Source organism: Bidens hawaiensis, unplaced genomic scaffold (genome assembly GCF_021521415.1).
Source record: "Bidens hawaiensis isolate Kalapana, Puna unplaced genomic scaffold, B.hawaiensis_p1.1 tig00016475_1, whole genome shotgun sequence".
In the NCBI taxonomy this organism is placed as follows: Eukaryota; Viridiplantae; Streptophyta; class Magnoliopsida; order Asterales; family Asteraceae; genus Bidens; species Bidens hawaiensis.
In genome coordinates this window covers 369,399-441,487 of record NW_027492515.1, presented here as the reverse complement: position 1 = coordinate 441,487, position 72,089 = coordinate 369,399, and the positions used below count along the sequence as shown (strand labels likewise).

The following is a 72,089-nucleotide window of genomic DNA, read 5'->3' as shown; positions in this document are numbered from 1 at the left end:
TATAGAAAAAGGAGGCTCAGATCTGTCATCACTGCCTCTTTGGAGATTTTGTGGTGGTGGTTGTGGTGGCGATGATGATGATGATAATCAGAACCACCACTTGAAACCCTAATCTCCGTTCACCCGTACCACCTGCAACCTACAACCGGTTACAATCTCTGTGTTCACCACTGCGAACGGAGGAGACGGGGTGGTGGTTGCAGACTTGGAGACGAGGTGGCGGTTGCAGACTTGGAGACGAGGTGGCGGCCGGAGACGGGGTGGCGGCCGGAGACGAGGTGGTGGCCGGAGACGAGGTGGTGACATGCTATGAGGAGGCTGCTGAGAAATGGATTTCTCTTTGTTTTAAAGAGAAATGGAATTCTCTAGTTTTAGAGAAATAGAAAGAGAAATAGAAATGAAAAGTGGAAAACAAACAAAAGAAATATTTCTAATTCCATTTCTCCCCAATCAAATCCCTCTACCAAACACCCCCTAAGTTGCTTATGACAAATTTCAGTACATTCAATACCCCTATACAAACAAAAAGCAACTTCTTATTATCCGCATACATAGGCAGCAACAGAAACTTAATATCCTCCCAACAACCAAGCAAGGATCATATTCGGCCACTCTATGGAATGTTGACTCTGCAATGTCAATTTCAACAAAACCTCCATCTAATTGGTGAATTTAAACGAGCGCCTAGACTAATGCGCATGCAATTCGAGATGAACTATGAAAAAGAAAATATGGACAGGTTAATTATATACTAATGAAATTTAACAGCAATCATGTATTCATGTTTCACTCATTAGACACGTTAATTATGTTCTCTCATGGTCATGTGGAGTATGAAATACCATTGACTTGCCAGTACTTATAAACGATGTCCCCGACCCAACTTACGAACATCCACTGCTCTATAACTCATCCTGCATTCTATTGAAACCTCCACCAGGATAGTGGTAATGCTAGATTGCACATTCATTTTAAAACTCCTAGTTTCAAAAAACCAATACCTTTCTTTCATAGTTAATCTAAACTCAATATTTTGATTTTCCAAACTGTTTTTAGATTAAATTAATCAAAAAACAAACACGTTTATTCTTTTATTTTTCATTTTCCTTTTTATTTAAGCAAAATACAGTGGATTAAAGTGTGCATACAAAGTTATTATCTATGTTAACATACGTCGTCATTTTTGGAGGATTACCTTAGTATGATGCCAGTTAGGATGGTGTGCTCATCACATTTGTAGAAATCCTTTTATTCTCCAATATGGTTGTCTTTGGAAGATGTGCTCACCCCCATCTTGAAAGCTTTATTTTTGCACAGAATTTAAACAAAGGGCCGTCTAGGAATTTAGTTCACAGTGAGTATTCAAGAGTAAGAACACCATAGCGAATAAACAATTCGTGGACTAAAATGAAAAGAAGTAAACAAAAACATAATTAATTAAGCCTCGCAAAATTCATTTTTAGGATTCCATAGTATATTCCCCGCTCGCTTATATTGTTTCTGCAACTACAGCCCGGTAACTTTCTCTTAATATCAACGAACATAAATGAGCGTAAATAGACACATAAATGAAGATAACACTCGTTACTTACTATTATTCCTCGTTGTAATGCTTCTTCAGACTTCATTTTCCATCATAAGACTCCTCAAAATAAACTACAAGCATAAACAAAAATAAAATCAATGTAAGAATCATGCCAATGCAAAAAAATTACAGAACCTTCAATTAAAACTGTTTATAATATTCAACAATCTCATAATTAACAAAATTAAACTCATATCAACACAGCAGTTAGTCGGTCACTCGTACGGTTACTAAATTATTTTTATTAATTTTGAGCCATGATTATAGAAGTTATTTTGACCAATTACTACCGGGTTCATTTTGACCAGTTAAAATAAAAAAGTTATTTTGACCCGATATTACGTTATAGCTTTGGACCAATTAATAAAAAAAAAATTTATCCGTTAACGGGTTATTTGACAAGTAGCTCTTTCATAAATAAAAAACTTGAGAATTAATGAACTAGGCCAAGTAAATACTAATTAGGGAATTAATTGAATGTTTACACCATGAATTCAATCCTTGACATCTAGAGAAATAGCTTCTTTCTCGTGTTTGATGATTTCAGCCACAATTTCTTCCTGATTATCAGCACCTAATATTTAACAGAACTCAGTGACAATAAAACATGATTAAATAACAAGTGAACAATAACAACAAACAATCAAACAGTCACAATCAATGTCGCTTACCGTGACTCGTTTATCTTCAAGCATTGAAAATTGACTTCATTTCCTTTTGCTACTAATCAAGATTTACAACAAAATGGGTTTAACAAGACAACGACGTTTTCTTTCTTTGTTCTTAATTTTTTCTTTGGCCATAAGAATATTTATCCTAACTTGTTGACTTTTTAACTACTTATACCGAAATGCCCCTGAAAATAAATGAACCATAAAATAAGCAAAATTGACCTGAACCCGTAGATTTAACCATACAACCATTGGAACCTCAAACATGAGTTTCGTAAAATTAACTATGATCATGTGAATTATGTTATAAACCAACATTTATTAAAAAATAGAAAAAATTTATGATTGAATTAAAAAATGCATGATTCAACTTCGGAGCAGTATAAAAATTATTTGCATGAACATACTTGCTGAAAATTTTTCTGAGCTTCATTTTTGTTTAGCCTGCCTTTTTCAACTATATAATCAAATAGCTCCCCGGATTTCACATATTTCATAGCTTCATATATATCAAGAGGCGTCTCTAAAACCTTGTAAAGTCTTAAATGTCTTATAATATGAGGATGCACAAATAATCTACATATTTTTAGTTCTCGTCTCACTACAAACACAAATAAAAGAAAAATTTAAGATGAATAATCAAAAACCACAAAAGACAAAAATAATAAATTGAATTATATTAAATTTGATCACACCTTTCTCCTCCATTTCAGGATTCATAAGTTCCTTCGACTCTAAATCTTGACCACCACTTTGTATCTAGTAGAAAAAAAGTTTACAAACTTTGCTAACATGGCCAATAGCATCTGCAAAATAAAGTGAAAAACCACGAGTGTTGTTAAAGTTTTTGACCAGATATATTTTGTTAGTTAAATATAAAAGTTATTGATTTCTAAATTACAAGTCGAGGGCATATAATTTTGATTTTTGAAAGAGCTTGAAATAGGGAACAAAATTAGGAAACAAATGGAAATTGGATCAATTATGAAACGGTTCTAATTGTTACAATTGATTTTTGCTCTCCATACTTCATTTTTGCTTTTGACCACTAAATGAAGGTCTGCATTAACAAAAAGAAAAACAGGTTGCAAAAAAAATAAGATCATTTGAACTAAAATATGATAATTACAAACAAATAAACGAAAAACTATCATAATACATATGAATATTCTGGTGTTGTAAGACAATAAGAGGGCAATTTCATTTGTGATATTTAACCCCCAGATTATGAAAAGAGCATATATCTTTGATGTCTACCGATTATTAATTCATTAAAATGATGCCGAAAAAAACTTTTTTATGAAAATTAGGGTTTATAAAATTGAGAAAATTAAGCGATTAGAATGTATAAACAAATAATTGACACAAAGTAAGATGATATCTATATAATCCATCAATGAAATCAAAACCTATTACTACCATAAAACATAAATTTGGAATTGGAATAAAATCGATGGAAAGAATTAAAAGACTAACCTTGTTGATAATCAATTTTGATTACCAATCCGAGTATAATTGAGGGAAATTCTACAGATTAACACCGAGATGAAAGCGGCGTCAAGGAAGCGGTGGTTGACATCGTGAATTTGGGTAAACTTAAGTTATGATATTGATGAATGCGTTAAATTGGGTACCGTTTAATGATATGACATAAATGGGTTACTAATTAATTGAATTTGTTTTTGACTTATTTAATTGAGAAGAAAATCAAAGAAGAGTTGTTATATATGAAAGTAAAAGGGTTGAACCAATAAGAAGAACTCATGTGTCCATAAAGTCAATTGTTTTAATAAAATATATAGATATAGATTTCATTTTTGGCTTCTTCTTGGAAAGGGAGTTTAATCTTTTTGTTTCTTTTTCTTTAAACCTATATATGACAAATGGCTAGACTACTTATAGAAGCCCCCACGCTTTTATTTATACTAGCCCAAACTTGTTTCTTACTTTAACCTCAATTCCTACCAATTTTCACTCAAACAAATAATAACCAAACTGTAACAACGATGAACATTTAAACAGCATATCTATATTTATTTGACTAACCCGATAACAAGTAAATAAATTAAAACAACTTTATCTCATTTTTTAATCAAGATTAACATCTACAACTTCGCCCACTATCGCATCAAAAACATTGAACAATTAAGATAAAACAGGTTTTTTGAAGAGTGGCCATTTAGACCACATAAAAGTCAATGAAGTTTCCTTCTGTGAGCAAATCTCAATTTGTGGTAATAATATAAATGCATTGTATTTTTTATGTACATTCTATTCTTAAAATATCTTATACAACTTCATTAAACGTTACCTTCAGTGTTCGTATCTAGAGCTACAAATGAGTCAAGTATCCGTGAGTCACACCATACTAATATTTTGCGTATCCAATTCTTATATATAAAACAAACCCGAATTAATACAACGTTGTCACGAAAAAAATATATTAATATCTATAAGTTAAAAATAAAATGATGTAACTCGTTATATTATAATGGTGAAACCGATTAAAATTTGGTTATTATAGTTTTTTTCTCCTACTCAAAACAAACCAACCAATTTGCTTCTAAATGATAAAAATCCATAATAGGAAATAAGTTGCAAAAACAAGAAAATTTAATAATTTAGTTAGTTAACTAATCAAGTATTAGTATCTTGGTTCCATCTGATAATTTAGTATAACATGGTGTTCCTTTGACATTTCAAACTACTACTACCCTCGTAACATTAAATTCAATTAAATAGATAATGCCATTTTAAAAGGTTAATTCTTTAAATAATATAATAAAAATAGATATTGTTTATTTTCCTTAGAGATTGGGAATAAATCATTAAAGCGTAACCACATAAGTAACCTTCACTAATATAGTTTTTGTTTTTAACCTTGCCGTAACACCAACCCCTAATATCAAAAGACCAAAATTTTAGAATTCATTATAGAGATTCAAAAATGCGTGTTACCTTCATGATTGATCAAGGAGCCAATTCCATATTTGGGATCAGTCCAATAACTCTGCTTTAGTAACATCATTACAAGGATCACGAGATCATCGGTTGTGTGCTGCTGCCGTTGTGGTTGAAGAATTAGTGTTTATGATCGAGCATGGTTGTGCTGATAACGTGTTGTAAAACAACCTATTAGCAACCAACATTCATAATAGATAAGCATAAGAACATAATAGATAGAGAAAGAGAGTATAGTGATGAATTGGAGAAGTCTTCTCATTGAGTATGTAAGATCAAATACAAGAACCCTCTATTTATAGGGTTATAATATTAATACAAACTTAATGGTAATGTAGGAATTAGAATGTGAATAGTCATCAAATCATAATTATTCAAAACAGTTTAAAACCATTGGTTTTATATTCTTTTCTTAATAAGTAAAATATCATATTCTGTTACAATACAAATTAATAAATTATACTTTATGTATAAAAAGGTTGTATTTTTGAGGAAATACATTTTTTATAAGTTTTATGGATGGATACATTATATTACCACTTGAAATTATTGATATCATCACAACTCCAAAATGTTTATTAGACGGGATCCTTACTTTAGTGTTAGCTTTCATATATGGTCTATTTGTAACGGTCGTTTATTTGGTTTTAAACACTATAACAAATGTTTAAACCACTTATATAACATTAAATAATGAGAAAAAACTAAAAACAATATAATTACCATCCTCAGTGAGACAACCATGGCTCAGTTTGGGTATGCCAACTATTTCTACCTTGAGTATGAAGTGAATTGTATCATCCTGACCTGATTAGGATTGTCGTATCATTATTACATAAAATCAAATAAGAAAACATCACTTTTTGATATTTTGAACGGCTACATAACTCCTTAATTGATGAATTGTAATGATTTGATGAAGAAAGCTAAAAGACCTAATTTGAAACATCTCGGATTTTTCGTACTCGTATTCGTTTACATGTAACCCAATTCGGGAACTTTATTCGGATCCTTATTAGTAATAAAATCAAACAATTTATTCCTTAATGTATTTTCATTTCATATCCCTTATGTTTTCAAAGTTGTTCATTTCTTGTTTAAACTCTAAAATAATCAAACATTAACCTTTTTAGAAAGTTCAAGGACCAAAGCTGCCAAAACAACAAACTTTTTCCACTAGAGCCGGGGCGCCTCGCGGCCAAGGGAGACTATGGTCGTCACGCGGCGCCATGGCACCACTGTACGGAATCCTTTGATATTTTGCTTTCCTAGTTCGTTTTCGGTACAAAATTGCTTATTTTTGGACCGTATCGCGTGATTTAAGCCTCAAAAAAACTAACATAGACTAAGTACTTGTCAACACGTTTAAAATAATATATTTTGTCAACAATAATGTTTGTGAGAATTCATAAAGTTTTGCATATGTATATAATATGAAAAGTGTAAAAGTCACAAGTCAAGATATATTGTCTCAATCATAAAGTAAAAGAAAAGTAAATACATGATATTCCCGTTCGCTTGACATAAGTCAAATCTACTAAGGAACCTCCATTCACCGAGCTACTTGGAGTATAGAATATGATAATGATACCGCCATTTATTAACAAAGTTGAAAAATGGACGGCGCAGGTACGTCCCGTCAGCCCTCCCACTTTGCGTTTGAGTATGTGTATGAGTCTCTTCCACCAACAAAACAATAAATAACTAGCAAATAATCACATAATTTACAAGCAATACAATATGAAACAAATACATACAAGACACGCATGTGAATTTTAGTTTACAGCATGAAACATGAAATAACAAATAAAAGTTTGGAGCGTGCTACACCCCAAAACGTGTAAAAGTAAAAAGGGGTTATGAAAACTCACCTTAAAATGGATGAATAACACGCAATAAAAGCCGATAGTACAATACGAAATCGAAGCAACCGAAAATGTGCTAAAGGATCCAAAATAATTGAACTTCTCGAACTATAAATGAGAATAAATACAATGATGCATCTATTATTTACCTAGAAACATGACGGATTGATGTTGAACGGGGGTTGGTCGGAAAACGGATTTGGTTGAATAAATTCGCGATATTGAGTGTATTTTAAGTTGAAATAATGATGGGTACGAGTTTCTATTGAAGTTAGGAACCTATTTATAGGTTCAATTACAATGAATAACGTTTATTGATCGTAAATGCAATTTATAAAGGTTCCGGCCGTTAGCGGCTGTTACGGGACCAATAATGCACGATTTTGAATATTTTAACCCGTTATAATTGATGATTAACGTGTGATGATTAACGTGTGGTACCCGAGTCTAAATCCGTTAAGAAAATCTAATTGAGTTAAACGCTTGTGTTAAAGGGTAAACGGGCTCGCCGGAGCCAAAACTCCGTTGGCCAGAGGTTTGACGGGAATACGGGGGAGGGGACAGGTTGGGTTTACCTTTTTATTATAAATTTTGAATAATTTACATTATGGCCCCTCAAGTTTCAATTTAGTTTAAAAATAGAATTTTAAAATATAATTACGTTTTAAACCCTAAACTTTGATATGTTTTAAAACTGAATTTAAATTAAATTCACAAATGAATTCTTGTACTTTGAAAGTTATAAGTTTAAATATTTATTATATTATACCCGGATAACATAACTCGTTTTACTTTAATAAACACTTTAAATCTCGGAGTTTCGTTTATTGATCGAAAACAATATAAAATGAACGAACGATTATCGAAAATCATCGGGAATATAATATTAGTAATAAACGATGAACAAGAATACTCTGATACGATAAACCAGGGCATTGACGAATAAAATAAAATACATGAACGAAACTTAAGAATGTAATACATACATATATATATATATGTGTGTGTGTGTGTGTGTGTGTGTGTTTATAAACAAAGTCGAAAATTTAAAATGGGTGGGGTTTTTGGGTTTGAAAAGTAACGAATGTTACAACCCCTTACTAGCCGTGCTTGCTACAATTGTGGAGACCCTAATCATCTCCGCAATGCGTGCCCACAACTCATTCGTGCACACCAAGCTCAAGCTATACCGCACCCTACTACACTACCAACGCTCATCAAGTCCAAACCTATCAACCCTACGTTCTTCAAGCTCCTCTCAATCAAGATCATTCTTATATAAACCTATCAAATCCCATACTCGCAAGCTCAAGTTTATCAAACTTCCTTCAATCAAGCCCCACTCTTGCAACCTATCCAAGCTAACCCAAATCCATCTACCTCGACTACTCAAGTTCTTATGGATCCAACTACCTCAAGTGCTCCAGGTCACGTGAATCAAGTCAACCGTAGCTAAAGTTTCCCGAACACTCCAAAGACTAATGTTGCTTTCGTTACTTCTATCTTAAGTTATCTTGTCTTTTCAGTTTATGCATTGTATCGACTCTTTATTTATTTGTGGTATTGCATAATTTCAATTTGAACTATTGTGCGCGTTTTATTTCATGAAAAAATTTTCTTTTTATCGAGGTAAATTTCTTATGATCTTGTATCCTTATCTTATTTTCTTATTCTCGGCTCATTAATATATCTGTTTCAAGAAATCCATTTCAATCTTCAAGATTTATATTTTTGCAATAAAAGATGTTTTTAGAAACTTCACTATTTTATTAATTGACTCGAACGCTCATATTTAGAAATGTTTTGTACATTGATGATATTCTATTTTAATTTTATTAAAATTTTTGCTTTCTTTCAAAAGTTATGGTTATCAATGTTTTATAAACCACATGTTGGGAGGGATTATGCGAAGGTAATTATGGTCGCAAACATAATTATCCAAGTCCTCGTATGGAAATCATAATGCGTACAATTGTGTGCCATAATCTAGAACCAAAAGTAGTTCGAGTAACGGTATGAATGACAAGATGATAAGGATATGGTGGATACGCTGCTGGTACATCCTATATATAAGTGCCCATATTGGATTGTCATTTGGAGCGTTGCTTTCGCTATTGGAATTTCTATGTTATGGTAAATTTTAAATTTTATTTTAAAAAAATGTTATCTTTAAAGTTTAAATCTATAATATATATAAACGACAACCCAAAAATCCTATATGTCGTGATGGTGTCGCTCCCCCCTTTTATGGAAGCCACCAGATTTCTTGATTTTTAAATGGAGGCCTCTTATTGATTTAACCCAAATTCATGGGTATGGGTCTTACCAAAACCAGATAGCTCTTAAACGGGTTATAACATCTCATTAAATTAAAAATTAATTTTACGAATTATTTGATATGAAAATCCTACAAAATAGGAATATACTAAATTTAAGAAACAGAATCAAATGTATTTTATTCTTAACATGAAAACAGTGAGAACCAATTTGTTGTTATTATTAGGTTTATTTTTATAAGTGTTTGATGTTATTTTTTGTTTGTAGTTGCTAATTTTCGATTTTGAGACATTATAAGTATTTGCTTATGTTTTATGTTATTATTAGATCCTTCTTTTGCTTATATAAGTATTTGTTGGTATTTGATGTTATTATTTTGTTCTTGATTTTGATTCTTTTGTTATAATTTTTAGGTTTTTTTCTTTGTATGTAGATTGATATTGTAGTTGATATTGTTTCTTACGTTCTCATTTTTTTATAAATTGGTATTATTTCCTACGTTCTCATGTTAAGAATAAAATGCACATGAACCTTCCCCCTAAATTTAATATCCAATTTAAAAAGAAAAAGATATTATTTATAATTAATAAACAATTTTATAGTAAAAAAACATAAGCGGGTCATGGGTCACCAAATCCAAATAGCTTTTAAACGGGTTATAACATATTATTTATTTATGAAAGCCTTTCATCATCAAACCCTAAGTATATTATTAACTTTCTTACAATAAAAAAAAATAAAATCCAAAAAATAAATATTAAAAAACGAAAAATGTAAAACAACCATTCTCTCAAGCCATCGGATTACTTTATTTGTAAATGAAGGTTTCTCACGCATTTGACCCGAATTCACGGGCAAAGGTCTCACAAAACCCAGATAGCTCTTAAACGGGTTATAACATCTTATTATATTAAAAAATAATCTCATCAAATATTTGATATGAAAATCCTATAAAATAGGAATATACTAAAAATTAATATCCTGTTTTATTTTAAAAAAAGATATTATTTATAATTAATAAACAATTTTATAATAAATAAAATAAATGGGTAATTGGTATCACCAAACTCAGATAGCTTTTAAACCGGATTATAACATATCGTTTATTTGTGAAACCATTTCATCATCAAACCTCAAGTATATTAATTATTAACTTTCTTACAATAAATAAAATTAAAATCCAAATATACATATATAAATATTAAAAACGAATAATGTAAAACAAACCCCGTATAAATTACTTATAGAACGATTATGTTTTAGTTTTCCTTAATTTCGGGATGAAATTCCCTACTCGGGAGACTGTAACATCTCGGATTTTTCGTACTCGTATTCGTTTACATATAACCCGATTTGGGAACATTATTTGGATCCTTATTATTAATAAAATCAAACAATTATAAGTATTCCTTAATGTATTTTCATTTCATATCCCTTATGTTTTCAAAGTTGTTCATTTCTTGTTTAAATTCTAAAATAATAAAAAATTAACCTTTTTAGAAAGTTCAATGACCAAAGCTGCCCAAAAGAACAAAATTTTTCCACCTAGGGCTGGGGCGCCGCGCGGCCAAGAAAGGTGATGGTCGTTGCGCGGAGCTATGGCACCACCGTACAGAATCCTTTGAATTTTGCTTTCCTAGTTCATTTTTGGTACAAAATAGCTTATTTTTGGACCGTATCGCGTGATTTAAGCCTCAAGAAAATTAACATAGACCAAGTACTTGTCCACATACATTACCCCTTCCTCAAGAACAAAATTTTACTGCACTTTCAGTTGATTTGGTCATTAAAACATTATTCGGTTTCTTAAACGAGTAAACTAGCTATAATTGGTTCATTTTTGTTTATTCTATATAAACAATACATATTTCACCTGCCACAATTTCCCTAAACCCTAAATATAATATTCACAGCAGTCACATACCTCTGCTCTTCGTGGTCTTGCTTGTTTTGGCCATATTACTTGAAGATACAAGCTTCGGTGTTTGACTTTACCATTACAACAACCTTTGACTTCACTTTTCGGTTGATTCATACACTTTCCGAGTAAGTTTTGAATTGTAAATCATTCATTTATATTCCTTAGTCGATAACCCTCAATCGATTTCTGAGATTTAGGGGTATTGACTAATCAATTTGACTTAAACCCGTTTAAGGGCATATTGGTCAACAAGTTTGACTAATCGGTTTCTCATGCTTTTGGTCGGAACCGGATTTTGGTCCAGGAAATTTTTATTTTCCTATCAAGAATTTAAGTCTACTGACCAAAACCTGACTTCCGAATAGCTGTTCGGATTCTGGTCAGTACCAGCTCGCTTAAACGTTTAAGTTCTCATAACCAGAGTTCTAGACATCCGTTTGGAACGATTCCAGGGGCAATGATCTCGGTTTTACTCATATTTTATTTATCTCAAAGTTTCAGGTTCGTTGATTTATTTCGTTTGACGCGTTAGAGGACGATTCATTTATTTATTAACCGTTTATTCTTATTCTTAGTTACTCGCTTACGCAATAAGGTGAGCTTTATCATTCCCCTTTATTTTACTAATTTTCATAAGTTTTGGGGACATATGCGTACTAGTACTAATATCCAATTCATATTTTCATACTATATATCTACACAAAACTAGCAAACGAATCATTGTTTGTATTTTGATCAAATGTTATTTGTTACTCGCTTATGTGCTTATATTCTATTATTTTCGGAGAGGTCCATCAGAAGTCTAGCATGCCAGTATGATCATACGCCATCTTAGTAACCAAAGCCCGATTCTCTTGGCGATGATAAACCGACAAATCACATTTAGTCATAGTAGCCATTGCCCATGTTCCTGAGGCATGGCTAATTGACACACTATTTGTTTACGGTTTGATTGTTTATTACCGAATTTAATTCGTTTTGCTTATTTACATATATTATTGTAACTTGAAATCCGGTGATAATCTCATTCAACCTAGTGTTAACAAACTCTATTCTATTTTCTACGCATATGCAGGTTACCATTTGAATTGAAGTTTAAAGTTAAGCATGCTTAGAAGGACCATAGGAAAATCAAGGAAGACTATAGACAATAAAATAAAGAATAGTTATATTCTATTTGTTTTGAATTAATTGTTTGTTATGAATGTTTGTGCACTTTAAATTTGAAATAATTAATTTAATAGATATTGTCATATTTTATTTTATGATAGTACCTTGGAGCTGTGAACAATCAGCTCACGCCCCAACATTTCCGTCTTAGGTTGAGGTGTGACATAATAATTTATTAACTCATTACATTGTTGATTTAAGTTCTCTAAAATCACTAGCTTTTCTTAATTCGTCCCCACATTTACTTGGGTACATTGGGTACATGTAGGGATGAGTTTGGCGTCTTAGGTTGGGGTGTGACATAATAATTTATTAACTCATTACATTGTTGATTTAAGTTCTCTAAAATCACTAGCTTTTCTTAATTCGTCCCCACATTTACTTGGGTACATTGGGTACATGTAGGGATGAGTTCGGTACGTACCGGTACCGAAAATACCGATCCCGAAAATCGCCAAATCTTGGTACCGGTACGGTATCGAAATATTCGGTTTGGTACCGGTACAGTACCGATTCGGGAAATACCGGTACCGGTACTGTACCAATCCCGAAACTCAAAACTTTGGTACCGACGGTACCAAATCGGTACCGATTTCGGTACTGGTACTGGTTCGGTACCGGTACCAAGTACCAAATGCTCATCCCTAGATACATGTCACGTAACAAAAGAAAGTGGTTGAGACAAAAATTGTTAGCAACGGAAAAGAAGGATAGTATAGACTATGAGATCGATAATGATAAAAAAACATAAAAATAAGGTACAATAACGATATGAATCAAGTGCAAAACATGCATAACAATGGCTTATATGAGTAGATAACTACAGTGATAACAATGGTAATGGACATTAAATTGCAGTCCAATCAAACAATTCCAGACGTTACCATTTCATAACAATCAACTTGTCAATTAAGTTATAGAACAATCATGTTATCAATTAAGTCGAGTGGTAAAGAATGATATACATTAAGCACAATATAATTCAACTTGGATCGCAATCCCCTTTCCAAACTATGTTGGAAATCATGCCTCAAACTCTGAAACTTGAACACAAAACACCTAGTAGTTGAACATTTTCGACTCTTAACACTATACTAATCCAAACTTGTTTCCTACTGTTAACTCTACTTCCTACTAATACTCAAACAAATAATAAACAAACTATACCAGTTGTCTCCTAACATTTTAACAAGGGGCATTTACATATAACCTCTACTAACTTCGTTTATTACATATATACCCAACTTAAAAAATAAATTACATATATCTCCTTTCTTAAAGCCTTTAATATGAAATTTACCCATTTTGATATATTTTATTAAAAATAAATTGATAAATGACTATTTTACCCCCTTTTTTCTTTTTAGCCAAAACTAAAATTGGCATATCATTATCTAGGTTGTGCATCCAATTTTCATCTATAATCCCAATGAAATTCGCCAACATCCTCATATCTATTCTATATCATTCCTAGTACACACCAAAGAGGGTGATTTTAGAGGTTACTATCGTTTAAATGGGTTAGGGAGTTGGATTAAAAAGGTATGGCAGCTGTCGTTTGACCGGTGTTAGTTAAGTTTCGGTGGTGATGGTCACTTGATTTCAAGTTTGTCCGATTACCGGTGCCGGTAATTAATTAACGGGATCCTTTTGCAACATCTTCTTCTCCCTCATTCCAAGCAGGGAGGCACCACCCTGGTCTTCCGTCGTTGACCGTGGAAATTATGAATCATGTAATTATCAATTGAGAAAGGAACATGGAGAATCAAAATGAAGGATGAAAACCCACAATCATGGTGTTAATTTTTTAACCCTAAGAGGGCATTCTGGTCATAACTTGTAATTTTATAAAAGAAGGGAATATATGTAATTAAAGTTTGGAATTGGGTATATATGCAATTAGGTTCTTAACTAAGGGGATATATATAAATCTCCCTTTAAACAATATCTAGACGTATTTTGACTAACACGATAATAACTAATATGTCAAAACAACTTCATATCCTTTAAATCGAGATTAACATCTTCAACTTCGCCCACTATCGCATCAAAAACCTTGCACAATAAAGATAAAACAGGTTTTGAAGAATTGACCATTTAGATCACAAAAATCAATGAAGTTTCCTTCTACGATTGTGGTAATAATATAAATACTTAGTATATTTCATGTACATTTTATTCTTATAATATTTTATACAACTTCATTACACGCTATATTTGGTGTACGTATCTAGGGCTACAAACGAGTCAAGTCATTTGCAAGCCACTTTAGCTCGAATTGAGAAAAAACTTGAAACAACCGAAGCCTTTTCGAGCCCGAGCCTTAAATAAAGCTCGTTTAGTTATCAAGCCCGATCTTAAGCATTGTATTAGAAACTTGTTTAGGCTCGTTGAGCCTTGTGTGTTTTAAGTTTTACCTCTTTTTGGACTTCTATGTATTAACTTCAATTTGCAAAACCAAGATCGAGCTGAGCTTTGGCTCATTTCATGTACTACACGAGCTCGAGCCAAGCTTAGGCTTGCTTAATATACTACATGAGCTCGAGCCGATCGTAGGCTCGTTTAAGGTTTTTCTCAAAATATGTAAAAGTAATTAAAAATGTGCATAAATCCTAAAAATAGACAAACCAAATCTAAGCTTTACAAAAGAACTCATGAGCCAAGCTCGGGTTTAAAAAAAAAACTTGAAATATACTGATCTTGGTCTCTCGCAAGCCGCAAGTCAGAACCGAGCCTCAAATAAAGCTCTCGTTTAGTTATCTAATTTGAGCTCGAGCATGTATCAGAAACTTGTTTAGGCTCGTCAAGCTTTGTGTATTTTAACTTTCACCCTCTTGGACTTCGATGCATTAATTCAAGTTCCACAACCAAGCTCGCACCTATCTTTGGCTCGTTTAAGGTTTTTCCTAAAATATGTAAAATTAATTAAAAATGTATATAAATAATTAAAAATAAACATACCGACCATGAGCCGAATCCGACTTTGAAAAAAAAAATACACGAACCAAGTTCAAATTTAAGAAAAAAAAACTCGAAATAAGCTGAGTTAAACACGATACTAGTCTGTTGTAAGTTAAAACGAGCCGAACTCTTAATTTAGTGGGAAGCAAAAATCCAAAAATGGTCGGACTCACGAGCGATAAATGAAATAGAATTAAACCCTTGTTTTATAATCAGATTCAAATCCGCCTCTTACTTGTTCATCTTCATCAAGTAAACATATATATACGTCAGTCATCAGTCATCACATTACACATTTGCAATGGCTGCGTATAATCCGCGTACGGTCGAAGAGGTCTTTAGGGATTTCAAAGGCCGACGTGCCGGAATGGTCAAAGCTCTTACTGCCGGTCAGTCCGTTACTTCCGTTAGGTTTCCGTTTACCGCTTTGTTAATTTAATTTGTGCTTATTATTGTTGTTGCAGATGTTGAAGAGTTTTTCCAGCAGTGTGATCCTGGTTAGTCAGTTAGTTAGGGCTTTATATCCATTACGTTTTAGTAGTGTAATTAATTGCATGTCAATTTCAAGCACTTAGCTTAGGGTTCTAAATGCTCGGCTCGTTAACCGGTAGGCGTGCTCGTTCGCTTGTGTTCGTGACCGTTCGATAGTGTGTTATGCTTGTTAATGTGGTTTTTATTGAGTTTTATAATTTTATCGTATAGATTTAAGCGAAATTATTAGGTTTAAAACGAAAGTATATTATACATGAGTGTTATGTGATTAATTTATGTGTGGATTAACATATTAATATGAATGTTAAAGAAAAGTTTCTATACAAATTTGGTAACTGGACCAAGAAGTTTACACCGACTATTCTCGGTTAGCTGAATCAATTAAAATGTTGTATTCATTTGTGCTCGGAACCGTTAGTTCGCCTTCTTAACGGACGGACATGAAATTTTGTTTGGTTAGGTGCTCGTGAACCGTTAGATTGTCTGATAAAATCTTGTTCGGTTCGTTTACAGCACTTTTATACATGTTTGGCAATTTGTTTTGCTTTGTAGTGTCCACATCTGCATCAGTTTTTGTAATTTTCAAAGAATATAGAATTTTCATGTAATGGATAATGTGGGATTTATATGCGAACATTTGCCAATCATATGTAAGAGAGAATTGGTCTTCTGATTAATGAATCAGTTTCATAGAAATGTTTAGTTTTCTTCATTAGGCTAGTTTTGGATTTCTATAATGTTATTGGTTGATATTGCTAACTTAATTTGCAGCACATAACTCTGGGATGTATGATATATCCTTTTTTCCTTAAGTGAATATGGATTAAGTTGTAATTGGAATTTGGAAGTGCATTTGTATTTTAGTTTACCTAACCATTTTGTGTGATTGCATATGGTTTTGAATCACTTTTGTGGAGTCATTGTGTGATAAGCGAAACGTCTTTGTGTCGTTGTGTGATAAGCTAAACATCTTCGTGTCGTATGTTTGTCTTGTATACGCCTTAGTTACATCTTCATGTCTTATGTGCTTTCAGTTATCTTGCTCCTTGTATGTTATACTTTATAAATTTTCTGCCGAGGACTTTCCTAATGCATAATTAATATGGATTCCTTTTTCAAAATATCACCACCAGATTCCCGTCAAAATTTGATGTAATTATCAGTACTTTTACAATATAAAGATTTATGATTTAAAACTATTTGAAAAATCCACGTATGTAGCAGCCTAGCGGATAATCTGTTCAACGTGAATGTTTTCGAACTGTTTCTCCTGCTACGCTGACATTGTTTTTTCAGTCTTATCCATGTTACATAAAATGCATTTATCTTTTTCTTGTTATTAAGTCTTCTTCATGTGAACAATTGTGTTGTGTACAGAAAAGGAGAATTTGTGTTTGTATGGTTTTCCAAATGAGCATTGGGAGGTTAATTTGCCTGCTGAAGAGGTTCCACCAGAACTCCCAGAACCAGCATTGGGTATTAACTTTGCTAGAGATGGAATGCAAGAAAAAGATTGGTTGACTTTGGTTGCTGTTCACAGTGATGCTTGGTTGCTTTCTGTTGCCTTCTATTTTGGTGCCAGATTTGGATTTGATAAAGCTGACAGGTAACTCGTGATACTATTATTATATATTAAAACATGAACTTGCTTATTCTGTTAGATGATCGGATTCCTTGCTGTTCAGCTATTTATTCTTTTTGAGATTGAAAATTACTAAGAAAATCTTATTTTCTTCAATCAAGTTTGTGTGTCAAAGCATGACACCAAAGTTTTATTCCAGTTTTTAAGGTTATTACACTCATTTCCCTTTCGTGTCAAAGCGAACTTTATGTGAAGCCTACTTGAAAGCTGTTGTCTGTTTAATTTATGTTAAAAGGTTGCATGCTGGTCATTGAGAAAAAACACGTGCACATGACGTGCAGCGCAAAAAATACATTGATTCTATGGCCACTATAGGCTCTTTTATAAAATGCTGTTTTGTGTATGTGGCATCCATGTGCTGATATGACTCATTGGCTCTTATGTGGCATCCATGTGCCATTTGCGCTAACACGCAACAAAGAAATTAATTTTTTTTCTATAAACATTCAAATTTTATGTAAGAGTTATTTTTGTTGCAAACCATTCAATTTAATAAAACACAAAAGGTAAAATGATAGATCTTACAAGTTTTTACATTTTTAATTATCATTATTACCGTTACAAAAATCTAGTTTCTAAAATTTAACATTTGCAGTTCTTATAAAGTAGTATCATTCTTATATAATTTTTTATTATTATTAAGATTTTACATTAAGTTATTCAGGAAGCACTACAATTTAAGGAAAATAGTTTTCAGATTGTGTCATTGTTTATTTGTTTTGAAATTGAGGAAAAGTAGGTCTGCATCCAAATTTAGGAAGCACTATTGTTATGGAATAATGGAACTTGTAATTCCACACAACTTTTATTCTTAAACCGGAAGATAATTCTCAGAAATGCGTGTTTTTATATTTATCTCATGCTTAGATCTTGTAATACAGCGTAAAAGTATTTCATCTATCTTTCCCCAAAATTACCATCAACCAAGTATTCTGAATTTTTTCCTTGAATTATACAGGAAGAGACTGTTCAACTTGATAAACGACCTCCCAACTATATTTGAGGTCATAACTGGCACTCCAAAGAAAAACCATAAGGAGAGAATTGCTGCCTCTAATCACAGCAGCACCAAATCAAAGTCAAACTCAAAAGTGGTAAAACAAGATTTCAATACTTTTCACAGGGTCATGTTAGTTGACCCATGTACCATGTACCTGAAAATGAGTTGATTGAGAATTGTAGTTTATGTTTTACTTGGGTCGAATGGATAAGCTCTAAAAACATTGGTTTGATCTTGCAGCGGGAGCTAGAACATGAGAAGTACCTGAAAAATGATGAAGAGGATGATGATGAGGAGGAGGAGGAAGAGGAGGATGAGGACGAGCACGGAGAAACCTTATGTGGGGCCTGCGGTGGGAACTATGCATCGAACGAGTTCTGGATATGTTGTGACATCTGTGAGAAATGGTTTCATGGTAAGTGTGTGAAAATCACACCGGCAAGAGCTGAACACATCAAGCAGTACAAGTGTCCTGCGTGCAGCAACAAACGAGCCCGCCCTTAGTTGTCGGAGCTGTACAATATCAAAATGTGGTCTTTCTTTCCCTCTTCTCTGATTCTAACTTTTATGGTCTGTTTAGTGATGCTTTTAGAACTTTTGTTGCATGCATATTGTACCTCAGTTGCTGTATAATTTGGTCAGTAATGCGGGTAAGTATTTCAATCGTTTTCGAACTTTAACTATGAATCATTGCAATATGCCGTGAGTTTTTGTTTTTTTAATTAAGTGGCAGGCCTGAAACAAGTATCAAACTTATGAAACTTGTTACTATTTGGTTATTAAAATATTGTTGTGAAGAAAAAAGCTATTAAATAATAACCGTTTCACTTAGGTTATTTAATTTAAACAATCATGAAATTTTTTACATGTAACAATATTAAATCTTTGGTTTGTTTAGGGGGGCTAATAGTTGTCATCAAAGCAACAAGAATCCATGTCTAAGCATATTGCTCTAATTTGTGCTGGGATTGCATTTGAAAGGGTCCATGTTTTGGTGTTGAGGTTGAATTTGCCGGCTTTGGTGTGTTTTATTTGTGCATGTAAAGGTTAGTTACGTGTCGTTGAGTGCCACTTGTACTTTAGGAATGCGTTTTTGTGAGGGAGTGAAAAAAGAGTGTCTGGTTTGTCAATGGAATAAAATCAACGACACAAGGAATTTTATTTCATCAAAACCATTCCTTCTCATTTATTCTTATTTTCCTCCCCGTTTCAGTCGTCTTTCATGTTATTTTCTCAACACCACTTGATGGGTAGCGTCCATTCATTCCATCACTAATCTATTATCCTATACCAACAGACTTTAGATCGGAATTTGAGTGTGTGTAGACGTACCTTTGATTTTTTTTTTTTTGTTTCAAGAAATGAAATTTTCTTTTGTTTTTACACACTTTTGACTATTTGTTGACCTTGTCGGTCATTCTGCGTTTTTATCCGGTGATTAATGATCAACAATGGTGCTCTAGCAACACTTACGTGTGTTTGTATGGTCCCCGAACCTACGCGTGGGTTCTAATGCATGTGAGTTGGGCTCCCCGGTGTCTCAAGAGCTTTATGAAACAGTCGAGAACCAGTTTCACCAACTGCTTTTAGAAATTGAGGACCAGACTGGGAGAGAATGCGATTAGCTGGGTTCAAGCTGGACATTTTGTTACCTGATTTCTTGCTTTGTGAGAATGCGATTAGGGCCGCCTAAACCGCTCACCGCTCGTTCGGAAATTGCTCGAAAAACGCTCGCTCGGCTGGATTGTAAACGAGCCGCGCTGCTCGGTTCGGTTTGTAAACGAGCAAAGGTCTGCTAGGTTCGTTTCAGCTTGAATATTTTTAATTTATTTTATATATAACTATATATGAACAAATATATAAATATATAGACAACACACGTAAATTTAAGTATACAATTTTTAAAATCCTTTAAAATTTTTCCAATTCCACCAGTTTTATATTTTTATTTGTTTACTCAAAGTTTTCAGAATTCCAGAAGTTTATTTACATGCTCATTGCACCTCAGTTAAAATGTATTTCTTATAAAAATTTATAATCTATTACACTTTTGCCTAAAAACTACTAATTTTTTTACAAAATATATTATTACAACATTCAAACTTGTTTTTTATTGAAACTTTTAGAGTGAAAAAGAAATAACTAATGCTAAAAAATCGCTTGATGTTCAATCGGAAAATGCTCGATTCGATTTTCGCTCGGTTCGAATTTCAGCCGTTCGGTTTGATTCAATTGTAAATGAGCCAAGCAACGAGCAAGCCTTCATTCGGTTCAGCTCGTGAATAGCCCTAAATGTGATCCATATTTTGGGCTTTGTGAATCCATTTCAAATTGAATCAACTTTATGGTTTAAATTAAGGTCTTATATGGATGAACAATTGAACAGGGCTTTGTTTATGCATTTTGTGAAAAAAACTAACTAGAAAAACATGCGAACTGATCGTTAAGAACTCAACATCAATCAACATAAAGGTTCGCCGAACACAAAAAATTTGCACTTAAGAAAAATAACTTGATTAATTACTAACAGTGAGACACAAGCCAATTTGGGATGAGCATACACTTGAATGAATGGACGATGCTGTTGAAATGGCTTGTGGTTGATTCACAGGGCTTAGTGTTTTTTTAAGTAAAAGATGTAATAGCCGTTTAAAAAAATTAACCGTTTTCCTATCATCTATTACTTAAAATGGTCAAACATCGTCACCACTTTGGTTGGGTAGAAAACAATAAAACTCCGTCACTTTGGTGGGGTAGTCAGGATTCAAGAATCTTACCATCGGTTCACTTGAGGATTGTGGGCTCAGGTCCCATCCCGTTCATACATTAATATATTATATAAGTTTTATTTCTTTTTTCTTTTTTCAATAAGAGGACAATCAATTAAAAGCTTTGGGACCATATATCAACATTTTGTTGAAGGATCAGATAATTTTCTAAAAGTTCCAAAATGTCATTTTCTTAGTAACTCATTGTAGGGATTATTATAGATGAAAATATTTTAAAACAACTATTTATATAGCTTCTGAGATATCTAGACAATTTGTAATCTAGTCTACCATATGTCAAAATGACATGAATGAAGTCATGAAGAGGCTGCCTAACTATTGTGATCGTTGATTGTGAAATACTTGTTTTGAGTAGTTATTATCTTAAAACATTTCAAACTTTAATTATTTTCAAATTCAAATCAATCAATCACTTTCATGTTACCAGATACTTTGGCTTATTATTATATAGCCATCCACTTGCAATATACAAATAACTTTGTCTTAAAGCGAGAGATACCCTTCATAATCACACTAGTTTTAAAGGTTCAATAAATCCCAAAAACCTGACCCAATTTTCTCCACATCATCTCTACTTATGGATAATGTTAATTTATTAAGTATCATAAATAAAACAAAATAAACAAAAGCAAACCCCTTAATGTTGTCCCTAATCCCTACTAACCATCTTTATTATAATATTGTTAGATTCCTAATCCATTATCTACCACATAATGATCCAAAAAAATGGAGAATCTCAAATCATGCATGTAAACCACAAACATGTAGGAAACAAGTATTGGAATATAGTATATAGGGTTTCAGTGTCAAGCCTAGTGGCTCGCCCAAGAACATCATCATAATAAACAAAATGAAATTACAAGATGGATACCTAGATGATTTGATTTGTCTTTCTCCATTGTTTGATGACATGATCATGGTATCAAGTTTTCTTGATTCTTGGTAGACAACCGTTTAAGAAGCTCGTAAGTCGTGATCATTGTCGTCGCTGACATGGACATCGAAGCCCACCGCGGACCTAACCCTCTATAGAAAGCCATCCATCCACCTTCTCTTACTAAATTCCTCACAGTCTGCCCAATTGTTGGACCCTTCCTATTATTATTATTATTGTTATCAAGAACTTGTAACCTTGTCTTGATTGTATCCAATGGCATTGTAACTAAAGCCGAAACACCTCCCGCCATCGCTGCACTAACCCCTTGAACCGCCATTACAGTTCTCGAATCAGGTCCATCTTTCTTGCATATGTAAGATCCAACTCCACCCCACACGAGTCTTTGAACAACCGAATACGAAGCCCACCAAACCGCATTCGACGGCGCATATGTCATCACCGATATCCCAAAACCCCTATACAAACCTCTCGGTCCATCAGTACTCAAAATCTTCCTAAACGCATCAATTCCATTCATATATTTACACGAGTTACAATTCCCATTCCCATTCCCCTGTACCATCAGTCGTTGACTCACGACATCAATCGGCGTCCAAACAACCTGCGCAGCCAATGCAGCCGTCAATCCAGCAACCGCATTAGCAGCTGCAGCTGCAGTAGGTTCCGAAAACCTTAAGTTTAGAGTACTAACACCAACGTTACTCTTGGTAACCTCTAACGCAGTCATATAGACCGCTCGAGCTGGAACTGTGCCTATCAAGGAGGTCCCGAAGCCTCTGTACAGGCCTCGAAAGCCTTCGTACCTAATAATGGACAACGCAGTCTTCAAACTCGATAAATGCGCAGACGAAACCTGTTGTCTGGTTTTTAGTACTACGACCGGATAAAGTGAGGCGGATACACACGAAAACAGGCCGGCACCGAGGACGAAGAATTTGGACTTATCGAGCATCTGCCAGTCGATTTCTTCGGGTTTGTGAATGATTTGATCGGAGGATTCGGTTTCCTCTACGGTACTCAAATTCATTTCAGGTTTCGGTTTCGCCACTTTAATAATAATAATCTAACCTAAAATCATACATGAGCTAGCAAAAACCTAAAAGCTGTACAATGAAATAGCGATCGATTGAAGTAGCTCGTTGAATCTGTTTGTTACCGCAATAATAATAATAATAATAACCAGAGAAGAAGGAAATGAAATTACAGAGATGCGAAAATGGTGGAGGCTGAAAATGGAAAGAAAGAGGGATAATAAATAAATATAAATACTTTTTTATTTATTTTCCGGTTTAACTTTAGGGTTCTAGAGTATGGCAAGGGTCGGGTTTCCCGGAGACAATGGTGACTGTCAAGTGATAGCTGGCTGCGGTATGGTTTTCTGGAAGAATGTTCAAGAAAAATTGTAAAGTCAGTGTGGGTCCGATTAAGAGAACGAGGTTTCTCTAATTGAAGAGTCCGGTGGCCTAAAGACAAAAAAATATTAGTTGTTCGAAAAAATAAAATAATAATAAAGTTTTCTAGGAAAATTCATGACGGCTATGCAAAAGAAAAGAGAGAGAGAGAGAGAATTGCGGTTTTCATGTATATGTATGCATGGTTTGTTTAAATTTACTATTTTAATATGCTATTTTTGTCCTTAGAGTTTCATTTTCATTGCAATTTTCATCTTTCTCGCTAATAGTTTTTGAATGGAAAACATAGGGAGGAAAATGAAAATTAAACTCTGTGAACGAAATAGCAAATTTTACACTTTTGAACTAAAATATCAAATTTGAACAAACCACATGAACAAAAACGGTAGTCCTCTCTAAAAAAGATGAAAGATTAAAATGGTTTGGACATACGAATACGAGAGCAACACAGTGTCAGTAAGAGTCATAGAACCTAGGAGGGTAGGAAAGAGACGGACCTAAACTAACTTAGGATGAGTGCATTAGACCCCGCCAAGAGAGGGGGGGGGGGGGTAGGTGTCACTTTGATATTGGGGCTAATATGTTACCTTATTCGTGTTCCCATAAGTATCTCTATGATATTCAATCCATAGTTACACTTGTTCACATATCTTTATTGCGTTATATGTTACCCATACTATACTTTTCGTAAGCCTTCTAAACACAATACTTCAAAGTTCATTTCTAAAACTGTTTTCATGTGCTTTTAAAATTATCAATTTTGGCCGATTAATATAACAAACTTAGGTAGTTTGTAATATGTGGCAACGATATTTTATAATTACTTTAGTAGTAATCCTTTTGGGTAAACACTTAGGATATTCAGTAAATCACATAAAAGACAATTGTGTATGTTTCCCTTTCCTCGTCATATTCAAAACCCTAAACCTCTGTAAGTTTCATGTAATGTAAACATCTTCAAGTCAATTAGACCCTTGAATTCTGCATAAGCTCAAACCACTGCAATTTGGTTGGTAAAAAAACTTGGTCAAAAGTTAGTAAACTAATAATAGTAACAATGCATAACATAACAAAATTTACAGATATGTATAACTTACTTGTCTTAATAAATCAGCAAGTGTTCTTGGAAGAGTTTCAATGTCTTTCAAGATAACATAAAACGGAAACGGGAATGAATCCATATACGGGGAGAGTACAACCTTCCCATCATCATGTGACACCTCCTGAAAAATATAAACGAGTCATTCAACTTTAATCTTATGCTAAAACCTGAATGAGCTAAAACTAGTATAAAACTATAATTAAGCGAGTGCAATTACCAAAACTTCGGTTATCGAACTTTTCGGGTTATCCAAAAGCAAAAACGCAACCATTCGTTTTTTACTCAAAGTATCTCTCACACAACGCTTCAGATGCTCCTGCAAACAGAACAGTGAATTGATTAGAAACAACGTTTAGATAACCATCTATTGTTTTATTAAGGACTGAAATGATACCTTCTCATGAAGATTGCCATCGGCTATAATTAAAACAAGCTGCTCTAATGGATTTTGTCCAGATGGCAATCGAGCATTGATTACTGCAGAATCTAGGGTGGTGTTTAGGAACGTTAATAGGTCAGCCATGGGCTGATCAGCTATAGTGTTCTCTTGCGTAAATGTCAGACTTGAGAGCATCTAAAAAAAGAAAAGATCGGGTCAACATCATCACAGTGCCACATCAGCATGTTATAAATAAAGCGCAGCGCAGGTTGAACTAGTGATATTTATGGAATACTAACCTTAACACCAGCATCTGAAGTGAATGGTTGATCAAATTCGTGCAGTAATTTAATATTTCCCTTTTTACCAAAACTTGCAACTGCCAAACTCCCGACTTCCAACTGAGACATTGCACGGCAAACTGTCACTAAGGCTTCCATTGCAACATTCCCACAGTTATTCTCGGACATACTTCGAGAATCATCCACAACAATCACAACTTGATAGTTTCTTTTATTGGGCCGGGTCCGTCTCAACCATATTAAATCTAACCATATTAAATCTTTTCGGTAGTGACTTGCAATGTAAGCGATTACCTAAAAATAACCAACATAAATATTGACAATTTGACAAGTTTAGTTATGAACCAATAAAAACAAGGTATCAAAAACATACCTTTTTCATGTTAATTCTTTTTCCAGTTCTATAATCCCCTTGAAGCTTGCTAGCAAGAGTCGGTTCCATAACCAAACGCAACTGTTCAGCCAGCTCTTGTGATAATCTTGTTGTTTGCAACTCATATTTTCTCCACAAAGCAGTTGCAGAATCTTTCATCTCACCAGAAACATCTTCAAGTTTGTGGGACATCCCCATATCATCATCAGCAACAGAGAGTTGACCGAATTGACTGATGTATTCTGTCATATAAGACCTCTTCACATACACCGAACTCTCTAATTGACTTCGGTCAACATCTTCGAGAGAGTTGGGAACTTCATGAGCATCATCGGGAATCATCTCAGCTTCATCAATTTCCATCTTGTCTTGGATATTCTTTCCAATATTAAACGGATGACTCTTAATGGGCGGGGCTTCAGGCTGTTGCTCTTCAATGTCCATTTCAGAATCATCCTTCTGGTCCACGGGCCCACCATCACCGTCACCATCAGCCAGCTCTTTCCTGTCAATGTTTTTATCCACCTGGTCGGCTGCAGCGGAGTCAAGTGCCTGGGCTGTACCTTTCTCCAAACTGGAAGTGAACCCATATTCATCTGCATCTTGATCTTCATCTCCACCATCCATATCATCCGTTAGATCGTTTTTCTTTTCTTCTAAATCAACCGACACTTTAGCCCGTTCTTTCCAGCCATCAAGTGCATCACCGATATTACGTAGCGGGTTCGGTTCATTTTCTGAAGGGATGACTGGTCAGCCTCAGGTAGTTGATTAACGTGTTCGTCATTCAGTTTCCCGGCCTTTGATGAGTCAGCAACACTAACTTCATTCTGTGTAGAATTAGGCAAACCTTGTATAGGAGCCAATTCACTTTGCATATCATCAGTGTTTGACCATGTAACCTCCGATGCAACATTTCTCATGGATGCTCCATTTGACCCGCTATTAGGTCGAGTGGCAGATTCATAATTTTGCTGTGGTTCAGTATCAACACGATCAGCAACTGGTTCAGTGACATCATTCTTTTGTTCATCCATATCAGCATTGGTTTTACTTTCTTGATTATTTTCTTGATCGGTTTCTTCAGTTTCCATCTCAACATTTTCGGTCAACGCCTCAGGCCCGTTTTCATCTGGGTTTTCTTGGTTATTACCGTCTTCACCTTCAGCTGATTCATCAACGGTTTCAGTGCCTTCATCTTCATTTTGATCCACATCATCTTCTTGATTCATGTCAATATTATCATCGGGATCCACATTGGGCTCATCAGGCTTCAATCCTGTCGGTTCAGCAAAAGCTTCGTCTTTATCTATATTCATATCTTCAACGTCATCACTACCATCATCAGGGGCGTTATCACCAAGACCATCATCCTGTTTGTTAGATTTATCAGGATCTGACTCCCCTGCTTCATCGGTAGTTGCCACATCATCTTCTTTAGCTCTAAGCTCTCTGCCACTGGAATCATCATCCTTGACTGACGACCCGGTCTCATACTTTTCATTTTTTTCAGGATTTTCATCATCTTTATTCTCCCCGAGTTTTTCATCAACAATGTTACTGTCTTCACCAGTATCACCCATGGCAGAATCAATTTTGGGGTCATCAGCTTCATTATTGTTTTCATCATCAGTTTCATCATCACTGACACTAAATGCATCAGCATTAAAATCCTGCTCCATCTCTATACCTTTATCATTTTTACTTGGAGCATCATTTGATGCATCTTGTTCTTCACCCGCCTGCAGTAGTAAACATTATATAATTAAGGCAAAGTGCAAAAAATAGAACCCAACTTACAACTTATTGCTTGTAAAACTTTACTGTTTTTACTAGTAAGATACTGATGTGGCACAGTTTGGCCTATGCAAATAAAATTCTTAATATACTAACTTTACATTCATGAATTCGAGAAAACTAAAATACACCAAACAAAAATAACTAACATCCAATAAAAAGCAAAAACTACAAGAAATAGAAACAAACTTTACAATTTCAGCTAGGGATGAGCAGAAAACCGAATTAACCGAATCGAAACCGAACAAACCGAAAAGACCGAACCAAAAAAACCGAACCAAAGCATTAACCGACGGTTAATTTTTTAGTTTTTTGAAAAACCGATTTTTCGGTTTAGGTTCGGTTATCCATTTTAAAAAAACCGAAAAAAACCGAACCAAACCGATTAACCCGACACGGTATGAACCAACAGATTTGCAAGATTCTAATGTGTATGGTCAGCAATTAGAGACTTTGATTGAAAAGTTGGAGAACATAGAAATTGGAATAATAATGTTTATTTACGACATGTTTTGGCTTTTCAATATTTACTTAAATATTAATACAATTGTACGCGTTTTTTTGTAGATGTTATGACCGGAAACAAAACACCAATAGAATCTACCATTGACGGTGATGAAGATTATGAAGATGATGACGATTGGGTCTAAACACTTTGAAGATGACTAAGATAATGAATGAAGATTTAGACCAAACTTTTAGTGTTTTTTATTAAGAACTTTGTTTATTTGTTTAATTTTAAATTCTACTACTCAAGAAACTTTGTATTTGTTTGGTTTCACGTAACACATGCCTATTTTTGTATTTTGAATTCAATATATATGTGGTACTCTATTTTTGTGATTTTTTTTTGCAATGTCTACATACAATTAAAAAACCGAAAATAACCAAAACCGAAACCGAAAATAACCGAAAACCGAATAACCAAATAATCGAAAACCGATTCATTGGTATTATAAAATAACCGATGGCTTCGGTTTCTGTTTGGGTTTCACCCAATAACCGAACCGAACCGTGCTCACCCCTAATTTCAGCAACTAACCTTTTAATCATTTTTACTTGCATAACGCTGGCATGGCACTGGTTGGTGCTATGCCAGCTGGCACATCAAATGCCACATATGCAAAAAAAGCTTGTGAAAAAAATTTAAATCAAGTTTATAATAAACTTGAAACAATGAACATTTTTAAAAAGGTTGTACTTAAAAATGACTGATGAATGCCACATCAGAAGCCAGGTGGCAAACACACATAACTTGTGCAGATAATTCTGTATTCTCTGGGAAGTCAATTACTGCTAACGTCGGTAATTAGGTACCTTTTCAGTTCCAATGAGTTGATCTTCATTTTCTATCTGTTCACTTACATCTTTGACCCCTACACCCTCACCCATACCAGTTCCAGTGGCATCTTGAGGACCACTCTCTTCCTCTTCGTTTTCTGGTGTGCACCCAAAACCTTGGGAATACAATGCAGCAAAAATCTCTGCTAGTGCGTGAGTAACCATTGACAGCTGTACCAAATAAAAAAAGAAAATGGTGTGGGAGTGAGACACATTGTGGCACTGCAGATAATTATATGATTTCTTAAAACTAAAGTTAGCAAGAACGTTGCCAAACTTACAGTACTATGGGCCACCATAAAGTCAATAAGAAGACCGTTGCCAATGTTAATCAATAAGTCCAATAATGAATACAGATGCTTCAGCTCTGCCTCAACCAGATCTATGCTTGTTTCTTTGTTTCCGTAAAGGTCAATGAGTTTTCCCTGTGTAATTTAACTCAAATAAATTAGTGTTGGAAATCGCCAAAATTTGGTGAAACTCAGAATAACTAAAAATATAAGAATCAAAAAGTCCTTACAGCAAAGTTAAGTGTTGCCACTAATTCATCATGGATAGAGTGCAACTGCAGAGACTCAACTCTAGAAGCAAACAATATTTGCCAGGTAGTGATATTTCCCAGATAATCCTCTGAACAGTCAACCCTGTTATTGACTGAGTTAACTTGCTCAAAGCCATCAACAATGTGTTTGCATGTTTTCCTAAAAGACTCTGTGAACAGAACTTCAGCTCTTGAAATATTATCAGCATCATGTTTTTTCTGTGATTGATTCCTTTCTTCCAAAGCAGATTTGTAGTACTCTTCTAAAAGGTTGCTCTGAAAGATTCAACAAAACTCGCATAACTGGACAGAAAATACGTAATAAAAAAAACAAACATCATATAAAAAAAACTAGATACGTTTGTGATGATGTCCTCGAAATGGTCAAGCAGAACCTTTTTTGCTAATCCAGCATTAACATCTTGCTTACGAATAGTTAGTAATTCCTCTTTGAAGTTCTTAATTAACAAAAAGTTTTGTTGGACAAATTCTTCCATTTGCTTTGTGACGCCATAAGGATGTAATACAACTGACGTGCTAATTAGACTGCCGCAATCACCAAAAAGATGATTATCCAACATTTCCTGTTGATAACACGGCATATAGTTAGTATGACATGTTCCAAAAATAAAACATATTTTATATCAGCAAAATCAAACAATGAATCACATATAAAAGCAAATTTGGATAAAAAAAAGTCATATAATGTGGTCATGTTTTTTTGGGCATAACCATATTTTAACAATAAAAAACTTATATAATAAATATGGTACCTTAGACTTTTTAAATTCAAGAGCAAACTTCTCGAGGAAAAGACGAATCCGGCTAGCGGGAGCTCCAACACTTTGACAATTGTTCAAATGGATGTTTTCAACACTCTTTAGCAACAAACATTCATCATCTAAAACGTTGCACATTGTATCAAACAGTTGCTGCAACAATAATTACAAGTATGAGCATCAAGATTCAATAGTAGCGTCTTTACGTATAAATATTCAGATGCAAGTTAAAAAAAAAACCTTTTTGACGCCACAAGCATTTAGAAACAATTTCTTGATTATAAGAAAAGGAGCCCCCAGAGCTGCTTGAAAACAAATTCTTTAATGGCAAACTTCGTTTCTTTAAGAGTTCCAAGCGCTTGGAAAGATAATAGACAGCAACTCTATGAGATTTTTGAATCTCAACAAGATGATCGAGGTATGAAACAGCCTTATTAGCCTACACAAAGCAAAAAACAAATGTTCATTAAAAAAATAGCATAAACTTCGCAAATACCTTCATGCAACATATCTTTATTAATTATAGCAACCCGATTGAAAGTGGTGGCACTGTCAACCCATTCTCCTTAAAATAGATCGATTTGGGATGCCTTTTATCTTCCATGATCATAAAGGGTGAAAAAGTTGAACTTAAATAACACAAGATGGTTCAAATGTATCAACCAGGTCGAAAGCCACCCCAAGTGCTTCTAAATGCTTAAAGAGGCCAAATAGGTGTTGACACTAAATATGTTGGACTCAAATATTTTGGTCATAAAAACATATCAGGTGATATCTAACAAAAGCTGTAGAAATCAAAGAATGGTTTCTGTGATTACCTGGTCAAGTGTAATGTCCTTGTGAAAGTTCAAGCAAACTTGTTGCAAATGGCCCAAAGAAGATATACTTTTGAAGAAGTATTCATTTGCTGTTTTCCACACGGTTTCTAGATTATCCATGCTTCGAGCCTTCTGTAGAGCAGCAACATCAAGGTTTCCAGAGGATAATCTACCTTCTTTAAGTAACAAATGCTCCATAATATATGATTGTTGGAGAAACCATCTGCTTGATTTATTCTTCATGGATTGATCCTGTGTATTACAATTCCACCACACGAAATGTGTCATCAGAAATGACAAGGAAATAACTTGAGAAACAAAGCATTGTCAGATAAGATACCTCAATAAACGAAGATCTATTCTTAGATAATCCACAACTATCCAAAAGTTTTAGTAGTTCAGCTAGAGCCCTTCTTTTAGGCAAACTCTTTTTCTCCTCCTTCCAAAGTTCACCACAATCAATAAGATTCGTGCTGATTTTGTCAAATGTGTGTTGGATTTGATCCCACTCTTCCTTTGTCACATCACTTGAAGACTGAAAATCTATGCACTTGCTGATAATATCTATATTGCCTGAAAAGTTCTCCAAAGTTGAAACATTAATACAAAAACATGCGGGAATGAACATTTACAATGGAAAAGACGAAAATGACCTCTAGCTTCTTCCAATTGGATTGATCCTGTGTATTACAATTCCACCACACGAAATGTGTCATCAGAAATGACAAGGAAATAACTTGAGAAACAAAGCATTGTCAGATAAGATACCTCAATAAACGAAGATCTATTCTTAGATAATCCACAACTATCCAAAAGTTTTAGTAGTTCAGCTAGAGCCCTTCTTTTAGGCAAACTCTTTTTCTCCTCCTTCCAAAGTTCACCACAATCAATAAGATTCGTGCTGATTTTGTCAAATGTGTGTTGGATTTGATCCCACTCTTCCTTTGTCACATCACTTGAAGACTGAAAATCTATGCACTTGCTGATAATATCTATATTGCCTGAAAAGTTCTCCAAAGTTGAAACATTAATACAAAAACATGCGGGAATGAACATTTACAATGGAAAAGACAAAAATGACCTCTAGCTTCTTCCAATTTGATAGATGTGTGGCCAGACTCTTTGAAGTGTGCAACTCGCATATCTTCCAATGCAAGATCTACTTTATTTCTCCAAGTGGAAGACCATGTGAAGCTGTACAAAAACATGTGTGAGGTGAAACGGGCCAATACAGAGCATAGGCTTGACAAATTTAACAATAACCAACTTATGTAGGTACCTCATTTTGTTCCAGAGATTGATTCCGTGGCAAGCAACACCCAGAACTTTCTTGTATTTCTCAAAAGAATTGCTAAATAGCGTACGATCATTAACTGCTGTTGTTTTCATTCCACTTTGAGCAACTGCTTGATTAAGTATAAGCATTACAGGTTGCTTCAGCACATCCTATGACATAAACACATGTGTCAAGGGGCAACAAAAGAAACAATATATGCTGGAAATGTTTCATATTATGTTACATATTCATATTATGTTTACATGCATACAGCTATAAAACTGAAAATGTTAACTAAAAGATACTGAAGGGGAAAACTGTATCTTTTAGCAAGTATAAGTGATAATAGGATGGTTTGTTTAGAACTTTGTAGTAGAAGGGTATTTGAATACATTTACGATAACAATTGACGAAACTCAAAGCCAACTAACCTCCGAGTAACACGTGAACAGAATAGAAAAATGTCGATGTCCTATTTATTTTGATTTTTGTTATATATAAAGATAAAGATTAACTGTCTGTCACTCACCGTATACTTCTGAATCAGCTTTTTAAATTTCTCACGGGTCCGTTTTGAAGTCTCCATTGTCATATACCACTCATTACGTTCCCATTTGCACAACTTCAAAAGTTCTTTCAATTCTCCCTCAATACTCTTCCTGTTAGATGCTAATTGCTCCAAAATACTGAAATACAAAAACATTTATTTTGTCATATAAGTAACAGTGTAACACCGTGTAACAAATTACTGATTTAATATGTTGCAAAAGAACTAACATTGGCAGGAACTGAACGTAGAAGCCAAAGGTATTGTACAAAATCTTCACATTATCCTCATGGCCACGACTGCATGACATAAAACGATTAAAAATAAAATCAAGTAAAGTACAATTACGCTATTCTTTTCAAAGCTTAAAAAAAAACAAAGAATTAACAAACCTTAAATTAGATTTCTGACAAACTGCTGTGCTGATGTGGCCATGGAAAGAAAAAACAAGTTGAAGACGCTTATTGAACTCACCAATGCTGGAAGTCTGAATAAACTCCTCCAAACTGTGTAAAAGAAAAGTAGATATGTTATAAATCTTACAGTCTAAAACATATCTTTATTACTTCACATTTTATAAACATGCCTCTGCATTGTGGCCTGACTATAATCTTGAGTATCTGCAGAATGATTTTGTCGAAGAACAGAGTATAATGGAAACCATAACTGCAATAGTGCCAAAGAGATTAAGTCATTACAAAACACAAATAGCAGAGGTCTGCAGACAACAAATTAATAGAATTATACCTGGCCAGCATTGGTATCAAATCGTGCTTGAACTTCATCCAGTAAAGCAGGCCATGATTCAAATTCCATCTTTTGCCATGATGACACAAGAGTAATAATGGGATCTAATTGATCTAAAATTAAAAAAAAAAAAGTCAAAACGCACCCTTAAGGCTATAAAATTAGTTTCTATGTAAACCCAGCATATTCAAAAACTTTACCAGAAAGGGGAAATTTTGCTACAGTTTCTTGAAGGTTCCGAACCCTATTAAGTAGAAACTGCAAGCCTGACATAGCCTATAAAGAACAAAAACAACATGCACAATTACAGGCTGTAAAGAGATAAATTGAATGCAAATGACGAACTGTAACCTTAGCAAGAGGCGTGCTCATAGGGATAGACAAGATCATATCGGTCACATCCACAATTTTTTGAAGAGCGGGATGATCATCCCATTCAGTCATAAGATGACGAATTCGCTGTTGAAGATTCATAACTGGTCCCACCATCTTAGCCAATAAGGGAGCATTTGAATCCTATTTCATAAACCGACAAAATTCAAAAATAATATATAAAAAAAATAAGTTTATCAACAGAAAAAAAAATTAATAGCACACAAAACCTTGTAGAAGTTTGGCAGATGAGATGAAAGATACTTCTTATCTTGCTCAAGACAAAGGCGTAGTACATGTTCTGGGATAAGTTTAGAATCCAAACTAGAACATAACAAGCCCCCTAGATCTGATAAAAATAGTAACAAAAAGAGATTTGCATTTAAATGAAATTAGAGATAGCATTTGAGTAATCACACAAAAAGTTAATAACCCCAAAATCAATCACCTTTTAGTACTTTTGTACCCAAATTATAGGAATCCAAGAAAGAACGCAGCCTATCAGAATCAGACACTTGAACAAATCCAACCTGAGTAAAACAAACAGTTAGATATGCTTTCATTGCACTGTTTATTAACTGAAATATAAAGTACCAAAAGACGAAAAAAGTCAACTCACAGGTTGAAGGAGATCCGTGGAACCAAATATGTTATTATACACATTGACCATTTCATTCAGCATAGATTCCAGCAAGAGATTCCAATCTTTCTCCAAGACTTCAGTCGCTTCACCAATATTATTCTACAAGAAGCATGTATTTGCATTAGCACCACACCTTAAATATCAGAAGTAGCAAAAAGAAACGATCGGTTGGCTTGGTAACGGGTCAGACTAGCCCAATACACTTTTTGTCAAAAAATTAATACACTTTGCCCCAACTATCGACACATTTGATCTATTTCTTTTAAGCGCCTAAATTTCTATAATTACTAAGCATTAATAAAGGCATCCAAGGAAATGCTTTTAGATTATAAAAATGTTACCTTTTCAACACGTTCTTCACCTTCCTCATAAGCCAACTCCTGCCACTCTGAAAAGGCTTCACTTGCGGTTGAACTTTCGAGGACAGAAACGTCAATTTCAATGACATTTTTAATATCAAAAGCACGAGGTCTAAATCTATACTGCTGAGAATCAAGCTCTTCATTGGTTCTAACTTGAACTTTCATTTGCATCCAAAGGTTTGCAAACTCATCAAACATCTTGTCCAAGAGCTAATTGATGTGGAGAAAGAAACATAAGTCCAACCATTCATATATGAGAGCTGAGGTGTGTAAAAAGTTTGGCATGCGCCCTTATGTCACATATCAGAAAACACCAAAAACTATTACCTTGAAAGATGCATTGTCAAGAAAATGTGCTTGAGCAACATAATGCACCACACGAAGAAGAATGTTTTTATGAATCAAAGCTTTCAGTTGCAAAACAGATCCCTTTAACAAACAAAAATAAAATGTATCAAGCATATTAGATTCCAATACAAAATAGCATTGTCAAATATGTATCTTAAGAAAACAGACCTCTTCATCTTTACTACTGTCTCTTGCAGAAGTGACCAAAGTTTCCACCATGTTCATATCATCTTCACTCATGTAAGTAGGGAAACATTTATCGAAATTTGAAAGTTTAAAATTGAAACTATCCTCGATATTAGAAACAAGATTTCTTGTCATGCCCCTAGGGAATCTTATGAAGGAATAAACTATCGCCTGTCAGTCAAAAAGTCAACATCAGGATCAACAAACCAACTGTGACGTAACAGCAAAGATAGATTTATATATTTACCAGAACGACATCGATATTTTTCTGCTTAACTCTATCCAGATATTGATCATGTAGACGGTTTGACAGCACCAGTGACACGCCTAATTTCATCTCATATATTGCAATCTGAATAGGTTGAATTATATCTACATACTCGGAATAATCATTTGATAATCGGTCCACAGCACGTGTTGCCGTTTCCAGGAATGACCCGAAACTCTATGAAAGAGAAATAAATACACATTTAATATTTCAAGTATGTTTAAACTATTAAACAAATTTCAAGGATTTAGGAAGTCTTATGCATTAAAATCACCCTAGGGTATTCCAGTTAAGTTTCATTTTTCAAACTTAAATTATTTGACCCATAGTTTGCTCAATTCAGTACCTGCCAATGAAGTATTTTCTCAGCACCCTGTTTTAAGTCTTCTAAATCTTTTAAAATATGTTTAACCGATTCCATAAAATCATGACAATCTTTTCTCAACCACTTAAACTTCTGAGGATCAGAACGAGACACGACTTGTCTTTGGAGTATGTTTCTTTCATCTCTAAGAGAATTTAATAATCTTGTGCTTTCATTATCAGCCTCACTTAATGAGAAGCTTCCTGCCAGATAAACACACTCTTGACGCACCTGTAAGGACGATTTGAACATTTAGAACATTTAAAGATTAAAAAAAGGACACAAGTCCTAAAAGTTTGTGTAAAATCATACTTGTATATCAAGTTCAAGTGACGAAATCCTCTCTGTCAGTTGAGAATATTTAACACTCTTCTTCACTGCTGGATCCACGTCATCACAGCATACTAGAAGACTATAACGTAAACAACCAACTCGTAACCAGGCAAAGCCGAGATTAAACAAAGAATCTACAAAAAACATACATCAACATTATCAAAAACACTAGAAAAAAACTGATGAAACACAGATTAGTGAATTATCATCAGCCGTTCACCTGTAGACTTCTGTGAATATAGCCCATCAAGCAACGGCTGGATAAACGGAGTTATCAGAGACTTCAAAACGGAGTGGGTTGATGATTCAAATGATTCAAGAAGAAACTTAATAGCATCCCCATCGACTTGCTGTAAGGTAATAACGTGAAAATTACATCAAAATAACAATATTATGTTACGATTAAAAATAAAAAAGTGTTTTGATCACATTTACCTGAGCTGAAAAAAATATAGATTTTATCCTATAATATATATCAGCTTCAAAGGACTTCTCATGAGCAAGTATTATCTGAAAGACAGGATAAAAAAGGCAATAAAAACTTGGAAACCAAATTCAAATAAACAATTGTCAAGGGTCCTTTCAGAAGATAAGAATAATAATAAATTAAGACAAAAGGCTACCTGCTGAAACAGAGATCGGGCAGATGATATGAAGAAACTACGGCACTCAGTAACATGTGTAGAACTTAGCCACAGATTACGGGAAGCAATTCCAAGCTTTAAGCTATGGGCGTTAAGATCGTTGATACCAGCTGTACTTTGCCTTCATTTAACAAGAAAAGTTTACAGAACATGTTAAGCACGATTGAAACTGAAAAATAATATGTAACATGCTTTATTCCATTCGCAAGTAGTTCTTACAGAATATTGTCTAAAGACAGTGTTGCCACAGGCTGAAAAAGCATATCAGGTACAAGATCTGCATAACCATGTTGGCTCAAACTTGTCTGCATCACAAAAAAAAAGAAGGTAAATTTGTGCAAAGCCGTCTGTTTTATCAACCACAATTGACCATGGCACATACCTTATCATGACAATTCAAGTGATGTTTCCACAAAGAAGTGTGCCAGTTAAACCACATCTCATTAACAGTACTAGAAAGGCTTGAATGTGCTGTTAAAATTTAAAAAAGAACAAAGTAAGTATTTTAAGGTGAATTCGTTTTTCTTACTTTCTTATAGAGAAAGTTACACTAACCAGAATTGACAGCAGTCCAAGCATCAAGAACCCATAATACTTTCTGATGAGGAGAAAAATCCGTTGGGGGCCTTGATGAAGAATCAAGGGAAAACTTCAAAGAAGATTCCAAGAGCCAACGACATCGAGATAAACCCTACAAAACCGAAAAGAAAATACACATCAAAAGTTAAAGCAATAATGTGAATCGAGCTTTCCTGATTCATTAACACTGTATGTGTTTGTGTGTGTGTGTGTGTATACACATACCGATTTCATTTTCTTCCCATCAAGAACAATTTGGGATAGCTCTTGAAGCAGCCTCATATCAAGACCAAAACTTGTTGAATCGTTCAAAGGTACAGTATCAAGCCAACAGCTCAAGCCAGAAGCTTGGCATAGTATGTCACTGTTCATCACACAACAACTAGAGAGAGCACTAAAAGATGAAGCTTGCTCATCAGTCCGTATATGTCTTTCCAGCTTGTCTTTTTCGTGATGAAACTTAGTTAAAAGCATCTGCATGATTAACATTAAAAATGAAAATTCGTTGATAATAAAAATGTGTATACACAAGAAAAACAAATTAAAAAATCCTAAACGGTACCTGATACACGTCCTCCATCTTCTTTAACACATCAAGGTTGTCTTCATCTGCTTTGCCCATAAAAAATGCAGATATGCAAACACCTTCAAAGAGAAGAAATACTAAGAAACTTTAAGGAAATAATTGTTTCTCTCTGAAACAAAGAGAACTAAGTAACACTGTTTTGAACTTTACCTTGCATGGCAAGTTTACGTAATTCAGGATTGGTGGAAACAGCAGCCTCAATGAAGTCTTTTTGGGCTGCAAAAAAAAAGAAAAAGAAAACAGAAGCATGTCAGCAGAGAGCAACCGAGCTTGTAAAAAAGATAGCATTGTACAAGATGACAGTAATAGAACCTAGTTCCTTGAAGGGCGCCTCTCGCATCCAAATAGTATGACATAGGTTTACAAGTTGCTGCTGTTTTTCATATATATCAACAGAAGAAGGTGCATATGGATGGCCACCGTATGCCCACAGTAGCGACCTCTGTGAATTCAAATCCCAAGGAAGAACTCTTTCCAAATCCTTCATGTCATTCTACACAAATTAAAATTTAGTTGAAAGCGCAAGAGAAAGAAAAAAAAGTACAGTGCGCGTGGAGGCCACCCATGTACCCAAATACATTATCCCTGCAGGAAGTAATTTAAGAAAGAGCACCTGAAATTGTTCTACTTCATTTGCGCAAAAATCCTTCAATTTTTTAGCATCTTTTACCAAAGAACGCCAAGAAATTAACATGCAGTCAAACTGGGACGAAACCAATCCATTCCATGCAGATATATGATCACTAATGAGCTTCTTATAAAGTTCAAAAAGCTTATCAAATGAAGGAGACTCAACTATCATATCAAGAATTCTTTCTTCAAGCTTCCTTAAAGATAGCAAAACAGGAATGAAACCCTGAATCTTAACACTCCCCTTAAACTCACTCTCAGCATGCCATTGTTGATAACTAATCCTTAACAACCCAACACACTTAACCGCTTTTTTCAAAACTTGGCTGCTAGACTCGGATACCATTGCATTTAAATTTGCATACTCCAAAGAAAGCATAGGTGTTGAATTAGCTGATACTGAATCCCAATTGCCAACATCACGGCATTTTCTAATGCAATTCCAAATAGAATGATTGAATTCTTCGTTCAGAAGCTTTAAAAAGGTTGAAAAAAACGAGCAATATCTTTGTAGATGGTCGTCTAACCATCGGAACCACAATAGATACACTTCTAGGTCAGCTTCTGTAGCCTGTTCAATGGACCAATTAGCAGCAAAGAAAAGTTGTTTGTACATGAGTGCTGCATTGAATCTTGTTTGATCGATAGTGTCCAACCTTGCCGCATCAGATTTTGGGAATGCCATGTCATGCAATAAGCCTGCATCTGTTACATATGTTCTCATGGAATCACTGTGACATTGAACATTTTCCTTTGACCGCAAACCCAAAGCAGCCCGAAACAAATGTGTGGCAATTTGAGCGCCAAGATACTCCACATACATGCAGTTTTGTTTAACAGAAGTTTCAACTGAGTACCGTACAAAATCACACAGCGTCAACGTTGTGGGCCATCCGCCAGGCAAGCATAAAGAAGAATCCAGATGGGATCTATAATTGTAAATTTCATTCATGGATAGGTAAGAACTAATCGCTTCATTGATAATACCTTTTCCATCAAAGTGCCCTAAAGAGGAGAGATATGTGTGCTCAAAGCTAATTTTCAAGCTCCATAAAGCCTGATTGCCATTTGTAAGAAGCTGTTGAAATAACTGAACCCATCTCATAAGTTCAAGATTTGAAATGCTGACATCATGCTGCAACCCTTTTTCTTTAACCAAAAGATGTGATTTAGCCATTGCATCAACCAAAACTTCACCTGGTATATTTGAAAGTGCAAGAAACCTTTTCACATCTCTAAGTTCACTCTCATCATCAGTCAAACCGGTTGAACCATAAGGCTGCATCAAATAGATTTCTACACCTCTATTTCTCATGGCACGTGATACTTCACCATATGTTGGGTTAACCGTGAGGAACATTCTGAACTGAGGGTGGGGCCGAAGGATCATTGGTTTTCCGTCTATGGTCCCACATTCATTAACCGTTATTGATCCAGATTGCTCAACTAGAGAATTGATTCTATCAAGAACCTACAGTAAGATCAACTAGAGAAAATGAGTAACTTGCGCATAACAAAAAACTTTAATTCATAAGATATTAGAAGAAGCAAAATGGACAGGTTGGATAACGGGTCAAAACAAGTCCAGGTCAAAACAAGACCAATAGGGTTCATGCCGTTTATCCACTTTTAAAAGGTTCATATGTAACAAGTGTATTGGTAACGATGGTTACAAAAATAATATTATCACAAAAAATTCTCTATATCTTTACAGATATAGCGATTTAGGAAGAGTGTATGTGTCAAAATTAGAATTTAGCTAATTTTCAACCCGTTTGAAATGTTCCCCTCATAATATAATTGCCCGGCTTATAATATAACTAAAATATGATATAGCCCCCATTTAATTTCGTCCTGTTTGAAATGCTCCCATCAAAGGTTAACTGGCTAAGACTTTGTCCATTAAAAAGAAACAGAAAGTATATAATGAATGCTTTTTATGATTGCGAACTACGAAAAATAAATATAGAATACAAACCGTAGGGTTGCAAAGATTAGCATTCTCAAGTACAATCCATTCTCCATTCTCTATGGCTTTAATAAGAGACCCTGCTACCCACTCAAACTTTGCAGGATATAGCAGTTTCCTCTGATCATCTTGTAACTTTCTAACAATCTTCAGCAATCTATCAAGATCTTCAGTGCAGCTTTCCATAACTAGTTTTAGATTCTTAATAATATCAATTAACAAGACATCTAATTTAAAGTTAGAGATGCCTTGAGAAGCTTGCCATGGACAGATAAATTAAGTGAATGTATAAATACAAAAATAAGGATAATGTAGATAGATCACCCAAGTATACAAAAGACATCTAATTAGTTCCACGCATGCCGATTTCAGAAAAAAAAAATACTAAAAATCAGTAAAATGACAAAAATGCCCCTGAGCATACTCAAAAGAGTAGATTAAACATATTGTCATTTTTAGAACTCAAGAGTCGAGATGTTACAAAAGCTTTAAACTTGAGAGCATATTTTCAGTTTAGAGCTAGAATTGGCATAAATGAAACCAAAATGGAAACTTTCGAATACTTGGGTGGGCTATGTATAAATTATAGTTATAAAGTACAGAATAAAATATATAAAATAGTACCTTCTATGATCTGACAGGAACGAATAATATCTCTTAAATTGAACTCCCATGGGAATCCAGATTGCCCAAATTTATGGTTTATCATTGTATCTTCATGTAAACGCTTGTTAAAAGCAATAAGCTTTTCAAGCAAAGGCACTCGGATAGACGGGTACAAAGATTCACAAATGAAGCGATGGTCTTTCTCAACTAACTCATCAACATATACCTGAAACAATATCAAAACATATAATCAATAACGACCCAATACAAGAGGTGGCAAAATAGGTGGATCAGGTAAAATGGGTATTTTCAGCATTGGTCAAAACAAGCTGGGTGACCCGCCTTTTTGTAGTTTTAACATAACCAACGTGTTAAATTTCATAAGCAAAACTATATAATTGCCCAACACACTTTTGGTTACTTGCAACCCACCACTAGCCGATACATATGATGTCTCAATATAATGTTAAAAACAATACCTTAGTAAACCGATTGAGAAAAGATTTAGGAAGGCCTTTTCTCCCACCCCCCTGATTAGAAGGATTTTGACAAGCAAACACTCTGAAAGAAGGAGGACACTCGAAGATTTTTCCCAGTTCTGGGATAAAAACTTCTTCTCGGTGATCTAATATAGCATTTAAGCCCTGATTTCAAAAACAATATCAGTACACATATTTTTTAAAAAAATAAAGAAAATGATTCAGCATGAAAATGAATAGGAAACAAAATTAAGCCAGACCTCCAACACAGATTGAGGAGCAAGATTAAGCTCATCAAGCAAAACCCAAGATCCAGCCTTTATAGCCTGAATGATATTTATAAAAACTAGAAATATTAAGCATACTTGCAAAGATTGTTCCAAGTAACTAAATTAAACAGAGATAAGATTTTTAACCTGCAAAAGGATACCATCAGACCAAGCAAACTGCATTCCTTCATCACTTTCAACAGGTAAATCCGATCCCAGTAAATCCATCATGTCAGTCTGATTAGATTAACCATGAGACAGGTCAGCATCAGTGCAAATGGAAACTAAAGAAACGTAACAATTAAAGAGGAAGAAGCAGAATTTTAGTGACCTGCTCGGATAAATTTATCCGTACAACAGAATGTCCAGAAAATTTGCCAAGAGCAAGGATGAGACTCGTCTTTCCAACACCTGGACTTCCTTCCAATAAAACTACAAAATACAAGCAGGAAAACATAGTTAAGACCTCATTTGAGAATAGCAACCTGGTGATTGGCAGTTTATCTCAAACAGCAAGGATGTAACCTATTTGCTTATAAATAACAGGTTATCTCAAACAGACAATATAAAAACTAGCTTGAAAGAAAACAGATCAAACAGTTCGAAAGTGGCCCAATGTTTTAGAAAACTGCTTAAAAATCAGTCAATTAGGTTACATTTTATTTTTACTGGTTTATGGTTTACTTACATATGGGTTGATCCGGGTTACATTTTCTCAAGCAGATAACATTATAATAATCATGAAAGAAAATAAGTTGGATGAATTCAAAATCGCACAATGTGTAGTTTCTAAGCATAAATGGAGTGTTACAAAAGTATTTTGAGTTTTCAAATCATGTTTGAAACAGTAAATAAATTTAAAAAAGGTCTTTCAGGTCAACCCATCAGACTAGTTTTGATATGGACCTTGAATTTGTCCCAACCGATATCCATTCAACCTGCCACCCAAACCACCCAGTTTGCATAATGCATACTCTAGAAATTATTCTAAAGATTATAACAGTTTTAACTAGTAGTAAGTACCAGGCTTTTTAAGCTGCATCGCCCGCAGTACACGTAAGGAATTTCTGCATGTGGTTGGTGCCATAAACTCAAATCCTTCGGTCTGTAGACGGCTTTCACCTAAGGCACAGAAAAATAGCTTCAATTAGACAAGTATATTTAAAACACGGTTAGTGACCAACATTTGTAACCCCACTAGTATTAGCTAGTTTATCTAGTTTAAATAAAAAAGAAAAAAGAAACAAAAGGCAAAAACTTTTTAAAAAAATCAGATAGTTTATATGTTCAGATATGTAAGACCAAATAATTAAGTGACACCTTTTTCAATATAAAAAGGATGAATTCCAAAGGAACTGTCTATCTCCATGCCATTACTAGGCAGTGCCTCAGCTGACTTCAAAAGATCAGACCAATCATTATATTCTGCCATTAAAAGATTTGCCTGACCTGATCTCGGTTTACTCTCCTGTTGCAGCAAACATGTATGGTTTAATTAAAAGAGTAAAAAGATAATAAATACATAACAATGGAGATTAACATAAAAGAAAAGATAAACATAGGATAACATGAAAGATTACCAGCCCGTATATTTTGAATAGTACCTTTAATTGCTCCATAAGACACGACAAGCATCTTTCCTTCAAGTCTTCAGCCTCAGTTTTTGAAATTCCTGTACCTGATGAAAAGAAAAGTAATGAATACTAAGATGGTGACAGTAAGACTCAGAAACATAATATAATATAATATACATATATATATTAAAAAAACATTGATACCATATGCTAAAATGATGACTTGAGATCATACCTAAGCTTAGACCGTCAAGCAAGACGAGAAATGCACCATGCAACAATGAAACCTCTGGAAGCAAACTTTTCTCAGTTACATTGATAAAATCTATCCAAGACAAAAGATCTCTAACTGTAAGCATTCTTCCCGTTTGTAACCGATTGAACCACTGCAAACAGCCACAGCCAAATTCATACCATCATAAACTAATTACAAGAAAGTTACAACAATCAAGAAGATTAAAGGCTTTTAGTAAACTGTAAAGTAAATCACACCTCCCAGAAATTTATCATTACATCTGCCACAAAAGAGAATTCAGGATTTAAGATCCTGCAAAATGGCACATATATTAGAAACTTACAATCTACCAATCCTACTCAAAATCTTTGGAAGATAAGAAAAAATTTATCACATACTTTTCTAATGCTATACATTTGAGCTCATTCAGCTCACTCACAGGGGGTACCCATATTTCTGTAAACCGATTGCGAAGTGCAGGAGATAGCTCCTTTTTACCAAAATCGCCATCAGGATTCATAGTAGCAAGCACAAAAAACTTCTCGTGTGCTGTTATCTTTTCAAGATCAGAACCCCCTTTTTCTGCCAAAGACTGTTTAAAAAGATAAATTTATTTCAACTTGAATAATAAAAAAGAGCTAGAAAATTGTAAAAACCAAAGTAGAAAGAAAAGAAGAAACTCACCAGTTTCCTCTCGGGCTCCAAGACACTATTCAGTCTTTCAAGAACACTATCATCAGCTAATGATATTTCATCCACAAGAAACAGGTCACCATTTTTCATTGCCTGAACAAGAGGGCCATCTTGCCAATTAAAGATTGTGGACCATTTTTTATGAAGGTCGGAGAGTTTTTGTGTAGCTTCTTGAATATAAACCATTTCGTTGACGGTGACATCAGCATGAAGGACTTGACCTTCTCTGTAACATTTTATCACTTTATTCACTTGATCAAGTGTAGTTGAAGCTTGACTAATGTCAAACGAAATTTTCTGTTACAAATATATGTCATGTTAAAAGCCAAAAATACATCACAGAGACATGCATTGTACCAACACATGTAAGGAAAAAACTTACAGCATCATGAGGAAAGTGCTCAAAAGCTTTTGACTGCAGCAATTGCTCACACGTTGCTTTGAATTCCAAAGCTAATTTCGATCTTTCTCTAACAGGATAGAATCCCTATTCCATTAAGAAAAACAAAAAGAAGTAAATACATTTAGGCCCACAAGCCAGCAATTATATGAATAACAGATAATAGGTAATTGTAACTTCAACAAAAAAAGAGAGCTTGAGACAGTATAGACGAACCCCAAGAAAATCAGAAGTTTCTGTGTATTGATGGCAATTCAGAATGTGTAACTTGGACTCCAAGGCTTTACTCAGCAACTGACAAACTGTTGTCTTACCACCGACAGTTTCTCCAACCAGAAGCACCGGTTCACGTAACCTATAACACCGCTCAACAAGAAAATATAACCGCCACAGACTCTCTGTCCGAACCACCCTGTGTTACAAAGAAAAAAACAGTTGGAACTAACAAATGAAAAAGGAAAAAACATAAAGATACAATTAAAAAAAACATGCCTTCCAAGATCCCCAGAAGCAACCAAAGATTTTTGCAACTTTAGGGATGCATCCCCGTCTGCATTTTCCTAAACTCCACAATAAAAAGATTCAGTAAGTTAAGTTACTAGAAGATATTAAGTGTGTGTGTGTGTGTGTGTGTGTTGGTTGGGGTTCAAAGTGTTCAACATCATATCATTGTTTTGCAATATATAGATATGAGGGTGTTTTTTGCCTACTCAAAATGTATAACAGAATTTTTGTCATCAGTCGAAAGTAGTATAATTTTATTTCAGTAATATTCTTATGAGAAGTTACCTCTTTGTACATAAGACTGTTAGAAAGTTTAATTCGAAGACGCTTCTCCAAAACTTCTAGAACAACTTTCTTCTCGTCATCATCATGAAGTCTTTCAGCCAACAAATAGTATCCATCACGTCCTAAATCTTCCCATGATTTCCCAAACATCCTGTACCTATCAGCCCACCGAAACAAATCACAAGGAGTGATAAACCCGTGTTTTCCAGCAAAAACTTTACTACTCTGCCTATGTAGCTGCAAATCCTTCATGACATCGATCATTTTATTTGCATATGAAGGAGGTATTTTACAACGTTTCTCCAAAATTATAGTCAGTTCCTTTTGTGGAATCTCATCCACGTGTATCTCAACAAACCGATTCCGGAAGGCTCTAGAAAGCATCTTTCGTCCACCATAAATAGTCGGTGGATTTTGTGTAGCAAATAGCATAAAATCTTTATGTGCTTGAATCGTTTCACATAGTTCAGGAACATAAAGTTCACGATTATCATCAAGCAACCTATTTAAGGCTTCCAAAACATCAGATGGAGCCAAATTAAGCTCATCAAGAACAATCCAATACCCATGTCTAACCGCCTTAACCAGCACCCCTTCTTGAAAAATAAGTTTTCCAGTGGCATCAGTTATGTAAGAACCGAAATATTCTTGTAAATCAGTGTGTTCGTGATTATTAATTCGTACAAATTCATGCCCAGTTATTGCAGCAAGATACTGAACAAGACTGGTCTTTCCACTAAATGTGGGCCCCTGTAACAGAACCGGATATCTTCCTATATATATAGCGCGTCCCAAATTACTAAGCTGCCTCTTAACACTATCAGTCAATTGATAGTTGTTCACAAAATCATTAGGTTTGAAGTTGTTCGGGACCTTAATGTACTTATCAAACGAAACATTTGGAGCCTTCTTTCCATCCAATAACTTCTCCACAATTAATGTTTCCATTAACTTTGCACTAGAAGGATCTAACATAGTTAGAAAAAACATTGAAAATCCATCATAAATAGCTGTTGATGGTATAAATCCATTATGTATTGCCTTCTTTGTATATTCTAGGGCACGATAAAGTGACCTTAAACTGTACTGAGGCTTTCGATTGGCCCCATCCTGCAGCCTCTCTTCAGATTCTTTCTTTGCTTTTTTATAAAAGTTCAAGATTTTTCGGGTTAGATCTTTAACTGAAAGATCTGTTCCCATAAATTTGTTAATAAAAAGAAGCAAGTCTTCATCTTCCAACACATCATCCATAAAATACTCTGTAAAACGGCTTGACAATGGAAGATCTCGTTTACCGGCATCAGTGGCGGGATTCATACAAGCAAAAATACGGAAATTAGGATTTCTAGAAATATAATCCACGTCTCCTCTTTCTGCTAAACATAGAGATCCAATTTCATCTTCAAGAACACCAATAACTCTTTGAAGAGTTTCAGGGGGTGCTAAATTAACCTCATCCAGTAATATCCATTCACCTTTTCTTAAAGCTGATATAAAAACTCCCTCCACAAATGAAAATACCATCCCATCAGAAGAACTGATTTGTGATAGAGCCGCATCAAGTCTTAAAGAAAAATTGTCCCATTTTTTTATTAATTCTTCACTTAAAGATCGTTTCCTTTTTCCGTCCGGCGACCTTTTTCCAATTTCAACCGCTTTAAGGGCATACGTCTGAAGACCTCTAAGTAACTTGTTCCATCTTTTCACTAATAAATTTTCTTAAAATTTCAAGTAATTCCTCATTTTTCTGCATGTAATGAAAAAAAAAACAACTTACAATTGTTCAAAAATTTGAAAAAAAAAAAGTGAAAAAACATCAACACAGATCAATAGATCATACCGTCAAAGAGAAGGTACGACTAAATAGAGTTTCAAAATCCTTATACAAAGGAAAGCATAACAATTGTGCATCCACAGGTTTAAAACCACCCAACAGATCCGTAACATCACTTTGCTGGCTCAAGTTCTGCGACATAATTTAGCAAAACTATATCATGCTGTGAAGAAAACTATTATCTCCATTATCATACCATTTCTATTATCCAATACTACAACCTGCAAATTTGACCCATTTGCCTAAACAGGTTGATTTAGGTCGTTTTAATATCACGTGACTTGTAGAAACTAGAAAGTCACCCAAAATGTTTTCAAATGCTTAAAACCTCCTAAATCTCTATAATATATGTGAACAATTAAACAAACAGACTATTACTTTACCAATATAGTTTTAAAATCAATAAATACATTCTTTTTAGGAAAAAAATAAAGATACGGACAAAAAAAGTGACTGACATTGACCTGACCCTGTCTGTTTTGACCCGAATCAAAAGATAACATATGTTGGCCCGACCCATCCATTTTGCCTACCATTTATCCCATCTTTGAAGTTTGAACTAATACGTACCAAAACTGTAAGTTTCTGACCGATTCTTGCAGCTAGATTCTGTACCAGTGTTGTTTTTCCTGTACCCGTTTCACCAACCAAAAGAACGGGCTCATTATACTTGACAGATGCGGCTATTCTTTCCAAGTTATAAAGTGAAGTGCTAATCTCAACAAATGACTTGATCACAAGAGACGATTTCTAAAAGCACGTTGAATATAATTAAAAAGGAGAATCAAAAAACATTATTATAAAGTATTTAAATATAAATAACATTAAATAATCACCCACAGGTTTCCCTGTCTTCTGAAGAGCTACTCGTCCAATATCTACACCAGATCGCAACTCCTGCGTAAAATAATTAAATGTTGAGAAAACAGTAACTACACATTCTGGCACAAACATATATTGTTATGAAAATAGAAACCTTCACAACAGGTTTATCATAAGGAAATAATTTATAGGGAATCGGTCTTTCCCAAATCCCTGCTAACTCTTTCATAAGACTTAACCGCGTATCCTTTGAAGTTGAAGATGTCGCAAAAACATCCACAGCCTGCAAAACACAAACTTATTAACAATCCACAATTTTTAAGAAAAATGCAATAGACAGAGAGAGTAATGTAAATATCGAAACCTCTAGATAGATGCAACTAGCCACATGAGCTGACAGATTATCGCCTACAAATGGATAACCCAAACCAACAATTCTTTTGCACCACTTCAAAAGATCCCTGCCAGAGCAGAAATATAACTGAATAAAGATGCGCAAATTAAACTAATAGCATGAGATGGTAATTTGTAGAATCGATCAAAAGGGCAGGTTGGGTTACAACTAGAGGACAAAACAAGAACTTTTGGTACGAGTCAGAACGGAATGGATTGTGTTGACCCAAAAAGCACTTGAGTGTGTCAAAGATGAATACATGATTAAAAAATATATCATATATCAAGAAATAAATAATCAAATTTCTTGAAGAAAACAATTAGAAAGTTATATGCATTAATAATACAGTTTAGGCGACTTTCGACCCAGTTCCATAAGTAATATATAGCATGGCTTGATTAATACCTCAGTGAAAACCTGCCAGCAGATGAAAAGGTAACAGAAGTTCCAAGTTGATAGCCCGCTATCTGGTTAACCTTTTCAAAGGTTTCTGCAAGAATGCAAAAAATTAAAAAATCATTCATTACTGTCCATGCCAACAAGGATGAAACAAAACTTCCCAAAGTTCAGTATTTCTCTCGAATACCTATAAGCTTTCCACACATAGGTTCCAAGTCCGGGTACCATGCTTTAACAATACTTAGCAAGCCAATACTACTAGGGGGGCCCACCATTACTCTCCTCCACAATGCACCAAGGGAGTTTCTAGCTATATATAGAAAAAGAACATTAAAAAAGACAATGTCAAGGGTTTAAATTTTGTAAGTATTTACCCACTTGTAATTTTACGTGATTTTAAATTTTATGCTAAACATGTGATCACATACCTGTTGTCCCAGTGAATGCATCTAGCCTTGAGTCTGATACTGTAGAAAAAAGCCTGAAGCTTTCACTAACCCGAATTGCCTGCAAAGAGTAAATAATGACTCAAAATGTATCTTTTGATGAGTCATTCGAGTAAAGATGAAAAACAAATAATGCGATTTGACAAAATGGAAACTCAAAATTGCCCATTTTAAGAGTTTATCAACAAAAAACAAAGATGCAAATGATATCCAGAACTTTATAAACATGGCGTAGTACCTCCCCGTGACCAGTTAAGAACGAGGTAGAACCCTCTAGCAAAGGCAACAAAATGGACTGTACATCTGCAGGAGCTTTATCAATGTCCTCAAAGACAACCCAAAGTCCATTAAGGATGGCCTGTGGATAGCAACACAACATGATCAAGACTCATCACACTGACTACTAATCAAAGCAATATTAAAAAATGAAAAAGAATAACCAACCTGAGTAAGAGAACCAGGCTGCCACCTAAATTCACCGGGTTTTTCGGCACATACATAACTCCCGATTAGCGTTTTTCCATCAATTTGATCATCCATGTGAATAGATAGAACTGGAAGGAGACAAATCGCAAATGAAAATAATATTGCACGTAGCAGTGAGAGAGAATTTAAGCAGTTCAAATACAATAAAGGAACAGATATTAACATACAATGATCCATGATCTTCAAGTTATAAGGTCAAAAGCATGAATACAGTACTATAAAATACTAGTAGTGCAACTCTCAGTTGTGTAGAGAGTTCAGATAGATAAAATAATATAGAATAAGTATAAGTGACTTTTTTATGCCAATTAATAAGAAAGCATACCTTGGCTCCCTTGACTATTGGCTAACTTGCTAATAAGAGCAGTTTTGCCTGCTCCAGCTGGACCATAAAGAAGAACAGGCCACCTATGTCGCACTGCCAACTCAACAACCTCAAAACTTTTCTTCACAGCAGATGTTAACACAAAAGGTCTTCCACTTTTACTCATATCCCTAATATAAAAAACTTCAGTAGCATAAAATTTGACTAGAAACAGCCTTACCATACAAGGAATGTACAAGCCGCGTTATCAGCCATTTAAAAGGATCCATTATTTTGAAATTTAAATTACTTATAGTAGTACCATGTTGCCTCCATGCTGCTCCAATTTGGTGGTCCAAGACCCAAATTTATGTCTTCAGAATAACACGACGTGCTTTCCCTAAATGGTTCAAGATACCAGCAAGCTTTCTCCAAAGATACATCCTAAAGAAATTCCTTCCACCTATAAATGGAGGTCAAAGGACCAAAAATAAAATCATCACATAACAATAAAACTAATACTAGTGAAAAAATAAGAAATAAGTGATCTCTATCATCAATGAAAAAATCTAACCGCAATAAACACTCGAAGGCTACTTCATCATCAAATTCAAAGTCAGTATTTGTCATGTCACTTTTCTTTTTCCGGGTAAATCTGTAACCCATCTTCAAAAAGACTGTTAATATTTGAACCACACACCATCTTATGTCCACCAAAAGCTCTAATTTTTCTCCATTAAAACCGCTAATCTCATGTAAAAGGTCCAAAAAACAGGACCAATCCCATAGTTTAGAAAACAACTCAGGTTCTGCTAGAAGAAGACGGTATGATACTCATATAGCATCCAGTAGATGAACTCCTTCCTGATAAAAGTAAAAGCACAACTTGGTCAACAATGAGCATAATGAACAGAACATAGCTTTATAATGTTCCATAGGCATAAGCATTACTTTCATAATTTCAATGGATATAGAACAGACTAAGATTTACATCTACCTGCACTAATAACTGGGACATTGATTCCTTCCCCGTAGTCCTTTTAAAACGGTGGTGGCGCAAATTTGAAGTAGTCCCTTAAAGACCTGCATAAAATAACCCAAGATTCATATTGTAAAAAGCTAGTGAAAGGACATTCCGGTGCATAACTTAATTACATCCAAACAAATAAGAGAAGGTAAATCTGTGACTAGGCAAACAGAAGTTTAAAATATAACCATAAAGCTTTTCCTTTTACCATATCTACCGGTTCTAGAATGTAGATGATTTAAGTTATACATGTCTAAAAATACGATATGCATGACCGTATATAGAATCATAGCAGAAGCAGCAAATAGTATATGATACATGAAGAACTCCCTAATGTATAAGTAATGCATGTATAAATATATAAGTGACTAAGTGAGCTTACCCGGATAAATGGGGTACCAAATCAAGTGTTCTAGAAAATGCTAAGCATGAAAGCTCGTGGAGTCTCAGACCTCTCTCATGTTTGGCATATAAATTAATAATATAAATAACTTCTTCATGGTCTGAACTTTCAGGCTCCTGAAATAAACTCCCTTCATCTAATTCAAGCATTGAATCATTGGAATTGCAAGTCAGATCAGGCACCAAATGTAGCAAAGCCACAACCCGGTCAACAATCTTCTGTGCAATCGGACGAAAGCATCCCACTAACGGAATTGTATAACGAGGATGTAAAAGTAACTCCGCTACTCCATCGATCAATTCTCCCTCAGTTAAATTCTTCCCCTGAATATAGCCAAACAGAAACAGAGTTAACATTCCACATCATAATGAAACTCAAGTAAACAACTACCTCCAAGCCATAAAGGGTAGAGGAGTAAACAAGCTGAGCCCAAGCTCAGACTTGGCTCCTGAGTTGTTTTTTCAAGCTCGGGCTCAGCCCGTTTATTATTTATTAATTAATTTAAATAAATTTTTATTTTGGAAAAACCTTAAACGAACCTAAGCTCAGCCCGAGCTCGATTGTTCAGTGTGAAACTAATATATAAAAGTCCAAAATAGGTAAAACTTAATAATACAAGGCTCCTTAAGGCTCAATACCTAAATTAAACAACTACCTCCAAGCCATAAAGGGTAGAGGAGTAAACAAGTTGAGTCCGAGCTCGGCTCGTTTTGACTTACGAGAGCTCAGATTCAGCTCCTGAGTTGTTTTTCAAGCTCGGGCACAGCTCGTTTATTATTTATTAATAAATTTAAATAAATTTTTAATTATTTTGGAAAAACCTAAACCTAAGCTCAGCCCGAGCTTGACTGTGCAGTGTGAAATTAATATACATAAGTCCAAAATAGGTAAAACTTAATAATACACAAGGCTTGTTAAGGCTCAATAACTAAACTAAACGAGCTTTATTTGAGGCTCGAGCTTAAAAAGGCTCAGCTCATTTCAAGCTTATTATCAATCCTAGCTCAAGTAGCTCGCAGGCGCCTCGTTTACACGTCTATAAACTTATGTTAGGAGTCAAAACACTAATCTCAAAAGTGCACATACCGCATACGAAAAGAATATTGCAAAACTTACGTAACAGAATCCAATATTACTATCTATTATTATCTGTTAATATCCTAAATACCTTTTTGACTAGTTTATCCAGCTCCGGAGCAGCCGCAAGCTTTGGACACCGAAGAAGAAACCTCCTCAGCTCATTTTCAACGCAAAAACTTCCATCAATCGCCATTTATACTCCAAATTTGACCTAAAACTCGTAATTCAATCAAAACTTCTAGTTCAATTGATGTAAATACATAATATTAACCGAATAGTGAATAAAAACGTGAAAACTGACCTGAATTGAAGAATCGAAGCAGTCGAATGGTTACGTAAACAAACGGCGATAACGGAATATAATTTGCAAAGGCGGTGGTGTGTTCGTCTTCTTCTTCTTCTGGTTATAGTTAGGGTTTAGGGTTTAAGTGAATATAGATATTTAATACATCTGTTAGTGGCGCGTACGTTAGCAGAAAACTGGGCGTATTGGTTGGGCCGGGTTTTCGTGTTTAGTTGGTTGAGTTCGGCCCAGGTTGTGTGGAGAGACTTGCGGTTAATGTTTTGGAAATCGGTTCGGGTTTTAAACGGGTCTGGGTGAAGTCAGAGTGGGTCAAAACCGGTTGAAGGTGGTACCGGGTCGGGTGTATATCCTGTTATTGATGAGAAAAATCAATCCGATATTAATGGTCTAAAGGTCTAGGGCATATAAATATTTAACAAAATGAAGTTCGATTTTTATTTATTTTTTGAGTTTACGAAGACTTAAAGCAACAAAACAAATGCATATTTTCACCGATTATGGAGCTTGTTCCTCACGTTTGATATATCACGTAAATGAAAATGTCATCAAACACTTATGTTTTTTTACGACAACAGCGGTTAAATGGCTTGACAAAAAAAACTAACAAAAGATTGTGATTGACCACATTCAAAAACTAGACATGGAAGATATGATAACCACTAAGCTTTGTCGGTTGATCAAAGGAACCTGTCTCTCCATCGATAATCTATGCAATACATAAGTGTCATCAGCCTCATTACAAGAATGGGGGTTCTTCATGTGACCACTATTAGGTATTAGGCGTGAGAATTGGTACTTAAAGTTGAGATTGGAAAACGATAAGTGTGTATGAGTGTGATTAAGTATGAGAGAATGAATGTACGACCTCCTGGCGATCTAGTTATATTGGCAAACCAAAGTCACGTGTCACTGTCACGTGTTGTGGTTCATTGTTCATGTATAACCGTTTCGGAACGGCGATTGTCGTCCTCCTGTTTGCATAGTTATATCATTCCTTTTGCTACACCTTGTTTGCGGTAATGTATATATGTGTAGGCCCTCTAGGGAAAAGCGAAATTGCACTAATTTTGATGGTATTTTACTACTTTCGTGAAACTAACGTTAAATGGTGAAAGGTTAATCAGGCATCATGTGGTGACGTTGATAGCCGAAAGACAATGGTACATGCACCAGCCGGTCGATCGTTGAGTGTTATGTGCCTTATGTCCAAGGCTTTATGCAAAACTACTATCAAGCCGGGGCTTTCACCAGAAGAAACCTCTCTATTCCTACAGGGTAGAAGCAAGGCTATCTACATCTTATAGTCTTCATAACCTACCACAGTTTTGCTATTTGTGTGATTTAGTGAGGACAATAATGATGATAGCATTCCTTTTGCTCATTTTGACATGTGCCATGTAGGTTTAACAAACTAACAACCTGGAATGGGTTCTTACTTTGTTACTTGAATCGAGTCGGGTGGCTCGTACCCTACCTCTTCGATATGCTATCTATATTATACTATACGTAAAAGCAAATCTAATTGTTGGTGGGTTCGTTTTGTTTTTAATGGAAGTTACCGTTCAACAGAAAAAAAAATTGTTGCTGTGTAAAACCAACCATCAGCATCCACCAACTTTTTTTGTTCACAAGCACTGATTTAATTTATACAATGTTTTTAGACCCGGCCTGGCCGTCGACCCGGACGCCTTACCGGGTCAAAGGTCGGACCAACCCGGGAGGGCGGACTGGTATTTGACCCGGATGACGTCATAAATAATTTAAATATATATTTGCACATATATATAATTCATATACATATTAAAAATGATAATAAACAAAAATAATAATAATAACAAACTTTAATGTTTATTTATGTTTTATACATTGTTTTTTTAAATATATGTGATTTATGTTTGATCAATATATACATCAATGAAGCTTGGTTGGTTGGCTAATGAGGTGATTATTAAAGCTTCTATCTCTGAAATGACCCAGGTTCGAATCCCGGCATACACATTTCATTTTGGATTTAATAAAAAATGGGTTTTACCGGTCCACCCGCCGGGTCAACCGGTCCAGGCCGACTGCCACCCGTAAAACCCGGCCGAGTTTTTAGAAATGTCCAAAATACACTGACCCCGCCCGGTATAGGGACCGGTCCGACCGGCCGGGCTGGGTTTCAAAACACTGAATTTATATATATACGACTAGTTTGAGGCCCGTGTATTACACGAGTAATTGATTAAAATTTTAAACTTTAACCATTAGGTGAAATACAGTCAACAAAAACAAAATGATCATATTGTTAATATAGTTACAATTTACATTAAAATTACAGAAATTATGTAAGGCCCCCGACCCGGGTGCCCTACTTTCTCGCTGGTTGGATTTACTCATTCACATAATTCGTAAAATCAGAGTTAATTAAAGCGATTCGCAGAATTAAGAGTCATTCATTCATTCATAACATAACCATCATGTCTTGAAATATCATACATAAGTCCATAAAACATAAAACGACACGGGTGTCTTCCTCATAGTGATGTCAGTCTTCCTCTTATTTCCACGTGTCCTAATCAAGCAACTTGCCTCGTTCTACTTGTCTGCGTGCATACTAAAAGTCAGCTACGCTAAGTGAGTTCTAGTTAATTAACATACATTACATTCACTTACTTACCAATACACGTCCGAAAATACGTATTGATACTTACCTGTTCGTCTATCATTCAATCATGCATACATACATACATTCATACTTCTTACTGACAACGTACCTCGGATACTATGAAGATCTGGTCATCACTTACCTTGGATATTATGAGGGTCCAGACCCTACATACCTCGGAATAATAAGGATCCGGTGTCCTACATACATTGGATATCCTCAGAATCCAGTCCCTACTTACCTTGGATATTATAAGGGTCCAGTGCCCTACATACCTCGGTTATTATTAGGGCCCGGTGCCCTCTAACATACCATACCATTCTAACTTCGTTACATTTCCTTTCTAATTTCTTCAATCATAACTAATATAACATTACGTGCATACTAGTTAAACAATCCATATCATTTCCATTCATACGCAAACATATATCTAATATACACTTACCATTTAAGTTAAGTATGTAAATCTAAACACGTTGTATTATGCACACAGCCCCGAAAACATAACACATACAATGGCTAGAACTCACCTGGATCCTGTTACGTTCGCCATTTATAGTAATTCCTTTCTTCAACTGTGCCCGACTAACTGTTAATAATACACACGTATTAATCCTCTATGTTTGTTCATTATTTATTTTCTTGAGTTAACGGGGATTGCCGTTAAATTAACTGAACCGACATGTAACCTTCTTAAACTGTTATTGTCAATTGAATATACTTGACCTTGTTTATTATTATTATATCATTTATTTATTTATAAATGTTACAACCTTCCCGTCATTCGTACGTTCCTTTAAATTCCTTCTTTTGTAATAAGTTCTTAAGTCTAAGTATTTCTGAACAGGTTCCATAAGTCATTGGTCTAGCATAAGGCGGGTTGCGGGTTATTAACGAGTCGGGTCTTGGATTCGGGTTTCGTTCATGCCTGCTCATCCCTACAACTCTTTCATTATATAATCTCATTGTTATTATTATTATTGTTGTTACCTTTATTATTATTATTATCATTATTATTTATTATTATTATTATTATTATTAATAGCATTATCCAAACACCCCCTTACTCCAACCAAATTGCCAAACACCCCCTCCTCAACCCTAACTATAAAACTCCTACCCTAACCCATAACCCCCACACTTCTTCCTTCTTCTCCACTACTCCCGTCAAGCACCGCCGCCGCCCCCAACACCCTCCGGCCACACCATCACCGCCCTTCTCTCTCACTCAACTAGGTTGCACAGCCCAACCCTCCCCCACCTGCGCCTTCTTCCTCCGACGACCCGCAGTGCCGCCGCCACCGTCACACTATGCTTCGCACGGGGAGAACATCGCACAGGTTTCTTGCTTGGGGACTTCGTACGGGTTTCTCGCATCAAGATTTTTGCATAACCGTGTTTTGCTTGGACTTTCGCATAACCGGTTTCGCTTGAGCTTTCGCATAATCAGTTTCGCATGAGCTTTCGAATGGGTTTATCGCGTAGCCTTCTCGCGTCGAAGATTCGCATAGGGTTTTAGATCTGGTTCACGTATGGTTCAGACGGATCTGTTCCTGTTTTGGGTGTTCATCGGTGGTCGGAACGGGGTCGGTTTGGGTTTGGTCTCACAGGGGTTCGAACACAGATTCAGTATGGTCAGATCTGGGCTCGGGTTCCAGTTTGGCCGAACATTTTGGACTTGGAGGGTTCGGGTCTCGATGAACCCATCCGTAACAGTTGTTATTGTTTTGTTTCTACCGTTATTGTCTAGTTACTTGTTGTTACAATGATTAGATTTGATTTAAATCCCGTTTATGTCGTTTTTCGTCTTTCGTGTATAACTTTCAAGCTCGTTAGTTAATGGGTTTTAAATAGAAACGGGATGAGAAAGAAAACGAATGTAATTTCTAAACATACCTTAAATGTCGATAACTAGATCTTTAATAACTTGGATGGATGAGATTGGATTTAAGATTGTTTGGGGTGTACAGGAGATTTATGTGGTGTGTATGAGTGTGATAATGATCGGGAGAATGATATGAAATGATGAGGATAAGGTTGGAATTAGGGTTCAGGGTTTAAATAGACAAAGTCCAAAGGCTTTTAGGCTTATAAACATGTTTTAGTCCAATAACCTTCTATTAATGTTATCCATCCTCTATATAATATTTAATTAATTTAAATTAACGTTCCTCAACACTATAAATTGAAATACACCGACTTATTTTATTTATCATTTATTGGAACTAGGGCGTCACAAGGCTCTCCCCATTATAAAGGTTCCGTCCCCGAAACCTGCCTATTACATAAACAATTGTGGGTAGAACTTACGCATCTCCTCCTCTGGTTCCCATGTCGCATCGGATCCTTTACGATGCTTCTAAATCACCTTAACTAATGGAATGACCTTGTGACGAAGTTGCTTATCCTTACTGTCACACCCCAACCTACGGCGGAATATGCCGGGGCGCGACATAATTGTATCATAGCTCAAAAGACACTAAAATAAATCCACGTGTCAATATCTAAATTATTAAATTCATATTATTCAAGTACGCAAAAGCACAAACATTGTCTCATAAAAATAAACATAACAATCTAATAAAAAGAAATAAATAGTCTTTAATTCATCATGCATCCTAAGATCCAACTACTCTTTAATCCCTTGTTTATTCATCCAATATAGCTATCTGCGCCATGCGGGAAAATACATAGTTTGTCAACATAAAATTGAGCAAGTAATCACGGTATTTGAATACATATAATATAAAAATAACAATTCCTTGCGATAATATGAAATACTACAACTAGCATAACACCAATATAACAATAATATAAAAGTTGTCTTTTCACTCGAATCCCATGGATAACAAGCTACTCCGACGGCGTATGATCATACTAATGAGGATGAGGATGAGGATGAGATACCAACCACCAAAACATAAAATAAACACATAGTCACATTTGCACGTATAACTAATTGAGCAATATCATATAACGCAAATAGTGGAATTGTAGTGAAAAATGATTTAACGCATAACGCCCCCAAAATGTAAAACGGTAAAAAGGGGGATGTGAATTACTTACCTTTAGCGAATAAGGAAAACGTGACGTAACGATGGTAACGGGAAGGTGATTAAGGTGAACGCGTTAGTTAGTTCCACAAGGAGGTCTCGACGATAAGCCCTAGTTTTAAGGTTATAATTATAATTAAAAAAAATAGATAATCTACAATTCCAACAAACAATAAATGTCATGGTGGGTTTATAACACATTTGGGATTGATAACTAAATTTTATATAAATTTTATGAAAGTTAACGTAAACGTGTAAATGATTTAGATCCAAATCCCGTTTCGATAAATAACAAGGTTTAATATTATTTAAACATATAGTTATTAACGAAAACTTGTTTTGAAAATTTAGGGATAATCGATCCGTCTTAGATGAGTGAAAGCTATTCTTTTAGTTTATTTATTTATTTATATAATAATAATATTATATTAGGTTAAATCAAGAGAATATCTAAATTTATAAACATATATAAACTCATAGTGTGTGTTTGTGTGTGTGTGTAGGGGATGGATCATGCGAGAAGTGATATTAGAGCGAGAATCGTGGGAAGTGAATCTCAACCATTCAATACACAAATCAATGGCTTAAAACACAAGATGACATTATTATAAATGCTTTGAATATTTGACTAGATATTTTAGGCTTAAAAGGGTAAAGTCGTCAGAATGGTGTAGAGATAAATTAGGTAACTTATGCAAACCCTTGTTTCACTCCCAAATCTCTTAACATAACTTTGCATGAAATCTGACTTTCCATATGAGATTGATACACATGTGCATATTGATGTAGATACGTACCTACATGTTGATATACGTACCTACACATGTGTATATTGATGTAGATACCTACATTATGTATGAAAAGAATAAATTGATTTAGTAAGCGTATGAAGAGAATATATTGATGTAGGTATGTGTGCAGGTACCTACATCATGTATAAAGAGAACATATTGATATAGGTAGCTACACATGTACCTACATGTTGATATAGGTACACACATACCTACATCATGTATGAAGAGAATAGTAAGTGTTTTGATTTTCATGTACATGTGAACGATATATCCTTTGTCTTGTAGTATATATTGATGTAGGTACCTACACAAGTACCTACACACATTATCAAGACCAGTTACCACTTCAATAATAATAATTAGCCATTTTTAGAATAAAATGATTTTAGATCAAATAGATTCCAATGGTTCAAATTTCATATGAAATAAAAAATAATAATAATAGTTTGTAACTTACCATTTGCTAGTAACTTATCATTAATTATTAAACCATTAATGAGTATAAGTTACAAAACAAAATACTTTATATTTCACTAATATACCATTGCATATAAATAATTAGAAAATAAAAAAGAAATTATGTGATTGGTTAGAATATTTTCTCGCACTTCTCGTCATAAGAAAACACTTCTGAAATGAACCTAATCCTATATATATATATATATATATATATATGCGAAAAAAGTTTAAATAAAATTTACTTTGAGAATTTAAGGGTGCTCGATCCACTAAACGAATGAATATAATATTAGTTTTTATTATAGTTATATATAACTTAATGTAAAATGAAGAAACCAATGAATAAAAAAGAGAAACAAAAAAAAACGCATGGGGAGGGGCTCAAACCCGGGTCTCTCCCTAATCATCAGAGTCTTAACATGTGTGCACCAGCCAACTGGGCTGGTGGCTCACTTGTTTAAAGAATGAAACTGAATTTATTTAAACACAAGCTGAAATTAGTCCCAAACCATATGAACCCTAATTTGATTATATCCCAACTGAAGGTCTTATACCCTCTGCCAATTGAAATTGGCAGAGGGGTTTTAACAAGCATCAAAAACCGATCACAACACATATAACTAATACCTCGATTGATGATGAAATGAACGAGATCGACAGGGCTAGGGTTGCGGCCTGAACTTAAGCAGAATGATCTGAAACAAATTACGTATGTAACAATTGATGTAGGGCTCAGGTTCGGAATGCTATGGGGCTGGTGTAGGGTGATTTAATTGAATTATTAACAAGTATTTATAGGTAAATAATATCGAGCTTAGACGCGGTTCATTCGTTAGCAATTAGCTGTCAAATGGTTATCATATTCCATGATTAGAGTGTCGGTGGGATCATGTATTAACGGAGAATCATTTTTGTATAATCAATTTCGTGATTTGGGGCAAAAAACACGAGTTACCATCGTAGGGAAAGGGGTGTCGGCGTGAACTTGGAAGGAAGGAAGAAGAAAGATCAAGCTTTTGTATAATAATTGCAATTTGGTCCCTGGTCTATAGGGTTGGATGCACAATGGTTTATAAGTTAGTTAGAGGGTTAATTTGGCATATTCTTGATAGTTAGAATATTTTATATATATAAAAAAATATAATAAAAAAAATAACCGAAACTAAGTCGGTCGTGAAATAACATAAATGATCGATAAAAAAAATAACAGTAGACCGAATAATAAATAAAAAATTTTAAAATGGGCCTGGTTCTATGATCCGAAATTTAACGAATGTTACACTTACGGTCAACGATTTTGACTGGCTGCTCGACATAATTCAATCGCTCATCGACTTTTATGTTCAACAACGGCACGTGAGACGTGTCGTCAGCGAGACATTTCATCAGGTGAGAAACGTGAAAGGTAGAGTGAATCCCTTCCAGTTCCACAGGCAGATCGAGCTTATACGCCACTTCTCCTACACGAGCGATGATCTTAAACGGTCCAATATACCTTGGACTCAACTTCCCTCTCTTTCTAAAACGAATGATGTACCTTTATTTTCTTTAATTTTCAATTACACGTGACTTTAAATTTTTATTCTAACAGGCCTGCAACTTCATTTTTTATATTTCCTAATTTTCTTATTTCACCATTAATGTAAATGAATGACTCGGTTATGATTTACATTTAATAAAAATATTGAATTCATATATTGAAATTGAAATGACTTCAAAGATAAGGACCATATATTGAAAATGGTTGAAAAAATGTGAGAATGGCTAAGAGATTGACAACTGGCAAGAATAGGTATTCTTTTATTAGAATAGATAGATAGATTATGGGTGAAATTGTGCATCACCCGTTGTACTTCATGCTTAATGAGTTTATTGTGTATTATGGGTTTGGACTGTTGCTTTAGTGAGTTGTACCTCTTTCTCTCTTTCACTTTCGCTTCTAGTCACACCATCAATGGCGACGAGAGCTGCGGTGGAGGTCGACGACGGCAACGATTGAAACCGTTGCCGAGCCGTTGGTTTTTAGCGATGGTGCTAGAAGGCTGCGGCATCTTTCGATTTCATCTACTACGCATCAATCAACCGCTCATTGTATGTATGCTCGATCCCACTTCCTCTATTGATTGTTTCTATATATACTGTTTAATTTGCAGTTTTTGATTGAAGAAGCCCTAACTTTTTTATTTGAATTGACGGTTACAGTTTTGTTCGACACATGTCGGGTCTTCCATTGCCACCAATCTTGGTTTTTTGGTTGCTCCTCCTTCTCAAGTTGATTTTAATATTTGTTATTTCATACTCATAGCTGTGATTATTGTTTATTTGGAAGATTATAGGGTTTACTCATATGCAATAACAATTAGAAAATTTGAGATTTTACGCACTCAAAGGGCACTTACACTCTGTTTCCGAGTTTCATTTAAAGAGAGAAAAGAAAGGAAAGAGAATTAACAGAGAAAGGAAAGGAAAAGAAGTGTATTATTTTGTGTTTCATGGTTTGATGGAAAAGAAAGGAAAGTTAACATTTTGTGTGTTCCCTAGTTGAGAGGAAAGGAAAAGAAAGCTATAACTTTACCATTATACCCTTAGGTAAAATTAAATTAAAAATACATTACTTTCCATTCTTCATTACTCGTTTCTAACTGTGGACCTTGACTATACGCTCTCTGATGTTGATGAACCGGTGGCTTCAATATCCACTGCAAGTCAAAGTGTTCTTTGTTGAAAATACTCTATTATGTATATAAAAGAAAAAGGCAGTATGTTTTTTTGGAAGATTACTAGAAAGAAAATTGTTGCACACTCTAACATAAACATAATTATAGAAGTTGTAGTGAAATGCATTCTGTTAAAGAAAACTGAAATAGTTAATGTAACACCCCAGCCCGGAAGGGGCTGACGTGTCACAATACACATGGTTTATGAACAAAAGTCATAACTTTTATTTATTTACTTGCCAAAGTCATAATACATCAGACAAGACAAACTTAAGTCTAATTTACAAACTAACATGTTTAAAAGATATTTTATTAGGATCCTGATGCTTTATTCTTCTTTCTTAACACCGCCCAAAGTAACCTGTGTACCTGTAAAAAATAAATAACGGAATGAGCCGAATGCTCAGTACGAAATAATAAGATCAAACACTTAAGGATTTAATGGGACGTCATTTAGATAGAACTTATAATAAATTCAATCTTATCATACGGATGTACCCATGAGTGAAACATAAAACGTGATAATATACAGGTAGCTACTCCTGCATATTTATCACACGAGATGGCGAGTTGGCATACCTGCTATCCACCTCCTTAATATTAATCCTAGGACCGATCCATACGCCTCCTAATAGCCATATGTACCACTTGTACTTAAGAGACGTCGTGAACTGATCTCACCGTCACGGGTGGTGCACATGTTGTCGATGCCGCAACAACATGCTCGTGGGACACTCCACGAGAAGCGGAACTCAGGGTGCCAGAGTACAAATTACTTATTCATACAATAATCATAACATATATTGGAACATGCGATAATGAGTACAACTAACATAATTCTATCGCATGACGTCAAACTATATCGTAGTCCGAAAAGATATTCAACGGAAAGTCAACTAAATCGATATTCTAAAGATGCGGGGAATTTCCAATTCATATGAAACTAATGGGTTCATAACAATTGAATATGAAAGAAATGAAGAGTAGGGGTAACGATCCGTACCTTTAAAGTTCCAAAGTAATAATAATAACTTGTTCGTGAGCGTTTTAGGTATCTACATACGAGCGATATTCGAATTAGAATTATATTTGTTGTTGAATTTAAAGTGTGTATTACAAAAATTGAATTATGTCAATTTATTTTAAACACTTAATATCTTTATATATAAAACTAATATACTTAATTTAGAATACGTTTGATGTTTTTGTAATAATATAATCTGACATAGAACTCATTGTTATTTGTATAAATAATACTTTAAATTTATAGGTCATAATACAATGATCATGCTTATACTATTTGTGATGACTTAACAATTTAACCAAGTTGATTAATAATGCTCCATTTATGAAAATTTTAATAAAATACAAATAAGTAAAGATGACATATGATAAGAACCAACCCCTGGTTATATTTTATAGATTTTTATGCTTGCCTGATTGAACTATATATATAGATATGATTATTTACTGTTAGTGAACATCATATAATTTACACTATTAATTATTATTATTTCCTTTTTTATCGTAATAATTACTTTTAACAAATTATGATTCATAATACGTACAAAATGGGCTGATCGGTTTTTCAATAAAATTTGATATTTTCTAAAACATTTATTCATGGTCGAGTGGTGAGAATCGAACCGATGACCATATGCTTTATAGACTTCGAGACCAACCAAGTTGTTTAGAATGAGATTTGATTAAATGATTCAAAAAGAAGCTAATAAAATAAACCTTGCCGTTAATCCGTCTTCTTTAATAGTTCGCCTGAAAAAGCACGGTTTTGGCCGGAATTTTGTTTTGAGTTCTACGAGAAGAGGCGAAGTGACCAAAAGTTTATTAACAAGGTGGAAACAGATAGCGTGCTTATCTTATTGATATTTTAGTTTGTTTTGGTTCGTCGGTGATCGCGAAGTATTGACGGAAAATTAACAGAGTTATACTTTGAGTAAGTCTGTGAAGAAACGTGGATCTACTCACTGGTAGCAGATCTACTTTCCTCGGGTATGATTAAACTGTTTCACCGATGGTTCCTTTGAATCCGTGTTCTTCCACCTACAAAATGAACAGCGCCGTTACTTACCCCTCAGAAAGGGACAGAGGGGTCCTCTTTGGGGTAACCCTCCGGCGTGAGAATCAGTATCTTTGTGGAGAAGATAATAAAGTGTGAGTCAGTGAAATCTCTAGAGTATTGCTGAATCGCTGAATACTCTTGATTGTGTGACTGTGTGTTTTCTGTAACTGACTGTGAGTGAATATAATTCAATATGATTGAATGTGATATCACTGCTTGTAACTGTCAATGATTGAGTGTGAATGAATGTGTCATCAAAGTGGAGTTGATGCTGTATTTATAGTGCTAGGGTTTCCACTGGCTGGGCTCAGCCTCGTTGGCCTCCTCCAATCGCACTGCGCCACGTGTCCTCTGGGACATCTGGCGCTTTCTCGTTGGTTGTAATCATGTGGTAGCACATGTGTCATGCTGAGTTGTCGACCTTTCATTTGGCAGCTGTCAACATCAGCATATTCTTACTCCTTAAAAAGATGCCTTCTAGAAGAGTGTCTGACGTGCACAATCAAGGTTGCCCTGATCCTGTTTTGGATAAGGACGAGGTTGATTATGTGTACGTGTGATATGCGCCCATCCTGAGAATGCGCGAAGTCTTCTTTTTATTCTCACGCGCAGATATTTCATGCGCAGGTGTGATATGCACGAGCGTGTGATATGCGCCGCGCGCTGGTGCGCCACGCGCATATGTGACGCGCGAGCATATGTGATGTGCAAGAGCATGCGATATGCGCCGTGCGCATATGTGATGCGCGAGCATATGATGCCCGAGCATGTTTTGTATGCGCGATGCGCCTGGGTTTTGGCTTTGTGCCTTCATAATGTTTTTATCTTGTGGGTTGACCCGCCTTGCTTGGTGTTGAGGCGGGTACATACCTCTTCAAGCCCCCCCAGTCTAATGTGTGTCTTATCTTGCGCGAGCGTGGTAAGATAGATATTAGACTCACTGAATTGTCCTTTTATAGGGGGTTTTGTCGTTTTCTTGGTTGTTTCCATCGTCGCGCGAAGTTCTATCCATTTGGTTGAAAACGAAAGGTCCAAACACGTGGTTGGTTGGTGATGACGTGCGCCGTAAACGTGTCAGACGTTTCGTGTGCTCGAGGTGCTACAGTTGCCTTTCACGTCCCCTCACACAGCTGTCTTGAACACGTGTCGCACTCGCATTGGTTAGTACCTGCGAGTGGGGGCGCGTCTCTGTTTCGTGGCAGGTCGGTTACATCTTTTTGTCCCCTCACACAGCTGTTAGGGACACGTGTCGCGCCTTCGTTGGCTTGCCCCTGCGAGTGGGGGCGCGTGAAATCCGATCAGCTGCCACATTTCTCTCTCCTGGGCCTATAAAAGCAGGCCCTTAGGAAATTTTTATCTTCATCTTCATTGTTGCTAAAATTCAAATTTCTGCTTTCACATTCTGATTTGAGTGTTTACATCGATTCGAATCCTCGATTATCGGCTATTACAGTTGTATGTCTGATAGTTCATACTCGTCTAGCCCTTCAATCACCTCCGTTGCCTCTCGAAGACGCCGTGTGAAATCTGTGGTGATGTCGACATTGAAGCAAAAGGGGAAGGGGAAGAATGTTGTTGAGACCACATCGGAGGAAGTAGGGAGGACCAAGGCCACCAAAAGGTGGAATGAAATCCCCTGCAAATTGAAGCAGACAGATCTTGACAACCTGATCACCTCTCAGGGCTTTCCCACCCTGTTTGGCTGCATGTTGCCTAGGTCCGGGCAAACGGCGGCGGACCCGCCTGCCGGCTATATATCCCTATATAGCCACTTTTTCACCCACTGCAACCTTCGTCTCCCGATGACAAGGTTTGTGGGTGCACTGTTGAAGTTCTATGGGATTCACATATCCCAAGTCCATCCGTTTGGACTCGTGCGCGTGACTCACTTTGAGTTCATGTGCAAATCCCAGCGCGAGGAACCCACTCCTCGGCGCTTTCAATATTTTTATAAGGCCAAGATCCAAGACAATTGGATCTCTTTTATTCCTCGCAGTCAGAAGGTGAAGTGCTCCATTGTTTCATTCAAGAGCCTTCATGACTGGTCTGAGAGGTTTTTTTACATTAAGGCCGGTGTGATCCCCATCCGTATGACCATGCGCTCTATCACTTCTGCGCCTGCGGATGAGGATGTCCTCAAGAACCCAACTGGCGCATGGGTTAAGAAACTGACCGCCGAACCATCCCCCGCGAAGAAAATTTGCGAGGAGGCGCTGGTTGGGGTCGGCATGAGCAGGCTCTGGGCCGACAGCGCGCTTGAGCCCGTTATCCAAGTCGACGGGTTGTGTAAGTTTTTTTTTTTTTTTTTTTTTTTTTTTTTTTTTTTTGCGCGAACATCGTTCTTTTGCTGATATCATTTAACTTGTCTTTGCGCAGTCACCAAGGATTACATCCTTGCCGCTTATGATGAACATGTGGAGGGCGGCTCCGTCGAACTTGGCGTTGGGGAGGTTGGTTTCCCGGATCGCTTTGATGACATGTTCATCCCAGTGGATCTGGATTTTGACTTTGACGGTGACGCGCCTGGTAAGCCTTCGCACTCCTGCTCATTCCTTTAGAATACCCAAGTTTATTAACAGTTCTGTCGCTTGTTTTTGTAGATGCGCTTGAAAACTACGAGCTAGAGCTCGCGGAAGAGGAGGAGGAGGAAGAGGAGGCGCCTCTACTAAAGCGCAAAGCTAAGGGGAAATCTGGCGCAGGGGCCAGTAAGAAACAGAAGAAAGAGGACACCCCTGTCGCTCATCCCCATGCTCAAACGAAGGGACCTAAGGAAACCCAGGTGTTTACCACAAAGGTTTCTTTAGCTTCTCTGCCTGTGAGAGTGGGCAGACCTCCTGTCCACTTGAGGTATGGTGGCGTCGCCTCCTCCTTTCGCGCGGCTGAAGAGAGAAGCAGTGCCGCGCCTGCAACAGGTATACTTTATTTATCTTCATCTGGCTGAATTGTTATTAAACCTTTGCTCCTTTAAATGTTTGCAGAGGCAGCGACGGTAACAGATCAGCCGCAGGCGCCACAAGGTGCCACGGCTGCGCCGGGGACTCCATCGAAGTCCCCTGTTCTACCCTCTGAAAAGGGTAGAATGGATTTTATGGCGATGTTCGATGTGCGAACAGAATTGCGCCAAGGTAAGTTTTGCACATATGTCTTCTGAATTTTTCCCTTTGGAGTCAGTCATAAACAATTTTTCCTTGTTTATTTGTTCATAGGAGTTGTAGCTGGCGCAACAGTTGCTGGTGATACTCCTGGCGGCACTTTCGGCGCCGCTGGTTCTGGTCCTGCTCCTGCTAGTGCTGAGTCTCCCCTTATTGGGATTACCAAGGAGCAGGAAACCGTATTGCGCGCCGAACTGGCGGCGTCGAGACCTCCCTCGCCTCCTCCTGCACGCAGCCCTCCCCGCGAGGCTGGTTTGGAGCCTTCCAGGTCGCAGGAGAAGAGGCCTGTTGAAGAAGACGAGGAGGACGAGGGGGTTCAAGTTGAAGACTCCTTGGGAGACCGCGCCAGCCCTGCGATGCCGCAAGTGTTCGCAGCGCAGACCTCTGGTGGGGCTGGCGCTGACTTTCCTGCTTCATCCCCGCAGGTATGTATTGATTTGTTGGTCCGCTGCGCGTATCTCCATATAAGTATGTTTTATGACTTAGAACTTTTCTTGTGTTTTGCAGGAAGGTGTCCACGTTTACCGCCCGAGATGGAATATTAATGAAGAGAGTTCCTTTCAATCCATGGGCGTATGCGAGGACTTCTGGGCTCATGCCGTGCCTCCTACTGAAAGGAGGTATCAGGAGGAGCGCACCCGCGCGGACTTGCTGAACGACCATGTTTTCGCTGGGTCGGCTTTCTTCGCTGCTTCCCAAGAGCTTCGTCGTGATTATGTTAAAGTACGCGACGCTCTTGTGGAAGCCCAGCGAGAGGCTAAGGTGGCCGCCTGGAACCTGTCTGATGCTCGCGCGCGAGCTGAGAAACTCCAGGCGGAGCTCAGTGAAAACAGAGCAAGTGCCAACACCGCATACATCAAGCGCGGGCATGAGCTCCAAGCTGCGCGGGAGAAGCAGCAGTTGGCGGAGGCCGAAGTTGCCAAGTACGCGCGCAGAGTGCGTGTCTTGGAACAGCAGGCCGAGGCGCGTGACCAAGCTATCATCCAGAGTATCACTGAGAAATCATCACTGGAGAGCGAGGTTGCGCGCCTGAAAAGGGATTTGGCGGCCGCGCAGGCCGATAGAGATGAGGCCTTGGCCACGGCGGCGTCTAGCCAGGAAGCACTTGGTGCTGCGCAGGCGGAGAAAGAAAAAATTTTGGCGGCAGCAGCGTCTGATAAGGATGAACTAAAAAAGGCTAAGGAAACTGTTGAGTTACTAAACTCTCAGGTTCCTGCCCTCGAGACGTCTGTTGCTGGCCTCGCGCAGGATCGCCAATGGCTGGTGTCACAGGGCATGGCTCGCTGCGCTTTGGCGATGAAATATTCCGCCGAGTTTCAAGCCCTTGTGATGGACTGCAATGCCGCCGCGCGTTTGGTGGGCCGAGCTGAAGGGTTTACGGATGGGTATGAGTATGGCATGTTGAGGAAGAACCCATCCGAGTACCCTTACAAGAGCGATGCGGCCTGCGCGGACATGGCCGCGGTGGGGGAAAAGTATATGAATACTCCCATCCCCATCCTTATGCAGGTACCTTGATCTTAATGAGTTTTACTTTACTAACTTTTCTAAGTGTTTTGTACTCATTACTTTTCTAATGATTTACAGATAGCTGCGCTTGCTGACCAGCCCGACCTCGGCGCGCTAAAGAAGTTGCTTGATGATTGCGAGAGGGCTGGTGGCGATGATGGTGGCACGGGGGATGTTGCCCCTGCCAGCGGCTCTGGCGCGGCGAAAGAATCTGCTCGTGACACCGTTGTGATCGAAGACTCCAATGAGGAGGAAGAACTTGACTATGGTCAGTTCGGGGATGAGGAGCAGACCGCGCCAGATGCTGCGGGAGATGATGAGGGTGATGAAGCGGCTGACGTCGACGTGGAGACTTGAGAAGCCCTTCATCAAATTTTGTGTATTTATTTTTTATACTTGTAATTTGTAACTCATCATACTTGTAAATTTCGATCCAATGGAATGAAACTTGTTCTCTCCTTTTCATATCTTGCGCATTTCCATTCATCTCTTCATGTTTGGTTGTATAGATATAAGATATGCTTGCACGTTAAAATAAGAACAAGGTTGTATGGAAATTATTCACTTAACCTCTGTTCTATTTTGTTTGTGGTTCTGGCAGTATCTTGCTCATGCTGACATGCGCGCTAACTTTTCGTTATTTTTTTTTTTTTTTTTTTTTTTTTTTTTTTTTCTTTCGCGCGTCGTTGTCGCGCGGTATGGAAGTATGAGTTTAGCCATTACATGTCAGCTTGTGTTACTCAGATATCCACTATGATTCCGCGCGTGGCCTCGACCTGAGACCTTAACATGATATGGCATGTACTTTGCCTTAGTTGTGTTTAAGGATTTTTATGATCAGGCTGTGCGGGATGTAAGATGGATGTTTGTGAGTGTTTTGAGCTAAGGCTCTTTGTTTTGGGCTAAGGCCCTGACGTTTTTAGAGTTAAGACTCATTAACGTGTTTGAGCTAAGGCTCGTAAGTTTGGGCTAAGGCCCTGACGTTTTAGAGTTAAGACTCGTTAACGCGTTTGAGCTAAGGCTCGCGCATGTATGTTTTACTTCGCTTTATTTTGTTTTGAAGTCAATATAGTGTTGTCATATTGTTCCAATTTAATAAAGGAAGTGTGAAACATGTATGCAAAGGTAATAGAACAAATATTGAAAGATAGCGCGACAAATATTGAAAGATAGCGCGAATCATCATTCATGATGGCTTAAAAGCCTTGATTACAAATTTGAACTTTTACATGAAGCATTTTCTAAGTTGTGCCGCGTTCCACGAGCGCGGTATCTTTTTTCCATTCAAATCTTTTAAAGCGTACGCGCCTTTCCCCAAATCTTCTGAAATTTGATAAGGTCCCTCCCAATTGGGGGACATTTTTCCTGGGGGTATTGCGCGACTAGCTTCATTGTTTCGAAGGACAAAATCATTTTTCTTGAAGTGGCATTCTTTAACGCGCTATTATAATATTTTTCCAGCTTTTTCTTGTATCTGGCTTCATTAATGATAGCCGCTTCTCTGCGCCCTTCAAGCAAGTTAAGGTCCAATCTTCTTTCGCGCTCGTTATCAGTTTTGCTCATCATGAGTACCCTATGGGATGGGCATCCAATTTCTGCTGGAATCATAGCCACTGTCCCATAGGTTAGGCTGAACGGGGATTCGCCATTGCTAGTTTTGCTTAATGTCCTGTGCGCCCACAGGACATTAGGTAACTCTTCGACCCAAGAATGGGATTCTCCCTCCAACCTTTTCTTCAGCCCATTTAGCAAACTTTGATTCGCGCGCTCCACTTGACCATTCCCCTGAGGGTGGTAGACGGATGTGAAGATTTGGTTGATGTGCAATTCTCTGAGCCAGCTTGATATCTTCCTGTCAGTGAATTGTTTGCCATTGTCGCTCACAATTTCCATGGGAAGGCCAAAACGGCAAATGATGTGGCTCCAGATAAATTGCTTCATCGCCTCAGCTGTGATTTTTGCTAGTGGCTTGGCCTCAACCCATTTTGTGAAATAGTCTATCGCCACTACCAAAAATTTCACTCGCCCTTGCGCTTGCGGCAGGGGCCCCACAATATCAATGGCCCATTTGTGGAAAGGCCATGCGGAGGTGACTGGAATCAAGTTGTTCTTTGGACGCATGGTGTTTGGCGCGTAGCTCTGACATGCCTTGCATTTTTGGATTTCTTTTAGCGCATCCAAGTACATGCCTGGCCAATAGTAGC

The 72,089-nt window shown here is 36.0% G+C and overlaps 3 protein-coding genes across 3 annotated transcripts; 1 reads left to right on the top strand and 2 right to left on the bottom strand.

Annotated features, from left to right (window-relative positions):
• The first annotated feature begins 15,707 nt into the window (after positions 1 to 15,707).
• On the top strand, positions 15,708 to 19,200 carry LOC143551620 (PHD finger protein ALFIN-LIKE 4-like). The gene is made up of 5 exons (XM_077042015.1): positions 15,708 to 15,800; positions 15,876 to 15,908; positions 17,281 to 17,509; positions 18,504 to 18,639; positions 18,786 to 19,200. The coding sequence occupies exons 1-5, from the start codon at positions 15,713 to 15,715 to the stop codon at positions 19,047 to 19,049; spliced, it is 750 nt and encodes a 249-aa protein (XP_076898130.1). The 5' UTR covers positions 15,708 to 15,712; the 3' UTR covers positions 19,050 to 19,200.
• Positions 19,201 to 22,248: 3,048 nt separating this feature from the next.
• LOC143551619 (uncharacterized) lies at positions 22,249 to 23,311 on the bottom strand. The gene has a single exon (XM_077042014.1). The coding sequence runs from the start codon at positions 23,257 to 23,259 to the stop codon at positions 22,249 to 22,251; it is 1,011 nt and encodes a 336-aa protein (XP_076898129.1). The 5' UTR covers positions 23,260 to 23,311.
• Positions 23,312 to 24,592: 1,281 nt separating this feature from the next.
• LOC143551636 (midasin-like) lies at positions 24,593 to 53,363 on the bottom strand. Its single transcript, XM_077042028.1, is given in 78 exon segments — positions 24,593 to 24,643; positions 24,742 to 24,867; positions 24,964 to 25,062; positions 25,141 to 25,320; positions 25,425 to 25,721; positions 25,801 to 26,537; positions 26,540 to 27,542; positions 28,915 to 29,109; positions 29,220 to 29,363; positions 29,459 to 29,755; positions 29,839 to 30,063; positions 30,253 to 30,411; positions 30,506 to 30,697; positions 31,077 to 31,328; positions 31,417 to 31,649; positions 31,814 to 32,077; positions 32,158 to 32,270; positions 32,356 to 32,522; positions 32,882 to 33,038; positions 33,130 to 33,198; positions 33,292 to 33,405; positions 33,486 to 33,565; positions 33,647 to 33,759; positions 33,847 to 33,922; positions 33,998 to 34,162; positions 34,249 to 34,367; positions 34,467 to 34,548; positions 34,638 to 34,760; positions 35,003 to 35,233; positions 35,351 to 35,452; positions 35,540 to 35,728; positions 35,805 to 36,002; positions 36,172 to 36,420; positions 36,502 to 36,656; positions 36,743 to 36,872; positions 36,958 to 37,032; positions 37,146 to 37,287; positions 37,386 to 37,471; positions 37,549 to 37,637; positions 37,722 to 37,857; positions 37,971 to 38,219; positions 38,308 to 38,390; positions 38,482 to 38,547; positions 38,644 to 38,824; positions 38,945 to 40,432; positions 40,940 to 41,131; positions 41,529 to 41,762; positions 42,016 to 42,180; positions 42,276 to 42,341; positions 42,432 to 42,521; positions 42,616 to 42,716; positions 43,308 to 43,406; positions 43,605 to 43,752; positions 43,889 to 43,962; positions 44,094 to 44,244; positions 44,351 to 44,405; positions 44,492 to 44,685; positions 44,778 to 45,083; positions 45,169 to 45,273; positions 45,403 to 45,598; positions 45,679 to 45,746; positions 45,976 to 47,674; positions 47,676 to 47,722; positions 47,816 to 47,941; positions 48,380 to 48,559; positions 48,650 to 48,706; positions 48,786 to 48,914; positions 48,996 to 49,092; positions 49,431 to 49,515; positions 49,612 to 49,734; positions 49,853 to 49,931; positions 50,109 to 50,228; positions 50,315 to 50,424; positions 50,682 to 50,851; positions 50,983 to 51,123; positions 51,235 to 51,524; positions 52,087 to 52,413; positions 53,268 to 53,363. Coding segments are annotated over 78 exon segments (15,783 nt in total). The 3' UTR covers positions 24,593 to 24,610.
• Positions 53,364 to 72,089: the final 18,726 nt, after the last annotated feature.

Excerpts from the sequence above, each read along its gene's own strand:
- LOC143551619 (XM_077042014.1), bottom strand. The coding sequence starts at position 23,259 with ATGAATTTGAGTACCGTAGAGGAAACCGAATCCTCCGATCAAATCATT.
- LOC143551620 (XM_077042015.1), top strand. The coding sequence starts at position 15,713 with ATGGCTGCGTATAATCCGCGTACGGTCGAAGAGGTCTTTAGGGATTTC. Across the intron at positions 15,909-17,280 it reads TTTCCAGCAGTGTGATCCTG|AAAAGGAGAATTTGTGTTTG; the intron begins GTTAGTCAGTTA and ends TGTTGTGTACAG. Across the intron at positions 18,640-18,785 it reads CAAAGTCAAACTCAAAAGTG|CGGGAGCTAGAACATGAGAA; the intron begins GTAAAACAAGAT and ends TTGATCTTGCAG.